Genomic DNA, 72,089 nt, shown 5'->3' with positions numbered 1-72,089 from the left:
GAAAACTGTGTATGTAAATTGAGCTTTCAATATAGGATGACAAGTTTTCAATAAATGAGCATATAGAACATGATTCTATATCTCTAACACATATCCAGTATTCTACATTTTCCCATATATTCCCAATATATTACCTCAGTTCCTCATCAATAGTCTTCTACTTTCATGATGTCAATTGCTACTAAAATAACAAGGTGGGTGTTTTCTTGGTTTCTAGATACAATAAATTTTAGTATTTTGGAATAGGAGGATATATTCATGGAGTTTACTTGAATGTCAAGTTTGAGGACACTATATTCATAGTTCTGTTAATTGGCAGCCAGGCACATATTATGAATACACAGAGTATACTAAGAATAAGAGACTTGAACTCAGGGAAAGATACAGGTCCAGGCAAGATCCTGAAGGAAAGAAAAACCAATGGAGCAAACAACAATCAACTATCGTTACAAAGGAATGGAACTGATTTCTGATGTGTCTGAGAGGCAGCTGTGTGTATGTGTGTGTGTGTGTGTGTGTGTGTGTGTGCATAGACAGAGACAGAGACAGAGACAGAGAATGAGAGAGAAAGAGAGAGAAAATTTTAGTGTGCCTTCTACATTTCAGTCCATAGAGCATTACTTTTTAGAGAAGGGGCTCATATCAGATCCCTGATACCAGTGTCATCACTTTTTACTGCAAAAAGCACTTTCTTAATCTCTAATTAGAAAGGGAAATGAACTAACATCTTACACGAATGGTTTGACAATTAATTGCTCTATTGAAGGCCAAAGGGAAAAATTGGAGATTAATATAATCTTTTTTCCACTTTTCTGATTATTACTCCGCAATAGCTGTGATTTTCAGGAGTCTCCTTCAATGTACTCATTGCTGAATTACTAATATGCTTAATAATATGTAACATATGATAGAGAAATAGATCAGCCAGCAAGCGCAAAGAACTAGTGATAAGATTGAGGAGCAGGGTTGCCACATCTTTTAGGAATGCAATTTCTTCATATGAACTTTGTGGCTTTCCCTGTGTGATTGTGTGGCTTTCCCTGTGTGATTAAATTGGTAAGAAAGTACTGTAGAAACAAGAATTCCTTTTCAACCAAGTAGAAAGTGCTCATGATCACACCCTCATGTTGCAAATTTCCATTTCATAAACTCTTTCATAGAGTGCTTTCATTTAATATACTTCAGCACCTCTTTCTTCCCTGGTTGAAGAAGAAAAAAGATAATTTTGTTTGAACATTATCTTACGTAGATTAGTGTATACAGGAATGATTTGTATAATTACAGAAGTTTGTAATAAATGTAAGTAGGGATCATGTCACAACAATAATATATAATAAATAGAATATAGAATATAAATAAATATTATATAATATGTAAATATATAACATATATCTATAATTAAAATCACACAAGACTAGAAGTCATAGAATTTTTACATGAATACATACATTAGATTAGTTGAAGAATTTCTATTTTGAGATAAACTTTATATTAAATTATAATGCACTTTGATAGGATTGCAACATTTTATTGAAAAATATATTTCTTAGAGATTTTTTTGCTTCATAATTTTAAGAAGACAAATGGTCCCAAATTAATTATATTTTCATTATTTTCCTGTTTCCATGTGATTAATCTCCAAATTAGAAATCCAGATATATAATTTAATTTAATTCAACCAAAAATACCATTCAGTATAAGGACCTTATACTCTACATTCTTCACACTAAGATCATCAAATATGATGAGTCTGAAATAGTCTCTTTGTGAACTATGTTAATATTATTTACAATGTGAATGAAATGTTTAGGAAGTAATATTTATTTTAGTTTAATTGCTCTGAAGAGATAATAAATGATATAATAAAAGGCTAAAAATGATTAGATTTAAAATTTAGAATTCAGGAAATGTTTTTGACCACACTTGTTACTGGAGCCTTCACAACAGCCTCATGAGATAATTTATATTGATGAAGGAAAAATTCCAGAGGTTAGACTTTTATGAATAGAAAAATCATGTCATTCTGAACATGTAGAGCTACATATCAATCATAGAAAATTTAACTTTTAAATACCTGGCTATAATCATATATTTAATTGCAGGGTAAGTACTTGTTCAAAGGAGATAAAATTGCATTTATTCTTAAAAGTAAATCTAACTAATCATTTGAATAAAAGACAATGTTGAAAATATCACTCATTCAAGAAACAAGATGTACATTTTCTTGTTTTTCATGACAATTATTTTCTCTAAACTTACTACAAATACTAGATTAGTAAACCTAAATCATTGTTTTGTAAGAAAATAGAAACTTAATTTCCTAAAAGTCATGACAATTACTTTTTCTCAAACAATTACTAAATAACTGTTTTATATTAGTTGTCATGGACTCTTAATTGATATATTTTTATTAATTTTAATAATTAAGTTAAGTATTAATTAAGTTAAATAAGGAAGTGTGACATTTATTTATTAATATTTAGTTATTTTGTTAATGATTCTTAATTGTCAGAAGTGGCAATTCCATCATATATTTAAAGCATTTGATTATATTCCCTCTATTTCCTTTCCATTACTCCTTCTTCCAAAGATCTGCTTTTCACATAAAATTACATCTTTATATATGTGCATATAATCTTATTTGAAAGATTTAAGTTAAACTGCAACTTAATTCATGATGTACAGTGGATCAACAGGATGAATAAAAACTTGAACATTTTTTGTTAAATTGTGGATTGAACTATCATTATTATTATTATTATAGTTAAGATCCCAGACAGAATTAGAATTAGGGCTAGAGAAATAGATAATTTAGATTCAACACAGGATGACTCATTGCAACAATGATACTCATAAGAACTATGTTGAAAACGAATTTTACACCATGTGGATGGCGGAGTAAGGGAGGTAGGGAAGGAAGGGATAGTGGGAGAGCAACAAAGGAGATAACAATGCTCAAAAAGAAATGTACACATTACCTTAGACATGTAACTAATTCCTCTGTAAAGCATCTTTACAATAAAATAAAATTTAAAAAGTAATAAAAAATAAAAACTGAAAAGAAATAGAAAAACACCTTAAAAATTTTAGGTTCAAAATGCAAGTAAAATTTAGACCTACACGCTGAGCAAGAGTTAGGATAAATGTGAAATAGAGGCTTGATATTAACATTATGATTCAGTTATATGTAGCCTTATGATTAAGAAATGCAATCCAGTTAGATCTGGGGCTAGGATGAGAAAAAGATGTAAGATATTCTGTAGCACTGCAACATATTTTAAGAAGATTGAATGGAATCAAAGTTAGAATAAATAATAACCAGTGTCTGTGCTACATTAAACATTCAGATATTATTTGACTTAGAGTGTGAGTTACTTTTTTGTTCTGATTAGGATTAGGAAAGGATAAGCTTTAAGATAAAATTTGGTTTTCCACTAAGAAGTGGAAGCAAAAGAAAAATGTGTGATTGAATAGAAACTAGACGATTTTCCTTACATTAACCATTTGGTGTTAACTCACATTGTGATTAGGTTTAGGTTTCTGGGTTAAAGAGGGTTGGGGATAGAGTAAAGAAATTGGCTAAACTGATGGTTCATGCCTATTATCCTGGCTACTCAGGAAGCTGATTTCTGATGATTGCAGTTGAAAGCCAGCCTGGGCAAGAAAGTGCGTGAGACTTTTATCTCCAATTAACCACCAGAAAACCGAAAGTGGTGCTGTGGCTCAAGTGGTAAAGTACTCAAGAGCTAAAGAACTTAAGGGTCGTGCCCATGCCTAGAGCTCAGGGATTGTGCTTAGGCCCAGAATTCAAAACCCACGACCGACAAAAAGAAAAAAAAAAAGAAATGGGTTAAATGTTAAATAAAGCTGAACTTATTTTAGGTTCTAGGAATTCAAGAAAAGCTGGGATATTGGAAATACAATGTATTTCATAATATCAGGATTTGAGAGCAATGGGTATAATTATTCCAGTTATGGAACAAGATAGATTCATAGTTAAGAGTGGGAAAATCTGTAAGGTTTAGGAAAACTTGCGATTTATTTCAAGAATTACAAGTGGAATTTCAGTTAGGATGACACAAAATGAGCATTTTTCCTAAATTTTAGAATTGGATATCGTTAGTGTCAAGGTTATGGTTAGGATTCCAGCCATGGATAGGGTTAGAGTGAAGGACAAAAAAATGAGGGTCAAATTGAAGGTAAATTTTAGAATAAGCCTGGTAAGAATTAGAATGAATGTGAACTAGAGTAGTGCTATTAATATTAGAATCTACTTACAATTAGCCTTATAGTTGTTCTCAATGTTCCAGTTAAGATTAAGATTAGAAAATGACTAAGATATTGGAAAAAATTGAAACCTATGTTTGGAATGCTTATTTGAATCAAGTTAGGATGAGTGAAAACTAGTGTACTTAAGTTAGTATTAGTATTGACATATAATTTGCATTAAGATTAGGATCAGTATTTTGTCCTGATTATGATTAGTGTTATGAATAAGAAAGTTTTTAGTATAAAATTGAGTTTTCACTAAAAAGTAGAAGCCAAATGTGAGATTGAATAGTAGCTAGAGTATTATCATTATATTTATTTCAGAGTGATCATTCTTATAAAGATTGAGAGTTTTCCAGACAGGTGTAAATTGAGTTAGTGTTAAGTAATGGACTAAGCATAAGTAAGTCTGAAACTCTTTTAGGGAACAGAGGTTCAGGAAAAGGTAGGATCAATGGAAACTACAATATTTTTCCTGTTAAGAGAATTTGACGACAACTAATGTTAGAGAACAAGATAACTTCAGAAGTAGAATCAGAAAATTTGTGGAAAATAGGGCAAACTGAAACTCATTTCCAGAGTGCAAAATGGAGTACTCATTGGAATGATTAAATTGAAATATTTTTCTTAAACATTAGAATTGGACTATCATTAGGGTGAAAGTTAGGTTTCAGTTCCAGCGGGGCTTAGTGTTAGCATTAGAGAAATGGAAAGTTTAGGGTCAAACTGAAGTAAATCTTCGAATAACAAGTCGAGTTAGTATTAGGATGAATGTGAAATAGAAAACTTCTAATAATATTAAGATTAGTATATGATTAGTGTGAGGGTTAGCCTGATTGTTCCAGTTAGGGTTCGGGTTAGAAAAATGGTAAAATGTTGAGTAAAACTACAAACTATTTTAAGAAAGATGAGTTGAATCAAAGGATGAATAAAAACTCATGTGTTTTTGTGGCTTTTAGAATCCAAAGGCAATTAATTAGTTCTAAGGTTAGGGTTACTTTTCTTGTTCAGATTAGACTTAGGGTTAGAGAAGGATAAGCTTTAAGGTAAAACTGAGTTTTCTGCTAACACTTTCAAGTAAAATATGTGTGAAATTTAACAAAACGTACAGAGATTTCCTGTTTCCTATTCAGGGTTCAATAGTGTTAAATTTAGAGTTAGGTTTCTAGTGAGGTTGAGATATATTGTTAGGGTTAGGAACTAGAGTCAATTTTAAGTAAACCTGCAGCTTCTTTTTGGAGATATGGGAGTTCAGTAAAAGTTAATATCAATGGAAACTACGGTATTGTTCATGATATGAGGATTTGAGGTTAATGATTTACAATAGGGAACAAGATATATTTCAGAGTCCAAGTAAGGATCTGTAGGATTTGGAGCAAACTGCAAATCATTTCAAAGACAATGAATATCTGTTAAGATGTATAAGAACTCGAGTATTGACCATTAATTTTAGCATTGGGTTACTATTATCACCAAGGTTACTCTTAGGGTTCTGAACAGGATTAGAGTTAGGATTAGGGAATGGAAGGTTTCGAACTTGAGTGACTTACTTTCTTTGTGTATGTATATGCACTATTCTAAGGCTTGAACTCAAAGCTTGGGTTCTGTCCCTGAGCTTTTTATTATTATTTTTAATTGTGAAAATACCATACAGAGAGCTTACAATTACATGAGCATGGTAATGAGTACATTTCTTATCTAGCATTGTTGCCTTTGACTTTGTTTCCCTTTTCCATCCCTTCCCAGCTCCCCCACACACACCCCACCCCCACCATGCCCTCCCCCTAACCCAGCCAATGTTATAAGGTTCGTTTTTCGACATAACGTCTTGCACATCTCATTGTTGCAATGGGTTTTGCTGTAAGCTAGAATTGTATCACTTGAGCCATGAGTCCACTTCCAGCTTTCTTTGGTAGTGAATTGGCATAATTCTCTTAAAAGTCTAAGTAAAAGCCCAACAAAATAATTCCAGTAATGTGTACTGCAAGAGAGGACAGTGAGGAGCAATGTGAGAAGGGTAGGAAATGGAAGGGGAAAAGGATAGGATATAGGCAAGAATCTATTGCATACTTCCCAAAATTGAAATATACAAAGGAGGGGGTAGGTTGAAATGGGAGTGAAGATGATGAAGTGGTAATACAATTCCAGATGCAATGTACACATAAACTGCTTTGTTAAATGTCAAGTAATTCCATAACATAATATTGAGACTCATAAGGATTGGGGTTGATTGGGAGGGGTGGATGAGAATGTTGAAAGGGGTGACATTGAGCAGTTACAGTGGATGGCAACTCCTTTGCACAACTACTAAAATATAATAAAAATATTCAAAAATTAATTATTTTTGAATAATTGAATAGAGAGTTGAACCTCAATTCAATAATATTTTTAACCAAGAGGTTTGGACAATAAAATTCAAATAATAAAATCTTCTGAATTTTTTATAAGAATTTGTGAAATTTAAATCAAAACTACTTTGCTTTTTGTCACCATTAGTAGGGTTGTTATAAGAAAATACTTCAAAGTAAATCCTTTCAAAACATCAGTATTATATTACCCATACTCTAGAAGCTTGAATATTGGTTATAAAAATGGTTATTCAAAGCAATTCCTTGTCTTATGGGGGCCCATTTTCTGGTTCATTGTAATCTATTTGCTGGACGTTCACATGGCAGAGTAGTTATATGGGGCTTCTTTTATCAGGATAATTATTTCAGTGTCATCTCTGAAAGGGTGATTCTAATGTCATCAGATTCTAATGTCATCAGACAGGGGAAAAGAATTTCAACATGGGTATCTGGAAGTAGTTACACCTCCCAATACACATTGCCACTTTTGCTTTAACTCAGTGTAGTGTATCATTTGGATATTATTTCATAGAAGATAATAACTGAAGGACAGGCTTATATCATGTGAATTATGTGAATGATTGTCATTGACTTTAAATAAAATCTACTGCGGTCACATGATTTTTCTTCTTTTAAACCTAAAATTTTTTTTGACATAAAAGTGTTGCTTTATACATTTTTTGAATATATAAACATATTATTTACTGGTAATGTATTTCTGAGGTTTGATTACCAAATAATTTCAGAGAAACACCGAATTTCATGTACTTTATATCAACAGTAATATTTTGAAATTGTATCAATATCAATATAACTAAAGCAAGACATTCCATCATTATCCAATTATTTCTCTAGACTTGAACATAACTTATTTTTTAATGGTAGGAAATTCATAATATACCTAATCTCTATAGAATAATTAAGAAATAAATGCTCGTGATAATATTTATTTTTCCTTCAACTAGAAAGAAAGAGCCTCACTAGAAATGACAAAATCTTGAATGGAAATGCCATAAAATTATGAAAAATTTAAGTCATTATGAGTTAGATGAAATAATCATTTTTGAAGGTCACAAAATGAAATCTCTTGAAGCTTCCTTATCTGTTAAATATTTGCTTTCAAAATATTTCATTAATTTCTCCAGCAATGGTATTACCAAACCACCTCCATGCCAAATAGCTCCTCTGATTAATTCAAGTAAATATGTAGGAACAGAAGTTATCCAATTGTACATAAATATCTACCCACCACTCTAGAAGTTAAATCTGAAATCATAAAGGATTGGGATTAATAATTAGCTTTCACGATGTTGCCATAAAGAGGTGGTGAACCTTTTTCAAGTGGGCAGAGTTGTAGAGATTTGGTCACTGAGAACTTGCAATCAAAGAGGATGTTAAGATCTAAGTCCTTTCCTTCTCTTCCTTCTTTTTCTTCTCTGTCTCCTTCTCCTTTTCCTTCTCCCAATCCCTCTCTTCCTCCTCCTCCTCTTCCTCCTTCTCCCTCTCCATTCCTCCTCTTACTTCCTGGCTTCCATGAATACACATACTCCATCACATGTTCCTGACATGGGGTACCGTGCCATCAACAACCCAAAACAATGAGGATAAGAAGCAAAATGAATGTATCAAATCAGAAGCCAAGATAAATCTTTCTTCCTTTTAGGTTCATTTTATAAAGTATTTTGTGATATTATTAGGAGACGGACACAGCATGCTGTCATTTATTATAAGGGATAGACTTTACTGGAAAAATTCTGACCAACATGGCCTAATGAAATGATTGATTAAATTAATATTATATTAGGACAAATCTACTTTAAAATATCAGATATACTTCAACAAGAGGCAAAAAAAAAAACAAAACACCTCTATGATTTCCTATGAAAATACAGCAGAATTAAATCTGTTCCTCCAGGAAATTGACCTAGAATTGGCAATAATGTAAATTTCATAAATGATTTAAAAGACTGAAGAACAAATTTCAACTCAAACAGCATGATATATAATTTACTTTGTCCCCTGTAAACAACCTTATAATTCTAGCTATGTCTTGTTCCCAAAATGACTTGTGTTTGATTCCAAACATATTTTTAATTAACTTTAAGTAGTTGTGTTGGAGTTGCTGTTTGACAGTTTGTGAATAGTTTTTTAATGATTTTTTTTTCTTTGATGTCTGGGTCTGGGCAATGTCCCTGAGCTCCTTTGGATGAACGCTAGAACTCTATCACTTGAGGCACAGCAACACTTTCAGTTTTTTTTCTGAAATTTAATTAGAGATAAGAATCTCACAGACTCCTGCCTGGGCTGGCTTCAAACCTCAATCCTCAGACTCCTGATTATCTAGGATTACAGGCGGGTGCCACGAGTGCCCAGCTTAAAACAATGCATCTTTTTTTTTCTTTTGGCTAGTTCTGGGGATTGAACTCAGGGTCTTGAGCTTCTTTTCCTCACGCTAGCACTCTACCAAGTGTGACATAAGGTCAATTCCAGCTTTGATGTAGTACTGAGGAATCAAACCCAGGACTTCACATATACAAGGCAAGCAGTTTACCACTAATCCTTATTCCACGGCCAAAACTATGCATCTTGATGATCATTAGCTCTCATCCCTCTCAATCCTATCTCATCCCTCTATATAATTTTGTAGAATACTCACTGACTCGCAATATCATGTACAGTCACTCCAATGATATATTACAGATCACATTTTATTGATAGTCTTATTCATCCACATACTAAAATTATGCATTACAGAATTCTGTTATTTTAAATTCTAAATTATCACTCAGATTCTCTCATACTATTCTAAAATTTTTTCTAAGTGTAATGCAAATGAAATCTGTAATTCTTCGATAAAGTACAATGACTCATAGAATGTTAAAGTGTTGGACTATGAACATCACCTTCAGTTCTAGGATATTTGATCATCACTACCCTCTCAAAATTCTCCAATATTTCTTGGTAGTCACTTCCTGTCATCATTTCAACTTACCCTCCCATTGAGCAACTATTATTTCATATTATATCCCTACAGACGTTCCAATTTTAAAAAGCTCATATAATTAGAAAATGTAGTCTTTTTATCCATTTCTCCCATCTACTATTACTGTTTCCAAAGGAAGTCCATGCAAATTTTTCTCATGGATAGAGCATATTGTTTTGTATGAATGTGTGTAATTGTATAATGTCCTCAATGGGCATTTCAATATTTTATTATATGTTATTGTAAAAGGTTTTTCTATGTATATTCTTGTACATGTGTCTCATTGGACATATGTTGAAATATATTTTTATATAAAATTATGATTCAAAATGCTGGATCATAGAGGCATCTATATGTGTACTATCTTAAAGATCCCCTCTGGAGATGAGGTCTCTCTTCTTATTTGGTGTTAGTATTTTCTCAACCTGGCGAGTCCAAAAAGCTTGATTGAAATGGGTGTATGTTGAACCAAAGTGCAGTTTCCAACCCAGTTGGCCTGTAAGGTCTTCAACACTCGTCCTCTGCAATAACAGGCATCTTTCTAGGACTTAAATAATAAAGTTGCTTTTGGATTCTAGTTTGTCCTTTGATGATCAAACCTTGCCCATAATAGTTAGTGGGTTTGAGCTAACTGATTAAGTAGTGGGCCTAGCTCACTTGAGGTCATGTGGTTCCCACCTTTTCAATTACCTGGAAGATCCAGGATATAAACAGAGTTTATCTTTATAAAAAGGAAGGTTTTCACATGTCCAGGCTCACCTTTTTCTGGCGTTCTAACTTCTGACAGTCATGCTTCATAAGCTCTGACAACAGCCCTCCCATTAAAAATTTTGTTGGTTTTTCACAATTGCTTAGATGTTAAGTCATGCTCCACCTGCACATTCCTCACCCAAGGCTGTTTGAAACATGTTTTTTTTTCAGTCATGGTGCCTGAATTCTGGGCCTGGGCACTGTCCCTCAGCCCTTTAGCTCAATATTAGCACTTTACCACTTGAGCCACAACACCATTTCTGGATTTTTCTGCATATGTGGTGTTGAGGAATCAAACCCAGAGCCTCATGCATGCAAAGTAAACAATTTACCATTGACCTACCTTCCCAGCCCTTGAAACAATCTTGACTGGTTTATTATATAACTATTTCAAAAACATGTACTCATCATTCTTATGTTTCCTCTATTTGTTGGTCTTTCCTCTTTTATAAAACCTTCAAACTTAAATAACAATCTTTTAAATAAAATATTCAGGAAAAATAATCCTATATGAAATTTTTATGCAATATCATAAAAAGAATATTGTAAATAACCGAATTTCAAGAGCCTTTTGTTATTAGCTCAGTTACTTACTGAATGCCTGTAACAGATCCGTCTGAAGATATTTACACATACACAGGTATATAGACGATTTAGTTTTTATCAAGTGCACATTAAAAATAGAGCTCAAAAATACAAATCAGCCTTAACACATATTTTTGTATCTTTCCTCACATTCTCCCTAAAAGATGACAATATTAAGAATGTCTGAGGGAGCCTTCTTAGTTCCCATTTTCTTGGGCTTCCTAGACATGCTGTAATGGGAATATGATATTTTGGTGGACTTGCCCTTCAGACTGTGTTTCTTGTTCACCCCTTTTCTCAACTCCATTACTAGAGATTTTTCTCAGAGATGACTCCATCATCAACTTTTCATTCTTCCAAGCTGGAAAAATGAAGTTGCAGATCAAGACGCTTAGACAAAAAAAAATGTAAGAGACTGAATCTAAGACACTTCTCTCATACACAGTCCCTGCAAACATACAAATCGCAAAACAGTACTTATAGTTTCATATTTTTCTAACATGGCCAATGCATGAGGTTGCTTGCTTCTATGGGTGGCTGTGTGGGCCTCTTCCTGATGATGCGGATTAAGTTTACATCTCAGATCCATTTTCAGCTAAAAAGGATGGCCGGTTTAGCCCATCCATGAGGTTGGCTGAACAGATGGCTGGATGTGTCTCCTCTTGAGGGGCTCCTAAGATCCCTCATGAATGGCATGCAAGATCTATGTTGCAAATACCAGGGGAAATTAAGGTATTCTACAAACACCAACTCAGCAAGGCAAAGTTTACTCCTGCAGAACGTATCCAGTCTGTCGCAAGGCCAAGTTGAATAACCACACTGCATAGTCAGCCCATCTCTGCCTATCACGAATTTGAATTTTGGGATCGTCTTTCATGATGGTTCAAATATCCCTTTCAAATTGTCAAAAGTTTTAATAATCAGTCAAATCCAAATCACCTGGCCATATTAAAAGAAAAACATCCACTTTTTACCCAGCTGTTGTTCTACCACTAGTGCCATGCCCCTATCCCCTAACACCTCCAATAACATTGGTAAGGTTGTGACTACCTTTACAAGGGCAGTGCTTATATCAGTCAAACACTTCATGATTTAACTTGGGAAATGTGATCACTATTTTCCTTAGCTTGGACTTCATTTAAATCGAAAAGTGTCTCTATTGATTCAGAAAGGTAGAGTGGATATTATGCATTTGTTTCTTTTTTTTTTGGGGGGGGGGGTCCGGTCGTGGGGCATGAACTCTGGGCATGGACACTGTCCCTCAGCTCTTCAGCTCAAGGCTAGTGCTCTACCACTTGAGCCACAGCGCCACTTCCGGCTTTTTTCTTTTTGCTTATGTGGTGCTGGGAATCGAACCCAGGGCCTCAGGCTTGCAAGGCAAGCGCTTTACCACTGAGCCACCTTCCCAGCCCCAGGAAGAGTGGATATTATGGTAGGCACCTGAGACGTTTTGCTATGTATATCAAGGGCTGTAGACCTCATGTGTAATATTTTACTAATTTTTATGGGGAATAGATGATGCATTTTATGTGCAACTAGAAACAACTTTTAAGCATAAGAAAAAGAGGAAACATATCTCATATGCTACATATGCTATTATATATTGAAAATGTGTATGAAAACATCCAAATTATGGCAAATTGACAATGCATTTTGTACAAAAGGGGTGATTTCCCTGAGCGTACTCTCATTAAATTAAAAAACAGTCTCACTGCACTGAAGGGATGGAAGCCAGGAGGAGGAACAGAATGAGTGTTAAATGGAACAGCATCCAACAAAGGGGCTTCTCAGCTGCATTGGTCATAGAAGGAAAAGAACGAAGCAACCCAAAGACAGTGATGGGAAGGGAGGAATAAGAGGGAAAGAGAGAATAACCTACACTAAGCAAAAGCAAGAAATGCAAACACCAACTCTGCAAGGCAAAGCTTTCTTCTGCAGAAGGCCTCCTGTCTGTTGAATAAGCACTCTACTTGAATAAGCCCACCACTGGCTCCCACAAATTTTAACTTTGGTATCATCTTTCATGATGGCTCAAAGTTTTTACCCCTTTCAAACTAGTCAAAAGCTTTAATAATCAACCACAAACACATCAGCTGGCCATATTAAACAAAAAATATCCACCTTTTTCCCAGCTGGTGTTCTACCACGAGTGCCATGCCTGTAGCTCCTAAGACTTCTGTAAAATAGCATTGGTAACGTTGTGACTACCTTTACAAGTGCAGTACTTATATTAGTCAAGCACTTCAAGATTTAACTTCTACAATTTTCTCATCTGATTTTACTTTCTTTTCTTCCAAGCTAGTAAGCACTAACTTTCCAATTCAGCAGTATCCAATAGGATATTTTGATTTAAAAAGGTGTTTGGTTAAGGCAGTTTTTCAGTCACTGAGCAAAACCTCTTATACAAGAGATAAAGCACCCATCTATACATCACTCTGCAAACAATTATTAAAGTGGTAAATATTGACACCATGATTCATTCTTAAAATGCTTGTTCCACCCTCAAACTAGTAAAGGGTCTGACACCAGACACGGACACACAAACGTTTTCTCTTTTTAATGTGACTGTGGGCTGGTCTTGGGTTTGATCTCATGCTCTGGGCATTGTCCCTGAGCATTTTTGCTCAAGGCTACCACTCTAGCCACAACTCCAGTAGTATCTTTTTGCAGGTTAGTTAGAAATAAAAGTCTCATCTGTCCTGCCTGGGTTGGCTTCAAACAGAGATCCTCAGTACTAAGACACCTGAGCATCTAGGATTACACTCAACATCATCTCAGTTTTTAGGTAATTTGTTTGCCATTATTTAACCTTTGTAAGTCTTTCTGCAGCATTGGCCTCCAACCACCACACAGATTCCCTTTCAAATATATTTATTGTTTTTTGAACAGGTTTATTGTGAAAATATTGTACAGAGGAATTATGTACATGAGCATGGTGAAGTGCACTTTTCCTATCAAGCATTGTTACCTCCTCCTTTGTTTTTCCATCTTTAACCTTCCAGCTCCACAACTACACTATATACTCCCCCCTCCCCCTAAATTGTAAAGTTTGTTTTTCAACAGTGTCTTGTGCATCTCATTGTTAGAATAGGTCAACCTCTATCCCTATTTAAGTGTTTTGTATTTTTCCCTTTCACTCCCCAAATTAGAGAAGTGCATATACAAGGTGCAGGTCACCAATATCAAACACAGTGGAAACAGGGGTTATACCGTAGAGGAGTGGGGAATACAATGAAACAAAAATCACATGGAACATTATAATATGTTAGAAACAAGAGCAAGAAAAAAATCACTCGTGTCCATATCTTGGGGTTCATTTCACGTATCTTCATCTTATATGGTCAAGTATCATATTTAGGCCAAATTTTTCGCATTCAATCCTACCAGTGGCTCCTACTTACTTTTCCTTGGTGGTATTTCCAATTAACAAACACTGCTGATAAATAAAAGTGCATATTGGAAGAATCCGATTAGGGACACCATAGATTGAGGAGATCAACAGAATAAAACTAATTTGAGCTGCCGTTTCTGGTTTCTAGCTTTAAGCTCTTTGGAAAAGATTCAGGGGCCCCTAAATAGCATAGTTGTAAATATGAAGTTTGAATGACCCCCTACCTATGAAGTCTCTCCTTACTTAATTGAAGGTTTTTGAGAATGGTCAGGTGTAGGTTGGCTAATTGAACCAAAGCACAGATTTCACTCCAGTTGGCTGGTAACATCTCCAATAGTGGTCTTCTGCAATACCACGAGACATTTCCCCTTGCTATGATTAGTATTTATTGCTCATCTCAAAGGGTTTGCCTTCAATACATCCATGTAATTTTTGCAGAAATGTCAAATTTTCCCCAGGTATAGTTGACTTGAAAGAATGGATTCGGTCAGTTTCAGTGGTTTTTGAAGTAAACTCTTGCTTCTGAGAAGAGCAACAGCATGTTCCATGTTGTCTCATATCACATTTGGCTGACCTATCATGAATTTCATGCCCATGGGGTCTGAGCTCCATGACAGCACAAAGAGGACCTCTTGTGTGGCCTTCCTGCCACACAGTTACAGCAGTATTTAGTATGTAGACAGAATCACGCACAGTACTTACCTAGCTTATACAGTCTCAATTTCAATCTGGGTAGACTCAAAATTGAAAGTCATACACAAAGTATCTGCTCCAAGGATGAAATTGCAATCATATCATAGGATTAACTAGAGGGTCTACTGTGGCCCTGGAACTAAGCATGGTCACTTTAAGGGCATCAAGACTTTTTGGAGTTCCCCAAGCAGGATGTTTTCACAAGTCAATAGCAGACAAATATTAGACACTTATCTGGGCATTATGAAACTGAATCATGTTTTGACCAATTTGATTATTAACTCCCTCCTTACTAGAAGGTAATGCCTTCCCCACTAGAAGGGAAATTTTCATTCCCTCCCATACTCCCCCCAAACTCCCTCCCTCTTGGTAGGAAACCCTCCCTCCCTCTTGGTAGGAAACCCTTTAGGTGTAGCTTGCCTTTGTGTTGCTGTTGTGGTTCGTTCTTGTTACTGAAATCTGGGCCTGGGTGATGTCCTTTAGCACTTCAGCTCAAGGCTAGTTCTCTACCACTTGAGCAACAACACCACTTCCCGTTTTCTGAGTGGTTTATTGGTGATAAGAGTCTCACAGAATTTACCTGCCTTGCCCAGCTGTGAACAGCTATACTCAGATCACAGCCTTCAGAGTAGCTAGAATTACAGACATGAGCCACACAAGCCCATTTTTTCTCTTTTCTCTTTTCTTTAATTTGTAAGTTGTGAGGCCTGAAATCTGGGCCTGGACACTGTTCCTCAGCTCTTCAGCTGAAGGTTAGCACTCTACCAGTTGAGCCACAGTGCCACATTTGGCATTTTCTGCTTATCTGGTGCTGTGGTATCAAACCTCAGGGCTCATGCATGCAAAGCGAGCACTCTACCACTGAGCCACCTTCTCAGACCTCATCTGAGTTTTTAATTAATTCACTTGCCAAAGTTCAATCCTTCTAAGATCTTTGTGCAGCTTTGGCCTCCAACCACCACACAAACTCTTCCGATTTCAGATAATTTTCTAGAACTAATTTTCCCATGACATCCTACTACAGCATTTAGTTTATGGGTTTAAAAAAATCTTTTAGTATATTTAATAAACCTCTGTTTATCTTATTCTACTCTACATTTTATTTTTGCCAGTCCTGGGACTCCCTTAACTTCTTTTGCTCAAGACTAGCGCTGTACCAGTTGAGCCACAGTGCCATTTCCAGCCTTTTCTGTTTATGTGGTACTGAGGAATAAAACCCAGGGCTTCATGCATGCTAGACAAACAATTTACCACAAAGCCATAATCCCAGCCCCTAAACGATATTTTATTTGTACTAATCATCAGAATAAAAATGATTCATAAGCTGCTATCTGGTTTCGGGCTTTGATCTTTTTGGGAACTCGGTGTGGGGTGGGGGGAGAAATCCTGAAAAGCACCTAAGTAAATAGGAAATATGAATGATCTGCTAGGGAAGGGGTCTCTCCTAACTAGTATAAAATGTTTGAGAGTGGACAGGTGGATGAAATTCTAGGGTGAAAGGAATGGCCAATTGAACCAAAGCACAGGTTCTACTCTATTTGTCCAGGAAGGTCTCAAACAGTGGTCCTCTACAATACAATTAGACATTTCCCCTGGCTATGTTTAGAGCTTACTGCTCATCTCTTCATAGGTTCAGCCTTCACTGCATCTTGATAAGTTTCCCAGAAATGCCTATTGTTCCCCCTACCTAGAGAGGCAAGTGGTATAGTTGGCCTTGGGAATATAGGGTTTTTGTCTTAGATCCTTACTCTTGCGAGCAGCAAGAGCAGGGTCTTACAAGTTTCCCCACGGATGTGGCTCCTACTGAGGCGCACCCCACATCCCACTTGTGAAACAAGGAACCTGGACAAGTCCCCAAATTGTTGGGACTACTCCTACAGGGTAACCCAATATCCCAAGAAAGACCACCAAGTTTAAAGGAACTTAACACAGCATTAGTTCTGTTAAAGGGCATGTTATTGACAGGAAGCCAATTAAGCAATCACCTTGAATAGGAAGTCTGTCCAGGTTTTACCCCTAATGAGTTACTACTTCTGGTATTAATAAGAAATTGAGTTCACAATTTTGCTCAATTGGCTCTTCTGAGACTCAGCTGGCTAGTTTGAAAGGGGTTATCAGTTTCAGAGCAATCCACTAAACCAGGACAACTTGGCCAGAAATGGTTAGAAAATTCTTACTCAGCTTGTTCTCTATGAATTAAATTATGCCTCAAGTCCATAGAACGATTTTAGTGACAAGATATGCTTTAGTTAAAAGAGCTTTTGTAAGATGATGGCTACACTTAGTCAGTCTTTTCCCTCAAGCCATCACTTTCAGAGAAAAACATTCTAACTTCTTCACAGTCCATTCTCAGACAGAATTTATTATCAGCAGCAGCCTCTTTGGAATGGAGGCTTATGAGCTTCCAGGTGAAAACACCTTATTCACATATAGCCTTGGTTCCCTTAGGCAAACTTGCTTCAGCAAGCGGTTATGAAACCAACAGCTGTGTGCGGCCGCAACATTATAGAGATCCTGTCTTGTACTTCTGCTCCTACTGCTAATAGAAAGAGGAATTCCTGCTCTATGGTGGCACATAGCACACATATTGAACCCTGAGCCCAGAGCACAAATTGGGCTGCAGCATTTTCAGAGCCATAGATGAATCAGGCAGATCGCAGCTGCTTGGCTGACCACAGGGCACACTTCTGATGCCACATTTCTGAGGCAAAGCAGTTCTAAGATGCCAAGACACTATGGTAGGGAGAGGCCTGAGGGAGAATTCTTGGTGGGAAGGAGAAGGTGAAAGTTTGGATTTATGTTTTAGAAAATGCAAGCCACATTCTGAATTGCTTGAGGCAGCGAGTAGATCAACATATTTTCTAGCCCTCTAGATGCAGCGTATAAGACCACTTCCCACATCTCACCCTCAATCCCTCCTGCCTGGCAGTCTTCAATTCGCTCTTACATGAGTTAAGCAGTTTTTAACACAGCAAAAGTCAGCAAACCTGATCTAGCTGGTGAAGAAAGCATATCCTCTGGCTTTAGAATAGATCAATTTCTATCTCAGAACAAGAGGAAGAAAAGAAACCACATTCTACAGAATTTAACACCTCAAAGATGCTAGTTTGCTGCCTTAACTTTTCAATTAGATTCATACAAGAAAAAAAGAAAACCTGAGAATTTCTGGAGCCTTTACTAGCCTAGTACTGTGCTCTTGTTGGAATTTTTTGTTTGTTTTGAATTTTTCGTAATACTTTAGAGATCCTAGTTAGAAGAACTGAGACAATGTAGACATTAGCCTGGTTCAGATTAATCTGAAACCACAGCACCTAAATGATCGAATTCTATATCGAGTCTGAAAGCTGAAGGCCAAGGCTTCCATCCCCCCCAACATCTTCAGAATAGTAGAATTGTCTAGGTCTCGGGTTTGTTTTATTTAAAGAATTAGAAAGCAAAAAAGTTTTTAAAGCAGTTTCTTCTTCAAAGCAAAAACAGAACAGTAAAACAGTCTCCTCCTTAAAGCAAAAACAGATCAGTGAAACACACTCCCCAGCGACAATAGGGACAAAGAGCTGGTTGGAAGGAGCCCAAATCCCTCAGGTAGATGTAGAACCCTTTGTCTCTGCCCATTAGGGCTTGTTCCTGGATTGATTGGTCAATGGGTGGGCTTGTGCTCCAGGCTGTCTCACAATTGGTTTCCCAGTCTCAGAGCATGTGTATGGAATTTTCCTTATTGGATGTCCCATCTCAGAGCACAAGCACAGAAAACACTTTTGATTGAATGGGAGTTAAAGGGACACTCAGAAAGTCAGAAAAAATGCATTTGTTAGCACCTAATCATTGATGGAAACAAGGTTGGTATTTTTTTTTGGTGCATCATTCATCCCCACCATGTTGGAGCCAGTTCCAACCATCACCTTTTATTCATAACTACCCATCTGAAGTGGTTCTACATCTCCTGAGTGGCATATCTCCACTTGTCACTCACAAGGCACTGTACATTGTGGTATCCCATGAAATACTATGTTGACAGAGAGATTGGATATCTAAATTGCTGTTTTGAAGCAGCAAAGCTCTTAAACTTGCACATTTACCTTGAATTCAATTTCATTTCTATTTATAGAAGGCAAATTTAGTTCTGGTTTGAGCCAACATGTTAAGATATCTTTAACAAATCTAGGGCAGAATAACTGGACTATATTTCTAAAGTCCAGTTGAGGTAGGCGCCACCATTCCCTGAGTTCTTGTATAATTTCTCCAGAAGGTACATTTTGAGCTGCATTCAGGCTGAAGATCGTCTTTGTGCATCTGAAAGCATATACCTAGGAATCTAAACTGCAGATGAAGCAAGTTCTTAGTAGCAGAACAGTATGCTCAATATATAACTGGTAATGACATTTTGATGAACAAATTAAAGAAAAATCATAAAAGGAGTGTTATCGATCAAGCTGCATTGTATTTATTAACTGACTTATGCAATGATGACCATTTTTCCAAGTACTTAAAGGAAAATAAAAAAGGAGAACACACCCAAATAAATAAACTCAGAGATGAGAATGGAAACATCACCACAGGAAAAAAACCAAGATTCAGAACATTATAAGGGAATACTTCTCAAAACTTTATGCTAATGAGTTTCGGAACTTGGCAGAAATGGACCTTTTCCTAGCAAATATTGACATGCCAAAACTAAACCAAGATGACTTAAACCAGCTTAACAAGCCTATATCGAGCATTGAAATAGAAACAGCAAGAAGAGGCCTCTCATCTAAGTAGAGTCCAGGACCAGATGGTTTTACAGCAGAATTCTGCAAATCCTTCAAAGCAGAGCTCACACCAATACTCCTCAACTCTTTAATGAAATTGAAAGAGAAAGTTCACTGCAGAACTGATTCTATGAAGCCATCATAACCCTCATCCCAAAACCAGGCAGGGACTCATCAAAGAAACAGAATTATAGACCCATTTCTTTGATGAACATTGATGCAAAACTTCTCAACAAAATTATGGCCAATCGACTTCAACAATTCATCCAAAAAAGCATACACCAAGATCAAACAGGATTCAGTTCAGTGATGCAAATCTGGTTCAATATATGCAAACCAACAAATATAATGCATCACATCAACAGGAGCAAGGATAAGAACAACATGGTTATCTCAATAGATGCAGAAAAAGCATTTGACAAGATTCAACACCCATTTATGATGAAGGTTCTGGAAAAATTAGGAATCCATGGAACATACCTCAATACAATAAAGGCTGTTAATGACAAACTTACAGCAAGCATTATACTTAATGGTGAAAAACTAAAACCATTTCATCTTAACTCTGGAACAAGACAAGGATGTCCACTCTCTCCACTTCTCTTCAATTAGTATTAGAATGCCTAGCTACAGCAATAAGACAAGATGCAAACATCAAGGACATCCAAATAGGGAAAGAAGAAATAAAACTCTCCCTCTTTGCAGATGACATGATCATCTATTTAAAGAGTCCCATAGACTCCACTCCCAAATTACTCAAGCTGTTTCAAAATTTGACAATGTAGCAGGGCATAAAATTTACCCCCCAAAATCAATGGCTTTTCTGTATGCCAACAATGAGAAAAGTGTGGAAGAAATTAGGAAAGCAACTACATTTGTAATAGCACCACAAAAAATAAAGTACCTAGGAATTAACTTAACCAAAGAAGTGAAGGACCTTTATGATGAAAACCTTAAAAACTTGAAAAAAGATATCAAAATAGAACTTAGAAAACGGCAAAAACTCCTATGCTCCTGGATTGGAAAGATCAACATCATGAAAATGGTAATACTTCCCAAGGCTATCTACAATTTCAATGCGATACCTATCAAAATTCCAACCACATTCTTCAAGGTAATAGAAGAGGAAATCCAAAAATTCATATAGAACAATAAAAGACCCTGAAAAGCAAAAACGTTCCTCAACAGAAAAACACTGCTGGAGGAATATCAATACCAAATTTCAAACGGTACTATAAAGCCATATTATTCAAAACAGCATGGTACTGACACAAAAACAGACCTCAGGAGCAATGGAATAGAATTGAAAACCCAGAAATGAACCTACAGACCTATAGCCATCTAAACTTCGATAAGGGAGCTAAAAAAATCAAATGGAAGACACACACCCTCTTCAGTAAATAGTGCTGGCAAAATTGGTTAACTAATTGTAGAAAACTAAACTTAGATCCTTATCTATCAACCTGCACCAGAATCAACTCCAAATGGATCAAAGAGTTCGGAGTCAAAGCAGACACTCTGAAAACATTACAGGATGGGATAGGAGAAACCCTAAGTCTTGTTGGCGCAGGCCGAAATTTTCTTAATACAGACCTGGAAACAAAGCAAATCAAAGAAAGGTTGGACAAATGGGATTGCATGAAGTTGCAGAGCTTCTGCATGGACATAGCTAGCAAGATCAATAGAAAGTCCACAGATTGTGAGAAGATCTTCACTAGGCATACAATGGACAAGAGTCTCATATATAAAATATAATTGGAACTCAAAAAATTAAATCCCCCAACAACAAATACTCAAAGAAACAACTGCCCAATAAATAAGTGGGCTAAATACTTAAAGAGAAACTTCTGTGAAGAAGAAAGAATGGCCAACAGACACATGAAGAAATGCTCAACCTCCTTAGCCATAAAAATAACGCAAATAAAAAAAACATTAAGATACTACCTCACCCCAGTTAGAATGGCAAAAATCAAGAACTCTAGTAACAACAGATGCTGGAGGGAATGTGGACAGAAGGGAACATTACTTCATTGTTTGTGGGAGTGTAAACTTGTTCAACCACTTTGGAAATTAGTATGGAGGTTTCTCAAAAAACTCTACATAGTGCTCCCCTATTACCCAGCAATCCCAGTTTTGGGCTTTTAACCAAATGTTTACAAACAAGACCACACTAAAGCTACCAGCACAACTATGTTTATTGCAGCATCATTTACTATAGATAAAATATGGAACCAACCCAGATGCCCCTCAGTAGATGAATGGATCAAGAATATGTGGTATATACACACAATGGAATTCTATGCCTCCATCAGAAAGAATGACATTGCCCCATTAGTTAAGAAATGGAAAGACTTAGAAAAAATTATATTAAGTGAAATAAGCCAAGCCCAAAGAAAAATAAGTCCCATGGTTTCCCTTATTTGCAATATCTAGTATATGTCTGAGTCAAGCAGAAATGGTCAGATAAGGTGATGTTAGATATGTATTCAAATGTTTTTTTGATATGTATTCAAGATATGTATTCAAATTTTTTTTCTTTCATGCGACTATTTCTAACGCATTTTCAAGATTATTTCTTTGTTGCTTTGTATGTCCCTCCCCCACAGTATGACCCCTGCTTTCACTGTATTTTATGTCGCTATAATTTGTTGAGGGGAAGGGGAAAAACAAGTCGTTTAAATAAGGATTCAGGTGAACCCATTACAACAATGAGAAGTACAAGTTGTTATGTCAAAAACGAACTTTACATATTTGGTGGGTGGGGGCAGGGAGGATTGTGGGGGGTGGGGTTGAGGGAGGATAGGAAGGGATGAGAAGGGGACACAAAGGAGGAGGCTACAATGCTTGATAAGATATGTACTCATTATCTTGCCCATGTAATTGTAACCTCTCTATACAGTATTTTCATAAGAAAAAATAAATAAAAATTTAAAAAAGCATTGTAGCCTCTTCCTTTCTTTCCCCTTCCATTCCCTTCCCATCCTCCCGCTGCACCTCACCCAATCCTCCATGCTACCCCCAACCCCGCACCAAAGTTGTAAAGTTCATTTTTCGACATAACGACTTGTACATCTCATTGTTCCAATGGGTCCACCTGTATCACTAGTTAAACGATTTGTTTTTCCCCTTCCCCTCCACAAATTATACTGACATCAATACAGTAAAAGCATGGGGTATACTGTGGGGGAGGGACAAACAAGGCAACAAAGAAATAATCTTATAAATGTGTCAGAAACAATCGCATGAAAGAAATAAAAGCATTTGAATACATATCTTAGGGTTCATTTCCCTAACATCACCTTATCTGACCTTTTCTGCTTGACTCAGACATATATTAAATATTGAAATAAGGGAAACCATGGGACCGATGCTTCTTTGGGCCTGGCTTACTTCACTTAATATAATTTTTTCCCAGCCTTTGCATTTCCTAACAAATGAGGCAATGTCATTTTTTCTGATGGAGGCATAGAATTCCATTGTGTATATATACCACATTTTCTTGATCCATTCATATACTGAGGGGCATGGAGGTTGGTTCCATATCTTAGCTATACTAAATAGTGCTGCAGTATACATAGTCGTCCTTGTAGCTTTAGTGTGGTCTTGTTTGTAAACATTTGGGTAAATGCCCAAAAGTCGGATTGCTGGGTCATAGGCGAGCCACTAATGCTTTCCATTTCAAATTTATAGAAATCTTTACTGATCCAATGTCATGAAATTTTACATAATATTTTATAGGTTTTTACGTCTCACATTAAGTTTGATAAACATTTTTTATTTTAAATTTTTGTACAAGGATTCAGTTAGTAGTCTAAGATCATTCCTTAAATCTAGAGAGGCAATAGTACCAGTACATCCATTTAAGATTCTATTTTTATTTCATGAAGTGTTGCCATCCTTTTCAATATCTATTGACTATAAAACTAGGAATTTATTTTTGACAAATCTGTTACATTCTTCTGTGTGTCTGTTCTTATAGTAGAGCTATGTTGTCTTTACTACTGAATATGGTAATAACATTCAAATATAATATGAGCGCTCAAGCTACACCATTTTACAAGATTGTTCTGACTGACCTGTATTTCTTGAATGTACATACCATTTTTTTGAGCAATTGGACCAATATTCTACAGAGATATCTGTGTGTTGGATAGTCACTCATATTTTGCACCTTGTAAAACATAAAACCGGAAATATTATATATAGAAAAATGTGTATAGAGAATGCTTGAAACAACTAAAGTTAATTTAGGAATAAGTTAAGATTTAGATAAGTCTATATCATAATATAACTGAATGATAACTAATTGAGCTGTACAACAGAGGACAGTGAGAGGGGATAGAATGATGGAACACATAGGAGTTTTATGTCATTAGTATTGTGTTTCAAAAAACAAAAAGACTTCAGAGAAGAGAACAAGGAAAATAATCAAAGCGTACTGAATCAAGTTTCTTTTTAATCCATCTAATAGTTTGGACTGAATGCCAGAGAACATGGAAAAAAATAAAATAGAAAATAAAGCATTGTATATACCTGTTACAATGTAAAGAAACTGTAATAAGAATATAATAATTAAATTCCAAAAAATAAGAGAAAGAATAGGTAAACGCTAAAGGGAAAAAGAATTAAGAGTGAAAAGAAGCAAAGTAAAACCTTTATCAATAACAAATACAAGAGTTTGGAAGTGGAAAGACAGTGGAAATATTCTAAATAAAAATAACATAACAATAAAAATTGCTAACATAGATGGAAGATGGATCACATTTTATCATATATAATTTTGAAAAAAACATACTAGGAATGAAAATTTAAAAGTCATAATTTAAAACACTACTTAGATTATAACTAGACAGTATAGCTAAGTGTCAAAATATTGGCCTAGCATACGTGAAGCAATCGTGTAATCTCCCATGCATTACAAAGTACACACAAAGCACACACACACACACACAAAAGCACATACACACACAACACATACACACATTTGGAATATTGATATTATCATATTATGCAGAGGAAATTATAACAAATATTAAAAGTATGTTAATACATGAAATCATAATATTTCTCTTACTATATAACAGTTTAGTAGAAATAATATAGTCACAATATACTTGGATTCTTATTGATTAAGTAAATTGAAAATTAAGACATAGAAGATATGAGAACCTCTGTAAACAAGTTTTAAATAATAAACATTTTGAAACATGCATCCTTTTATTTTGACAAAATATTGATGTTACTGGTGTTGTAACTCAAGATTTGAATATGATAACCAGGTGTCAATATCTTGCAAGCGATTTATATATTTCTAATCATTTCCCTCTGTATATTTTTAGAATAAGGTCTCATACTCTGGCTCTCCCGAATCACAAACCCAATTTGCACTTCCCACCATAGCTAGAAAATGGAAGCCACAAATCACCATGCCCAGCTCAAACTTTTATTTTTATTCAAGTACTAATATTTACAAAAAAGTGACTAGGTAATGAATACTTTCATAATAAAGTATAGGCTTCTTGAAATTACAGTATTTGTTACATGGACAAATATGTTTAGAACTATAAGAAAATAAATTTGTTTAAATTCACCAACCATATAATAATTAAGAAAATAATTTTAAATATTCATATGTTAAATATTTTATTTTTTTGGGGGGGAGGTCCAGTCGTGGGGCCTGAACTCCGGGCCTAGGCACTGTCCTTTAGCTCTTCAGTTCAAGGCTAGCGCTCTACAGCGCCACTTCCAGGATTTTTTTTTCTTTTTGCTTATGTGGTGCTGAGGAATCGAACCCAGGGCCTCAGGCATGCAAGGCTCTACCACTGAGCCAACTTCCCAGCCCTGTTAAATATTTTAAAAGAAAATATATTTGTCAGAATAATTTAAATGTATAAAAACATGTAAAATTAAATTAACTAATCCTACAAATCTGAAAAAAGAATTACTCTAAGCAAACAAATGAAAATAAGTAATTAATTCAAAATTGAAAATTTAGAAAATAAAATGAAGTGTGCTCTTGATTTGACTTAAGTCACTGTAAACCCTCTCTACATCAATTTCGTAATAAAATACGCGTGAACAAAGAAAGCAAAAGTACCCATTAATCAATAGCAACAGCAAAAACTTCAGTAGTTCTTTTTTTTTTTGAGTGTAAAAAAAATTGCTGAAGGATATAACAATGTTCCTTCCATACGAAAGGTACTCATTACCTTACTTAGGTAACTGTAACCCCTCTGTACATTACCTTTATGATAAAATTAAATTGAAATTAAAAATAAACCAAACAATATATCAATTAAGAAGTCTTAGAAGCCATTGGTTAAAAACTTTGTAAAACACTGCCTTAAGTACCCAAGGAATATACTGTGATGTTACTATTTAAATACTTAAATTTCACCAGCGAAGCAAAAAGTTTAAAAACTGTTACAAAGTAAAGTAATAAATCAGAATATATTACTAACAATACTAATCATAAAATGAATTTATAGTGGTAGTCAAAGATGTAAGAAATGAGGCAATTTGCTATTCATTTGTATTTAATAATTGAGAAAGAATTTTCTATGTCTTTTTAAATACATCTTAAGTTTAAGGAAGAAACTATTCTGTCACATTATATGATAATCAGATAAAGCTGATATTTTAGCAAAGAACAGATTGTATTAAGCTTTTGGATATTAATATATATACTTCTTTTAGTTGTCGGAAATTGTGGGGATTTCAACTTGGGGTATTGTTCTTGCTAGGCTGGTGTCATATCAGTGGTTAATTTAAGATAGGGGTTTCCTTTCCACAAGAACATGCACCTGATCTTCCTTTTACCCTTCCCATCATCAATGGCATCAGAATTGCACACCAATTACTCTAGAATCCTACCTTGGCTGGCCTGGATTCTTCAGTCCTTCCAATCTTAGCATCTAGATAATGCAGGATGATGGAAATGATCCAATGCACCCAGCTATAGATTGAGAAGGATGTCTACTAAACTTTTGGCCTGGGTTCTCTTTTCATGCCTCCTATGTAGTTAAGAGTACATATGGGCCCCCGTGGTGCCAAGGAGTAACAGTATTTTTAAAGCAATTAGACATATATATGACTTAGGTTTGGATTACCTCAGGAAAAGAATAAAAGAGCAGTGAAGCATAGAGGACAGGCAGAATTTTATCTAGTTACTCAGAGGCTGAATAAGATTAGCTAGCTAATCAGGAGGGTGAAATCTGAAGACCACTGTTCCAAGCCAGTCCAATCATGAAAATACATGTGATTATCTCCAAAAAACCCGAAGTGGAGCAGTGGTTCAACTGGTAGACCAATATCCTTAGGCACAGAAGATTAGGAATAGTGCCCAGGCACTATTAAGCTTCAACAATAATGAATGCACGCTTGAGCACATGCACAAGTGTGTGTGCACACTCGCACTAGCGTGCACAGACACACACACACATACACACACACACACACACAAATGAGTATTTCAATGTGAAGTTCTTTATTTTTTCCCTTGCTGTACTTTATTTCCCTGTATTAGTTCAAAAATTAACAAAATCAGGTAAGCATCTATTTACATACAACTTATGTTTCTCTAAAGTCTACTCTCTTTTTGGAAGCCTGCTTTTATTTGACCCAAAAGTAAATTATTCAGGAGGACAATTCATCTGTCTCAACTTTATAGTGTTAAATGTTTGTGTAGATTCCTCCTAGTAATATGATTTTATGAAATCCTGCATCAAGCAGCATATTTTTTTCACGAGAAAGGGGTTCTCTGTCAAACAATTAATAATAGATTTTTCTCCTCCTGGAAAGCATCCGTAGTATTATTATCTTCATATAATTCATGAACTGTCTGTGTATGCCAAAGACTGCTGTGAAAATAAAAAGACACTTCTCATTGCTTAGCATTCGTAAAGCATTCATAGATATGAAGGTGTTTAAATATTACTGAAATTGCTTTGGACTAAATAATGTTCACCTTGATTATCTTGAGAAAGAAGAATTGGTTTCTCAGCACAATAGGTAAGAACTTGAGTGAAAGAAACAAAAGTAAAAGTGAAGAACAACTCAACACATACATACAAATGAAACAAAACAAATGAAAAAAATTAATTCAGTACTCAAGAACCTGCAGGAAATGCAGAGATTAAAAAAAAAAACAGCTATGATAAGCTTATGAAAATCCTGACTATATGGGAGTCTACTGTTGTGAGGATAGTGGTTAAATCCCAGACTGGACAGAAAAATCTGTACACAATACCAGGCACCTGTTATTCTAAATTCTAGGAATAATAACATCAAGTGGACTGAATCCACCATCATTCACAAGTAGGAAGCTAGATTCTATCTGAAAATTAATCAGGATAACTTATGGCTGGGGGCATGTCACAGTGGTAAGAACACCCATTTAGGAGACACAAGACACTCAATTCAAACTCTATGGATATTAAATAATTGGAATAATTGTAACATTTGAGTATTTCAGTGGAGAAAAATCCATGAGATAGAGTAAACCCATGTTGCAATGCTTTCTACTTAAGTGATAATGTTATGTGGTACTCCAGACATAACAGAGTTACCTTGCAAATGAGCATGGATGTGCATTTGCGTGATAGAGATACTCTACTTACACAGGTGTAAATTAAATAGATATTTTTGGGTAGATTGTATTTCTTGAACTAAGAGGCTGGGTGATGTCCCTTAGCTTTTTCTCTCAAGGCTATCACTCTACTACTTTGAGCCACAGTTCCAATTCTGATTTTCTGTTGGTTGTTTGGAGATGAGAGGCTCATGGATTTTCCTGCCCAGGATGGCTTCAAACCATCATCGTCAGAGCTCAGCATCCTGAGTAAGCAGGATTCCATGCATGAGCCATCTGTATTTTTAATAATTTAGTAAATTGTACAGTTACAGAAGTTATAAATTTTCATTATAACCTGTATAATATATATGTGTGTATGTGTATATCAATGCATACGAATAGAATCATTTTAACATATTTTTTGTATCTATAGTAGATTTATGAAATCATTCATTGTTATGTAATTAAATGGAAACAAAAGTTATTGAGGAGCAAAACAAAGGGAATTATCACATGTTTCTTGTTGTTGAATGGAATATGAATTCCGAGAATCAGTTTGGGGAAACAATCTTTACTTTAACAAAATGGATAATGGCTATTAATTCCAATCGATTTATTTGCCCATATTGTGCATCCTCATACATGAATGTCAAAATCAAATCACACTTTTTTGCCTTGGTATTTAAATCACCAGTTATAATACAGGGCATAGATGAAGTAATCAAATAAAGTTTAAAATAATAATAAGTGATGCTATGAGTTAGAGCTGAAAATGATTTTAAATATGATAATAGCTAAATACATTGCATATTTCTTATTTTACTCTATTGTCATGTCCCTCATTCCCACATTAGGAAACTAGATAGAAGGTTCTATCTAAATTATTTGTACAATTATGAAAAATGTATTGAAAGAATATGGACACAGTGTGGTTTTAGTCTATTGAGACTTGTAGTAGGTAGTGTGTTTTTAAGGACTTGAAAAACGTTGTGATGGAGATAAAGGGAGAGATGTGCTTATTCAGGAAAATTGGCTGGAGCATTGCTCCCAGAAAGAGAGTGATGAGTTCTCCCAGAAGGATACAGTAAAATCACTTTCACAAACATGTTCACTGCTGCACTATTCACCGAACCAAGTTATGGAAAAATCCCAGATGCCCTTTGATGGAGGGATGGTTGGAGAAATTGTGCACATACACATAATTGTATTGCACCCATCCATTATGAAGATTGTTACATCATTTGCAAAGAAATGGATAGATCTAAAAATATGTTAAGTAAATAAAATCAGAACCAAACACACAAAGGACCCATGTTCTGTCGCGTATTTGGAAGATGGAACTTTATGCAAGTTTACACAACAGTATTAACAAAAGCATGCTATTTGCAGAAGAGTATTTAAACGATGAAATTTCTTATAAAATTGACCTTTTAATCCAACGAAATAAATATCAGGACACTGTCACTTGGAAGATGTGTGGGGAAGTCAAAGGGAAGGAATAAAGAGAGTTATGGAGGAAGAGTGTGAAAGCATAATATTCAATACAGATAGTTTGCAACTAGAAATAATAAATGTGGGGTCAGATTTGGAAGGGTATGTGAAAGTTATGAAAAATCCATTGTACTTATAAACTGATTTGTTGAATTGAAATTCCCTCATACAACTATTTAATATAAATATAATTAAATAAAATGGAGACATTTGATCTTAAGCTACGTTCTCTTACACCATGAGCCAATATAATGGTTTCCTCTTCAGAAATTTTCTTTGCAGGTATTTTCCTCGTAATGACAGAAAAGTGAACAACTCAATAAGTATCAATACATCACATTGCATATCCTAAGTAGACACAATATAAAAATCACAGTAAAAATGTTCGAATTCACCACATGATAAAATATCAGGTAGAAAGTATCAAATGCTGATTATTTTTCCAAGTACTATACTTGTGGTATCTAATTTTCTCCGCCCAATAATCCATAAACTGAAACTGCTTCTATTTTTATTTTTCAGACGATGATAATGAAGCCTTCAGAGTTAGAATTACTACTACAACATTGCACACATTGTAAGTGTTAGGCTGTGGCCCATTCCCACCATATCAAATAACCTCATTCTATTTTATGACTAAAATACCAGTACTTAGTCTACTAATTCTAGGAAAATTTCCCAAAATTATTGTGCACACTCTAATAATATTTCACTTTATCTTTGTTAGAAAGTAGGTAACTAAACTGGAGGCCGGTGGCTCCTGCCTGTAATCCTACCTACTCAGGAGGCTTAGGTCTGAAGATCCCAGTTCAAAGCCAGCTCAGGCAGTCAAGTTTGTGAGACTCTTATCTCTGATAAACCTCTAGTAAATCGGAAGTGGCACTGTGGCTCAAGCAGTAGAGTGCTTGCCTTGAGTGGAAGAGTGCAGGGACAGCGCCCAAGCCCAGAGTTCAAGCGCCATGACAGACCAAAAAAAAAAGAAAAAAGAAAAATAGATTAAAAAAGAAAATAGGTAACTGTAATATGAAACTCCAAGTCCGTAATAAATTTATACCTCCCTGGTGAAAGGAACTGTTAAATGATAACATTCTTGAATTCTAGCTCAAAATAGTAGAAATCATATTCTATCCCATGACTCAACACTGCACTGCCTCGGGACCCCATCTCTGTTTAACACAGTCATACGGAAAGAATGACCTGCCCAATTACTGATGGAAACAGACTGCAGGCCTTATGGACCAATAATTTCCACATTTTGGCTCAACAAAGTTGTTTACCATTGGAAGTATTCTGATTGCATTTTATACCCAACATTTTGAGAGAAATGTACTACTTTAAAATGTTTAAAGGAAAGACTGATATAAAAATCACATTTGACACCAGATAAATATTTTACTGTTCATATACCCAAAAATGCAGTCTGACCTGTGATTAATGTAAGGAAAGAGAGGTTAAAAATCATAGGGAAGGGGTGACACTCTCCAAAAAGATATGTACTTAATACGTGATTTAACTGAAACCCCTCTGTACAATAAAACTCCTCTTTACAATAAAAATTATTTTTTTAAAAATTAAAAATTCATAGATACCAAGACCTAAGCATGAATTAAAGACCCTCCAACTTGTAAACACAATTGTTTTAAAAAGACGTCAACACTACTGCATTTTTAATTCCTTATAATAATGATCATGATGATGAAAAACTATTAACACTTGAAAATAACTTATTTTCATTTTTTAGCTTTTTTTGTTTAATTTTTTTTATTAATACTGTACAGAGGGGTTACAATTACATGGGCAAGATAATGAGCACATTTCTTATCAAGCATTGTAGCCTCCTCCTTTGTTTCCCCTACCCATCCCTTCCCATCCTCCCCCTGCACCCCTCACCAAACCCTTCCCGTCCCTCCCAAAGTTGTAAAGTTCATTTTCTACATAACGACTTGTACTTCTCATTGCTGCAAGGGTCCACCTGTATCCCTATTTTTGAACGAATTGTTTTTCCCCTTCCCCTCCAAAAATTTTACCAACATCTAATACAGTGAAAGAACAGGTTTTACTGTGGGGGAGGGACGTACAAAGCAACAAAGAAATAATTGTATAAATGTGTTAGAATCAATCGCATGAATGAAAAAAAAACATTTGAATACATATTTTAAGGTTAATTTCCCTAATATCACATTATCTGACCTTTTCTGCTTGACTCAGACATCTGCTAGATATTGCAAATAAGGGAAACCATGGGACCTATGTTTCTTTGGGCTTGGCTAACTTCACTTAATATAATTTTTTCCAAGTCTTTCCATTTCAATATAATAATGGCTGTACATGACAAACGTACAGCCAGCATTATACTTAATGATGAAAAAATAAAGCCATTTCCTCTTCACTCAGGAACAAGACAAGGATGTCCATTCTCTCCACTTCTCTTCAATCTAGTGTTAGAATGCCTAGCTACAGCAATAAGACAAGATGCAAACATCAAGGGGATCCAAATAGGGAAAGAAGAAGTAAAACTCTCCCTTTTTGGAGATGACATGATCTTGTATTTAAAGAAACCTATAGACTCCACTCCCAAATTACTCAAGCTGATTCAAAACTTTGGCAAAGTAGTAGGGTATAAAATTATCCCCCCAAATCAATAGCTTTTCTGTATGCCAACAATGAGAAAAGTGTGTCTGAAATGAAGAAAGCAACTCCATTTGTAACAGCTCCACAAAAAATAAAATACCTAGGACTTAACTTAACCAAAGAAGTGAAGGACCTCTATGATGAAACCTTTAAAAACTTGAAAAAGGATATCAAAACAGAACTTAGGAAATGGCAAAAACTCCCATGCTCCTGGATTGGAAAGATCATCATCATGAAAATGGCAATTCTTCCCAAGGCTATCTACAATTTCAATAAGATACCTATCAAAATTCCAACCACATTCTTCAAGGTAATAGAAGAGGCAATCCAAAAATTCATATGGAACAATGAAAGACCCCGAATAGCAAAAACGTTCCTCAACAGAAAGAACACTGCTGGAGGAATATCAATACCAAATTTCAAACTCTACTATAAAGCCATAGTAATCAAAACATCATGCTACTGGCACAAGAACAGACCTCATGAGCAATGGAATAGAATTGAAAACCCAGAAATGAACCTACAGACCTATAGCCATGTAATCTTGAATAAGGGAGCTAAAAACAAATAGAATAGAAGAAAGACAGCCTCTTCAGTAAATGGTGCTGGCAAAATTGGTTAACTATTTGTAGAAAACTAAAGCTAGTTCCTTATATATCACCCTGCACCAGAATCAACTCCAAATGGATCAAAGACCTTGGGGTCAAAACAGACACTCTGAAAACATTAAAAGATGGAATAGGAGAAACCCTAGGACTCCTTGGCACAGGCCGAAATTTTCTTAATACAGACCCAGGAACACAACAAATCAAAGAAAGGTTGAACAAATAGGATTGCATGAAGTTGCAGAGCTTCTGCACGGCAAAGGACATAGTTAGCACGATCAATAGAAAACCCACAGATTGGGAGAAGATCTTCACTAGCCATACACCGGACCAGGGTCTCATAACTTAAGTATACTTGGAATTCAAAAAATTAAATCCCCCAACAACAAATCCTCAAAGAAACGACTGCCCAATAAGTAAGTGGGCTAAAGATTTAAAGAGAAACTTCTCTGAAGAGGAAAGAAGAATGGCCAATTGACACATGAAGAACTGCTCAACCTCCCTAGCCATAAAAGAAATGCAAATCAAAATAACATTTAGATACCACTTCACCCCAGTTGGAATGGCAAAAATCAACAACTCTAATAACTTATTTTGTTGAGAGTAGGACACAAAACACAAGATTAATCTTAATCATTTTAAAAGACCTTTATTTATACTACAAATTCACTCTTATAACTATAAAGATTCTAAAACTAACTGAAGTGCATAGACACAACGGAAATAATTTAACTTTATCATCTACATTCAAAGGACTCTGTTAATAGAAAAGAGTTATACTAATAATTAGCTTACCAAATTCACTTACATTCTTTTATTCTATTTCATTTAGTTTCATAAAAACTGGCTTTTCATAAAATGATGCATAAAAAGCCTATATACCCACTTACATTTTCATATCTTAATATTTATTTCAGAAATGTCTTTAGCTGCATAGTCAATGAACTGAAATAATACTTAAATATTCCAAGGCTTTTCAGAAATTGCAAGACTCTCTCTGGGATGTTATTTTTATTGGAAAAGATATTCAAAAAGATCTATTTGTTAAAGTTGTGATACTTACTCCCACAAAACAGTCATTAGTGAAGTTCCCTTTGCATGTACAAAACAACTTCACATATATTCACAATCTGGAGATGACACATGATTTTTGTTTGTTTATGAAAGGAATATCTAACAAGCATAACTACAATACTTATTTTCAGTCAATAAGATGGGGTATTCAAAAGTAATATGGGGTTGATTATCTCTTAGTGAGAAGAGATATGATCTTACAAAGAAAGTTATTTTCAATAGAAATCTGGAAAGAGTTTATTCACCTTGGATTTCACAGGAATAACCAGAAAGTAATACTTGTTTGGTCAAGTCAGTCAAACTTACTTCATGAGTGTAACTTAAATTTATAACCCATATAAGATCCCAGATACATATTTTGTACTGTCATATTATAGTAGTAACTTACTACTTAATTATTTCTGTATCTTCTAACCTAACATATAATAAGAGCTGAAAGTAGTCTCTTTTATATAACTTAATGTTGTAAATGCTTTGGTTATGATGATGTTATTATTTGACAAATAAAATGTACAGAAGGGTGGTTCCAATGAAATGACATGACAGAACACTGATAAATAAAAACATTACAACATTTAACTCTTTTCAGCCTCACCCTGTCGACATTGGCAAGCAACATTGCAACAGCACATGCACACATATACACAACACACATGTGCACACATGTACACACACATATACATGCATGAAAAATTCAGGGTTTATTGTACAAAAAAGTTCAAATAAAATATTAGTGATTAGGAGAAATGATAATTTGCCTTATTACAAAATAATACATAATCTAGTCACCACAGGTTTTACATTTTACCTACCTCTCCACATGTGACCACTTAATTTATTTCTAATTAATTAATTACCTAAATAATTAATTCATTTCTTTGGTGCTAACACTATGGCTTGAACTCAGGGTCTGGCCCTGAGCCAGAATTTGTTATTTTGTTTTGTTTTAGTTTTCTTCAAGGCAAGCATTTTTCTGCTTGTACCACAGCTCCATTTCTAGCTTTTGCTGGTTACTTTCAAATCAGAGTCTAATGGATTTTTTTTCTTAGTCTGGTTTCAAATCACAATCCTCAGATTTCATCTTTCATCTTAGCTAGGATTAGAGACATGAGTCATCAGTGTGGCTTCTACTTTTTTCTCTATACTTATGTAATGCACATATTTAGATAGTAATTTGAAACTGAAAGTATAAAAGCAAGATGTACAGTGATGATATTGTCCTGTCAGAAATTCAAGTTAGTAATGTAAAGTTCTTCTTAATACCATACACAAAAAATACCATGATATAATGTAAGAGAACTCATTATTGAATATATGAGCTTAGGAGCTTTCTAATAGATCCATTATTTATTGTTACCCAACATTAGAAAAAAAATGTATAATGTAGTAGTAAAATAGAAGTCCTTTGCATGACTACTTAAATTCCTTGTTTTTTTAATGACACTTGATTTCATCTAAATAAGTAGGCCTGTCTATTGTCTTCATGTGATTTTGATGATTGAAAGTGCTTAATGAGAAGTTAAAATGTATTAGTAGTCCTTTGCTATCAATTCTCACTTTTTCTTCTTGGAGAATATAATGTTCAAAGCAATAGTTCAGAATCAGCAAAAAAAAAAAAAAGTTCAGAATCATGCTTCCACTTACACTGGAAGCATGATTGGCCTGACTTCTCTAGCTGCTTTCCTAGCCTGGACCTATTCCTTCACTGTACAGGAAAAGTGGGATTCAATTGATTTCAGTCACATCTGTTACTAGAATTATCAAGGATTTAGATTCTTATCTGTAATTTGGTCAAAGATGTTTCTCTCTATGTAGGCTACTAAAAATGTATGTACTAATTTCAAGTAAATACATACATTCTATTCCCATCATTTTTAAAAAATAAAATTTTGCTTGCTCAATAAATTGATCAGAGGCATGGATTTTGTTGCTAACTAGGTCATTGCACATCTCTCTTCCTCTCTCCTTCATGGTTCTCATAGATAATATGATTGCTCCATAATTATCCTAATTTATTTTGCTTTTATATTTTTGGTTGCATCATTTCATTTTCGGCTCTGCCATTCCCCAAATCATTTATACAGAAGGCATTATTTCATACTTTCTCATTCCTAGAAGGAGCTGCACATGAAAACACCACTGGTCCTCATTTTCAGTCTTTACCTTTGAATACGGTGTAACATCTTTCCTCTGCTCTCCATCAATTCCCTACACTCTAGTTAGAATAATTTTGAATAGTAAAAATGGAAAAAGAGAAAATAAATCATGGTTAAAAACATAAGCAAGAATTCACCAGATATTTCTGACCAGTTCTACCAATGTGAATTATTAGGGAAATACATGGACACCTCATTCCCACTGGGAAATACATGGACACCTCATTCCCACTGGTATCAAAGTCTCTGGTTAGGCAATTCTGATGAAGATGAGGAAAAGGATGAAAAAGTAAGGAATGGTATCAATTACAAGAAAAAAATGGAGAAGGACCCAAACAAATTTCTTTGGGCTGCTGAAAATGATCGGCTTACTACAGTGCGGAGACTACTTCAAAATGGCCACTCATGTGAATACTAGGGATGACAATGTGTATACCCCTCTTCATCGGGAAACCTGCAGTGGACACTTAGACATTATCCGTGAGTTGGTGGCTCAAGAGGAACATACAATAACTGTAGATGCCTGGACACCCCTGCACAGTGCATATATGTGGAATAATACCAGAGTGGCTTCTTTTTTACTTCATCATGATGCAGATACCAATGACAAAACTAAAGGCCTCTTGTCCCCCTTGCACCTTGCTGCTGAGAATTGAGATAGCAAAGATATTCTGGATCTCCTCCTGTTGAACCATTATGTCAATCCAGGCCTGAAGAACAACTTGGAAGAAACTGCATTTGATATTGCCAAAAGGATAAATATGTATCACTACCGCTTGGAAGTTGTGGAAGGCTTTACGAATTGTTTTTCTAAGTTCTAATAGTTCAGTTAAGTTTCTTAAATTTCAAAAATGCCAATCCATCCTTTGTGTCCATACAAAATATTTTCACAATACAAATAACAGCAATCAATATCTTGTTTTGTGGGGTTTTTTTTGGTCAGTCGTGGGGCTTGAACTCTGGGCTTGAGCTCTATCCCTGCACTCTTGAGCCACAGCTCCACATCTGGTTTTCTAGTGGTTTATTTGAGAAAAGAGTCTTATGGACTCTCCTGCCCGTGCTTTTAACTGTGATGCTCAGATTTCAGTCTCCTGAGTAGCTAGGATTATAGGCGTGAGCCTCCAGCACCCAGCAACAGCGATATCTTACTGTAAAAATTCATGGATTCCGTGGAATTCTTCCAAGTGAATTGCCTGCCTTTGATGTCAAAATGTATTCAAGAGTTTTTGTATATATCTATAATGAGTTCTGCAGAGTGTGTGATTTCTTAATCAGAAAGAATTTTCTTACCTGTTGAAATCAGTAGTACAGAAACTAAAGTATTTCTGATGCTTGGCTGGAAAAGTATATTTTAAAATATTCTACATTCTATGTTTGTATAATGCCTATAATCTATTTTATTCTCTCCTAGGTATACTCTGAATTCTACATTGTTTTATAATATATAGGTTCATTATTGTGTCCTTTCAGATTGCATTCCATATAGAAACAGTTTAAGATTCATTTTTTTCCTAGGTCCTTATAGTATTATATTTCTTTGGGATAAAATGTCAAAGTTGTATAATTTCAAAAGTTTTGTAAAGTTTATGCTACATAAAGGCTTTTCTAATGTGAAGATTTAATACACTGATGTCAAACTAACTTTTAATTATATGAATTATATGTATTGATACACTTGTAATTTTGTAATCAACTTTTTAATAACTTTTTTCATTTCTTGTATCTGTAGAATGAAAAATATGGAATACTTCACAAATTTTCATCTCATCCTTGTGCAAGTGCCATGTTAATCTCTGTATTTTAATTTGGGTATATGTGCTACAGAAGCATGTAGTATCCTCTAAATTTAAGTAGTTAATGATTCAAACTTTATACAGGCGTATATCCTTGGTTGCCTAACAATGCTATTGATCTTATTTCCCTAAAATTCTGTGAATATTGGAAAAAAATTATATTGTTCAGTCGATTGCTCACATATGCAATTTTTTTTATCCATGACAATTTTAAGTCTTTTTAATGTGGGATTTAATCGTACTTTCAAGTATTTATATATAGGTCCAAAGTTGATGGCTTTTTCACGTACTTATTTATCCAACTGAGCATTGTGGAGCTAATGGATTCAAAGTAAGCCTTGCTTAAGAGCTACTTCTAAACTTCTACAACTGAAATTTTCCAAATGTGGTCTTACTGACACAAATGTTTACCTGGTCCTTTACTCTTTTTCCCTGTAGGAACAGACCAACCAGAATATCTTACCCTGACAGTATAGATTATATTACTTGAACAAAATTAATCTTAGTTACAAGGTATCATAGAGAGAGGAACAGTTCAGACAGAACTTTTCATACTAAAATATAATTAATCAAAATATAATTGTTTATTATACCTACCATTTCAAAAGTAGCTAAAGCCAAGAAGGTGAAAAAATTGTTCATATGCATGATGACCTAATGTCCTGGCCTGTCTATCATCCAACCAGGCAGGAACTTACACTGCTGCCTTTCTATAACCAAATATTTTCATAGTTGCAGGAGGAGTCCATATGTTTCTCCTCAATATTAGGCTTTAAATTGATAATGTATTAATCATAATATTTCCTCTTACCTCCAGGCTGTAAATCTACAAGTGGTAAAGCTTTAGGTCTAACTCTATCAAACACTGAGGTAGAGATAATGCAATAATACTTTAAAACAGAGTTGCCTTTGATACACTAACTACAACAGAACAATGTAAAACACGTGCCTTTTCATTATGTTATATATTATTATATATTTTATATTTATATGTGCTGATTTTTTATTTCACACAGTGAAACTTACTAGAATTAGTTGATAATTTGACAAACATATTGATATTTATTTATTCCAATAAAGAGAATTGGAATGTAAATAATTAGGTTTAGAATATATATTAGAATATAAAAAAATAGTGCAATGTCTTCGGCATAAACTTGTGATACCTTCTAAGTTTTCTTGGTCTTCTGAATTCACAGGGTAAAAAAACAATGTTGTTTTCCTCTAATCTATAAGGGATTTTACTCTGCTGCTCTAGTTATTGCTTTAACTCGTTATTCCCAAACTGTTTTTCTCCATATTTCTGAAGCATTCCTACTGATTATGGCCAAATTTTGCTGACATGATGTCTAAAAAAATATTATTATTCTGCAGAACCCGTGGGTCCTAGGATCCCAGGTTCCAGTTACCTGCATCATCAGATAATAGTCGCAAAACTTCTCACCTAGGCCTATGCAACATGCCAACAGAAAGTAATTGAAGACTCATCTCAATTTCTCATTTCCTATATTTCAGGACCCCAATTCCTCAAGATGAAGAAATTAGCAGTAAGCAATTTTATAATGCAAAGCAACTTAAAATAGAGGCTGAGATCACAAACTCTGAGAGAAAGTACTGTAATTCAAACTTTCAATTTACAGATGACAAGCCCATATGAGTGAACAAGATCACGAAGTGTCATAAGATTATTTTTAATATCCCTCCCCTATGATTAATGAAATATTTCAATCCAGCATAAGTGGGCAAAAAAAATAGTTCCTGGAAGGCTAGATCCTTAATTGGTTTAACAAGTCCCTGAAAACTTAACTTAGAGGTCAAATTTAATTCAGAAAAACATTAATTGAGAAAATCCTTAGTGATTCAAAATATTGGTACTTCAGTAAAACTTGGTTCTCTGGTATAAAAATGTTGTCATTCTCAAACCAATGATAACCTACATTTAATCTCCTGAAAATATATTCCTTTTCAAATAAGCTTTTTAATATCACATTTGCCAAAATAACATTTGACAAGTAGATGATAACTAGGGACATTACAAGTGTTTCAAGTGTATGGAGAAAGTTACAATAGAGTTGATTTATTTAACCACCACTAATTCCAAATAGGTTCAACCATTCATTAAAGTGGAGAAAGAGTACCACCCACCATTGTGTTGTTCAGTAGGTGCCTTCCAGAAATATGTTAAGTAGATCAGCATCCCATATTTCAAACCCAAACATTAGCACATAAAGGAAATTTCATTACTTAATAAGGTACATTTAATTAATTTATTTATTTTATTTATTTTTTTATTTTGAAAATACTGTACAGAAGGGTTACAATTACATGGGCAAGATAATGAATGCATTTCTTTTTTTTTTTTTTTTGGTCCAGTCGTGGGGCTTGAACTCTGGGCCTGAGCGCTCTCCCTCAGCTCTTCAGCTCAAGGCTAGCGCTCTACCACTTGAGCCACAGCGCCACTTCCGGCTTTTTTCTTTTTGCTTATGTGGTGCTGAGGAATCGAACCCAGGGCCTCGAGCATGCAAGGCAAGCGCTCTACCACTGAGCCACCTTCCCAGCCCATGAGTGCATTTCTTATCAAGCATTGTAGCCTCCTCCTTTGTTTCCCCATCCCATCCTTTTCCATCCTTCCCCTGCCACGCCCCAGACCTCCCCGCCACCCTCCCCACCCAACTAAAGTTGTAAAGTTCGTTTTCTACATAATGATTTGTACTTCTCATTGTTGCTACGGGTCCAACTGTATCCTTTTTTAAACGACTTGTTTTCCCCCCTCTACAAATTATACCGACATCAAATACAGTGAAAGCGGGGGGTTACTCTGTGGGGGGAGGGATATACAAAGCAACAAAGAAATAAACTTATAAATGCATTAGAAACAATCACATAAAAATAAACATTTGAATACATATCTTAGGGTTCTTTTCCCTAACATCACCAATAAGGTACATTTTAAAAAGTCACAAATATTTGCCTCATCATATGTTCTTTTATGTTTTCCTTATCTGTCCAATGTAGTAAGAAATATGACTTTAATTCTTTAATATGGTACTCATCATAGATATGACAAACATAAAATCTATCTTGTATTTCTATCATATTTATCTATAGTAGTAAATTTTAGTTTTCTTCTTTTTCCAAAACTTATAGGTAGTAGAAAATATTTTCCCATGTAAAATAAATTAATCACACCATTGTACAAGGGCATTTATAAAAATTGGTAGTTAGGAATATATTCTAAGCCATTTTTAAACTTTCTTGTTGACTAAAATTAATCATACAAATGGATGAGAATTAAATTATGTTTAGGTGCTTTACGTCTCCAGCCTTTAAATTGTTATTGCAGATGAATAAGTTATTTAAATATAAGCTGACACCAGTTCAAGTATATGCAGGATTGAAACTCCATGGAATGTATATTAACCTTTAAAAGTATTAACAGACAGTTTAACAGAATGACTAACAGGAAGTTGAAACCAGAGAGTACGCAATGTACACATGTGATGAAGGAAGTGCAAAATCGGAAATAAATCTTGGAATAGGCGTTAGTTGAGAATCATAAGAGTGACTCTGACCTAGGAGCATTGGACAATTAGATGGATATATTTAATTGTAACACACTTGCACAATCTTTTGTAATTCAGTTAAAAACCACAACCAAAACAAAAACACACAAAAATCACAACCAAACAGAAATCTCTAGAGAGTATGAAATATGACCTCTCAAAATTTTAAGCAGTTTATGAAGAGCAGTCTAAAGAGGGCAGTTTGGGGTAGGGGAGAATTTTGAACAAATTTAAATAGTTTGTTTAAGGTTATAAATCACATACATCTACTGCAAATGTTATCTTTCTTCTGTGAGTTCTCTTTGTCTAACTGGATACTCTAGTCCTGAGACACACTTGATAGCTTGTGAAGGTAGAATGGAAGAAATAAGATCAAGAACCCATTACTCCAAATGTTTTGGCCTCCCTCCACTGCAGAAGCCAATACGCTTAAATAGTGCTTCTAAGAACGTGTTTTCTTACCTTTTCCATTTTCTAAATTCTTTGCCAAACCCAAAATTTTTTAGCTTATGTAATAAGAGATTTGTTCACTATCTCATGTTAATAAGGATTTTATTTTTTGTGAGCCACTTAGAACTGTGAAATCATTTGTTTGAAGTATCCAATCAGTTATTTTTTCTGTGTTTCACTGCTTCACATGCAAAGATATTGTGGAACATGTTACAAACAGAGAAGTGTAAACCCAATACCTTCTTTCATTGTGGAGGGAACTTTCTCCCTAAATATTTTGATCCAACTTATCTTTTTCAGAGAATTACTGTTTGGTAATTAAAGGTTAATTCACAAAATTTGATGCCTTTTTTTTTTAAGAACTTTGAATTTAAATTCCACTACAACATTGTTTCACAGAGTGAGAGTACATTTCCTGCATAAGGACAATTCTCAAGGAAACCTACAGGATTTACAGCAAGTTTTCTGAGGTTTGTTTGTTTAGTGTGAAAAAGAGCCATCTTCACCCACATTGCTCCCTCTCTACCAAGTCTCCATCGATTTCTTTCAATGAAAGCCTATTCTCCAGGCAATTTTAACTTTTATTAATAGGCTAAGTTGTTAAAAAGTTTTAACAATTAAAATTTAACTGTCATAACTTTAATACTCTTTTGAAATTTTTTATCAGAACCGTGAATTCAACATTCAGGTAACTCTTTTGCACCATGGGTGAATGCAAAGTTCACTCTCCTTGTGGAAAAGAAATTCAGTCTAGAGTTCACAGAGTCTGAATGAAGGCCATGCAAAGGAAAAATATTTCTACATATGTGTAATATATGTTTACTTGTGTATGTTTATTACATATTATGATTTTTATTAATTATTTTGTATTTATTTTATTTTTACTTGATTTATTTATTTATTGTTTGTTGTATTTAGTGTTATTACACACATAATATTTAGTACATTTTGTATATCTATATCAAATTATACACAATAATTTAGGACATTGACTAATTTTTCATTAATACATTTTTAAGTGTTGAAACATGATATATAATTTAATGGAAGCATTTGTCACAGTCTTCACATGCTTAAAGTCTCTCCAAATATGAGCTTTGTCTTATTTGTCTTTGGACACTTCCTATAGGCATTTTTTAGATGATTTATACTCACAAGCCTTTTCTTGAGGATAGGCAATTTGAGGGATAAAATTGCAAGGCTGGGGCTAGAAATGTGGCATATTGGTAGAGCTTGCTCAGCATGCGTGAATGCCAGGGTTTGAATCCTCAGTGCCACATACTCAGAAAAAGCCAGAAACTGTGGAGTGGCTCACGTGGTAGAGTGCTAGCCTTGAGAAAAGAAGCTCAGAGACAGAACCCAGCCCCTAAGATTAAGCCCCAGGATTGTCAAAACAATAGGCCAGATGCCTGTGGCTCACAACTGGAACCCTGGCTTTTCGGGAAGCTAAGATTTGAAGACCACAGTTCAAAAACAGCCTAGGCAAGGAAAGCCTGTTAGACTCGTATCTCCAATGAACAAGAAAAAGACCCCACCTGACGATGTGGGTCAAGTGGTCGAATGTTCACCTTGAGCTGAAGGGCTCAGGGACCGATGGCCAGGCTTGAGCTGGAGGCACACAAATGGAAAAAAAAAGTGAGGGTTAATCAAATTACTTTCCTTATTTGCTAATTAGGAGAACATTGTATGTAAAATGAATGCTGGTGTACACCAGAATTGGAGTCAGAGCTCAAGGTTCAATTGTAGCACATCCATATGCCCAGCCTCTCAGATTCTAGCATTATAAACATGTCCTACAGGGTTCTGAAGGGTCCATTGTTGAAAGGCTCTCCAAGCCCCTTGTGATATTGTCTTGTGACTTGTATTGTCAATGTCATTACAGTTCTGAACCTAGCAGAGCACCCGTAGCTCATGCCTGTTACCCAAGCTCAGAAGGCTGAGGTCTGAGGATCACAGGGTAAAGCCAGCCAGGACCGGAAAATGTATGACACTTTAACTTCCACTTCTGAAAGGTCACATGTTCAAGAGCTTCTTGTGTTTCCTTTGGTGATGGGAAGTTACTTGCACTCTAAATGTTTTTAGAGTTCTCGAGCTATAGAAGCAGGAAAAAACATTATTGACCCATCATGTGTTCAAATGAAGTTCTCAGGATCCAAACCCTAGCCCTGTTAGCATGATGAACTCCAGTGTAACACTGTATTTGAAGGACAGAAAACAGTTGCAAAAGCCAGGCTAGTTGAAGAGATCTATGCCTGCAGGATTAGGCGACAGAATGTACACACTCAACAGGGATGTGAGTTGGAAAACCACTTCATTCATTCCAGGCACAGACAGCATTGTGGGGAAACCTGAAATATTTATTAGAGTTACAACATGGTCAGGCTTTTCTCTGCCTCTTCAAACAATGACTAATTAACCTTCCTCCCTCAGGTGAAGGGAGCCTCAGCCTATCTTTAGGTTAACAATAGAGCACCAATTTAGTGGGGAAGAAGGGAGGAACAGAGCAGAAAAACCTTGCCATCTGGTCTTAAGGAGTGGGTTTTTGACCCTCCCATCTGTCAGATTTGAAGACCCTTCTTCTACCTCTGCCAGTCTTTTCTCCTTCCTTCATTCTCCACATCATTAATGCAAGTCCCCAGTCCAAGGAGAGGCAGGGCCCTTTCTCTTCTGTCGCCAAGCACCTGAGTTAGAACCTGGCTCTGCCCACTTGACTCTGGGGCCCTCAGTTGCCTGAGAAGTGGGAAAGAGACAGTCTTCCTGCTCTGTGGTTTTGTGAAGGCGATGCTGGTGGCCTGGCACACTGCAGAAGGCCTCATGACTGGGACTGATTCCCTTCTTTCCTCCTGACATCCAAGACCATATTCATCTCTTATCTTTCTATGTATCTAGTATCTATCTATGTATCTATCTATGTGTCTATCTATGTATCTATCTATGTGTCTATGTATTTATGTATCTATGTATCTATGTATGTATGTATCTATCTATCTATCTATCTATCTATCTATCTATATTTATCTGCCTGCCTGCCTACCTACCTACTTACCTATCTTTTTGCCTGCACTTGGGTTGAACTCATGGCCTGGGCACTGTATGCTGCACTCTACAACTTGAGCCAAAGCATCAATTCTGGCTATTTCTGTGAATGTCTATTGAGGAATTGAACCCAGGGCTTCTTGCATGCTAGGCAAGCACTCTCTCACTACTCCACATTCCCAACCTCCTCTTCTTTTTTTCTTTTTTGAATTGTTTTTGGGTCTGGTCATAGGGCCTAAACTCTGGGCCTGGGCACTGTCCCTCAGCTCTTTAGCTCAAGGCTAGCACTCTATCACTTGAGCCACAGCACCACTTCCTGCTTTTTTTTTCTTTTTGCTTATTTGGTGCTGAGCAATCAATCCCAGGGCCTGGTGCATGCAAGGCAAATACTCCCCCACTGAGCTACCTTCCCAGCCCCACCCCTTATCTTTTTCTTCGTGGTAGTTTTTACATAAGTATGCTACCATTTTACTTCCCCATGTTTAATTTTCTGAATACTGGTTACTTCTGAGAAACCTGAATTTTTTTCTTCCCCTGCCTGGTTTGTGACTGTTCCTGCATTGGCCTCATAATAAAATGTAAATAAAGGCTGCTGTGTGTGACTTGCTTTATCCAGATGTCTGCACAGATTTCTGTGTATGTCTTTTTGTTGCCAGTCCCTGACCGCTGACTCAGGATCTGGGCACAGCCCATGAGCTGCTTTTGCTTAAGGCTAGCCCTCTACCACTGGAGCCATATGGCTCTACTTCTGGCTTTGTTAACACAGAAGTTGGACAGGTGTCTCAAGGACTTTCCTGCCTAGGGTAACTTTGACAATGATCTTCCTATCACAGCCTTGTAAGTATCAAGGAGGACTGCTGAGAGCCAATGGTGCCTGCTTAATCACTGGTCTTGCTGATGTTCTTAGATAGACCAGTGAGTTCCCTATGCTGAGGTTAATGTGGTGGGAGCTGGATCCCACAGTTGGAATCATGGTCCTGCCACCTCCAAATGGCAGGAGATCCTAAGAAATACATTCCTGTCTAAATGAATACCAATGGAATGTCATGTATGTTATGATTTAATGGGCACTTCTTGAATGATTCTAGGATAAAATTATACATACACACACTGAACTCTGAGGGACTGAACTCTGGGCCTGGGCTCTGTCTCTTAGTTCTTCAGCTCAGGGCTAGCACTCTACCACTTGAGCCACAGCACCATTTCTGGGTTTTTTCTTTTTGCTTATGTGGTGCTGAGGAATCGAACTCAGGGCCTCATGCATGCAAGGCTAGCGCTCTAACACTGAGCCACCTTCCCAGCCCAAAATTATACACAATTATATTATGGTACTCTGATCCGTTTTAATTAATAAGTTATGAAGCATTTAAACAATCACATTCATTAAATGGAGGCATAATGAAATACCTAAGAATTGGGCGTCACATAGTGTAGAGATACCATATTTTTCTGCCAGGACTTTCTTTCGTTAATTGGAATATACCATTTTCTGAATGTAGTTTGATATATGAAACTAGGATATATTATACCTGACCAGAAAATCAATTATTCATACATTTTTATCACAAATGCTTATAGCAAAATGTAGAGTAAATCCAAATTGTGTATATTTGAAGGCAATGCTTGGTTAGTCCTCTTCTCACATTCCCCATTCCCTTGATGAGAGTAATACATATTGTAAGGAAATGCTTAGAATGTTTTGGAGAAATAGGTTGACTTTAAACCAGTGAGTTACTATATGTTGTATGTTGTTTACTTATATCCTGAAAAGGTAAGTTCTTACTTCATCATTTTCCTTAGGCTTTATACTCAGATTTAATCTCTGATGGGTGACAAATAAAAATATAAACATTTTTTAACAGTGGCTAAATTTAGGATGAGGAATCTAGGTACAATGGTACTCATGCAGATACTTCTCATAAGTCATGGGACCATGATATCAAAATGTTAACCAATGCTAACTTGTGTCATGCTTATGAAATTTTGTGTATTATAAACAGTGGTTATTACAATTTTTGTAATTAACATCATTTTATTGGTTAGGAACTGAAGTGAGTCATTATAATCAGAACAAAATTTAAGGAGGCATCCTAAATTAGTTACCAAGATATACATCATGTAACACAATGCTTTAAAAATGCAAGCTAATTGAAATAATTTATGAAAAAAATCAACATTTGCAATAAATATAGAATCATTGTGGCTGATTTTTCTTTTACTCCAGTTGCAATACAGCTTACATGATGACTTTTCGGGTTATATGTTTAGTTAGGTTTTGATATTTAGTTGGAGAAGTTCTGTTCTTTTATATATTCATTTGTCAGATCAAAGAGGAAATGAATTGCATGCCAAAGTCAACATCCATAATAATGTTACAGATGTATCCTGCTACTTTGCCAAAGTTTCAAATCAACTCGAGGAACTTGGGTCTTTTTATTTGGATCTATCTAAATAGGTATTCAATTTTGTCAGTACTAGACAGATTATTTTCCAGAAACTACTTCTCTCTTTTCATAGATTTTTAATTTAATTTATATCATGTGTTGATGTTTTCCTTTAGATAAGCCACATTCAGTCTTCTACAAAGTATAATTTGGAGTAGTTTCAAATTATATACACTCATGTACACTGCTCAGATTCTGTTATTTACATATTTTTTCTTGTTAAATAAGTAGGAATTAGTTCTCAATATGGATACTATTAGACTTATTCGTTGCATTTCTGAATTTTTTAAGTATGTCATGACTTTGTTATTTTATTCTTTTAGATATGTGCAGGTCTCACTCCACATACAGTCACATTTGTTTTAAACAATTTGATCCCTTCAATGGATTTGCTATGTTAGGTTCATTTTGATGAATTTAATTACAAATTAACACAACCGTTTTTCTTAGACACAGTTATCTTTATAGCTGTACTCCAATTTAACATGTAATTGAGGGTTTAGTGCTTAAAAAAACTGGGCACAAGCTGTTTTTGTTCCTGGGGGAGTTCTACTTTGTTGGTTGTTTTTCCAGTTGGGGCGACTTCAACATATGTTTGCATTTTATTTCAATTGTTTTGTGTCTATATTTTGTTTCATATAAGGGAAAGTATAAAAAAAAAGAATCAGTGATTTAGAACTTTTCCAAAAAGAGTTATTAGAGAGACACTTGAAATTTTGTGACAACTGGGAATGGACAGGTCTTCATAGTGGACGGGGTAGCAGAATAAAAGACATTGTGTGACATGATTTGAATTCTTCGTCCTCTTGCCTCACTATTTCCAATAGTATTACTTCAAGGAATTTTGTGGAAAGAAAATAATTTTGTGTGTATGAACTCTGAATTTTTGGTTCAACTGGGACACACTACACATTCATATTTGATTTTAAATCTAAAATCTTTCTTTCGTTTAAAAATCACAGATGTGAATTTATAATGCTAAAATAACATCTACTAATTTATCTCAAATGGTCCAAACTATTTTCGCTTCAAACTATATGTAATATAAAGTGTAATAATAATTGTGAGTAATAGAGTATATAATAATTGACTTTGGGGAAAGTCAATTACAGTGGATTTTTGTGAGATACTGAGTAATAGTAAAACATATTTGATACTATTAAAAATTCACAGTTACATCTAAAAATAATTCATAGTTATAAACTAATGCTGAAAAAGTAAGATAATTTATTGGAAAAAGGCAGAAGTTTTAATAAATTTGCTTTTTTTTTAATTGTCTTGAATCTGCGCTTTAGTGGCTCATCCTAGCTACCTAAAAGTCTGAGATCTGAGGATAGTGGTTCAAAGCCAGCCTGGGCATAAAAAGTCTGTGAGACTCTTATCTCCAATATATCTCTTGAAAACTAAAAACAGCACTGTAACTCAAGTGGTACAGTGGTAACCTTGAACTGAAGAGCTAATGGACAGTGCCAGGCCCAGAGTTCAAGCCCCAAGGCCGACAAAAAAACTTGACATGATTTTTACTTTATTATTTCATGATTTTTTTATTGTGAAAATACATACAGAAGGTTTATAAGTACTTGAACAAGGTAATGAGTAAATTTCTTATAAATCATTGTTGTCTTCTCCTTTGTTTCCCCTTCCCATCTCCCCTTCTTCCCGCCAAAAGCCCCACCAAAGTTGGAAAGTTCGTTTTTGGACATAATGTCTTCTACATGTCATTGTTGCAATGGGTCCACCTGTATCCCAATTTGTTTTTACCTTGCCCTCCTCAAATTATACCCACATCAAACACAGTGAAAACAAGGGTTATCGTGGGGGAGAAGCATGGAAAGCAACAAAGAAATAATCTTATAATCATGCTAGAAACAATAGCAAGAAAAAAAAAAACCATTTGAGTCTTTATCTTGGTGTTTATTTCACCGAACATCAACCTGTCTGACAGTTTCTCTTTGTCTTAGACATATACTAGTTTTTGCAATTAAGGGAAACCATAGGACCTACGTTTCTCTGGGCCTGGCTTACTTCACTTAATATAATTTTTTCCAAGTCTTTCAGTTTCCTAACAAATGTGGCAATGTCATTCTTTCTGATGGAGACATAGAATTTCATTGTGTATATATACCACATTTTCTTGATCCATTCGTCTACTGATGGGCATCTGGTTTGGTTCTGTACCTTAGCTATGGTAAATAATGCTGCAGTAAACATAGTTGTGCTGGTAGCTTTCATATGGTCTCGTGTGTGAACATCTGGGTAAATGCCCAAAAGTGGGATTGCTGGGTCTTCGGGGAGCTCTATGTAGAGTCTTTTGAGGAACCTCCATACTACTTTCCAAAGTTGTTGAACAAGTTTACAGTCGCACCAACATCTCCTGCAGCTTCTCTTGTTATTAGTTTTATTATAGCCATCCTAAGTGGGATGAGGTGGTATGTCAGTTTTTAGATTTGCATTTCTTTTATGGCTAGGGAGCTTGAGCATTTCTTCATGTGCCTATTGGCTATCCTTCCTTCCTCTTCAGAGAAGTTTCCCTGTAAGCCTGTAGCCCACTTATTTATTGGGCAGTTGTTTCTTTGAGGATTTTTTGTTGGGGGATTCAATGTTTTGAGTTCGAGGTATATTTTAGATATGAGACCCTGTCTGTTGTATTTCCAGTGAAGATCTTCACCCAATCCGTGAGCTTTCCTTTGAACTTGCTAGCTTTGCCCTTTGTCATGTTGTGTTTCTGGGTCGCTATTAAAATTTCAGCCTGTGCCTAGGAGACCTAGGATATCTCCTATTTTTCCCGTAATGTTTAGTTTTCTACAAATGATTAACCAATTATGCCAGCACCATTTACTGAAGAGGCTGTCTGTCTTACATTCTATTTTTTTAGCTACCTTCTCAAAGATTAGGTGGCTATAGATCTGTGGGTTCATTTCTGGGATTTCAATTATATGCCCTTGGTCCTGGGGTCTCTTCTTGTGCCACTACCAAGCTACTTTGATTACTATCGCTTTGTAGCAGAGTTTAAAATTTGGTATTGATATTCCTCCAGCACTCTTCCGTTAAGGATCATTTTTACTATAGGGCATCTTTTATTGTTTTATATAAATTTTTAGATTGCCTCTTCTATTTTCTTGACGAATGAGTTTGGAATATTGATAGGTATCACATTGAATTTGTAAATAACCTTGGGAAATCTTGCCATTTTCACGATGTTGATCCTTCCAATCCAGGAGCATGGGAGGCTTTTCCACTTTCTAAATTCTGATTTGGTTTCCTTTTTCAGTTTTTTTATAGTTTTAATCATAAAGATTCTTCACTTCTTTGATTAAGTTAATTCCTAGGTATTTTATTTTTTGTGGGGCTATTTCGAATGGAGTTGCTTTCCTGATTTCAGCCATGCTTTTCTAATTGTTGGCATACAGAAAAGTCATTGTTTTTTTGAGAGTTAATTTTCTACCCTGCTACTTTGCCAAAGTTTTGAACCAGCATGAGTAATTTGGGAGTGGAGTCTGTGGGATTCTTTACATACATGATCATGTCATCTGCAAAGAGGGAGAGTTTTACATCATCTTTCCCTATTTGGATGCCTTTTATGTTTCCCTCTTGTCTATTGCTCTAGCTAGGTATTCTAATACTAAATTGAGAACTGCAGAGAGTGGACATCCTTGTCTCTTTCCTGAGTTAAGAGGAAATGGCTTTAGTTTTTCATCATTAATGTAATGCTGGCTGGAGGTTTGCCATATACAGCCTTTATTATATTGAGGAATTTTCCCTGGATTCATAGTTTTTCCAGAGTCTTCATCATAAAGGGGTGTTGGATCTTGTCAAAGCTTTTTCTGCATCTATTGAGATAGCCATTTGGTTGTTCCAAACCGCTTGTATTTTTTCCTTGTACTAAGAATACTGACTCATGCCCGGTGTCAGTGGCTCACATCTATTTTACTAGCTACTCAGGAGGCTGAGATCTGAGGATCACAGTTCAAAGCCAACCTGGGCAGGAAGAGTCCATGAGACTCTTATCATCAATAAACCAACAGAAACCTGGAAGTGGCATATGACTAGCCTCGAGCTGAAGAGCTGCCCAAGCCCAGAGTTCAAGGCTCAGGACCACCACCCACAACACCAACACCTCCACCACCAACAAGAAAAAGAATACTGACTCCAAAACAATAGTATTAAGCAGTCTGAAAGATAGGCTAAAATCTAACTTTTTATTGTTATCTTAGATACCAACAGCTTTCTAGTCCAATGAGCCATGAGCCCTCAGAATGTTGACCAAATTTCTTAGTTTATTTACACAATTATAATAAGTAGGTATTTGTATTTTCTCATCTATCTTTCTTTCATTTCACCACACAATCTGTATATATCCTTTATGTTATACTTGAAAACCAATGCATTTGGAAGATATTTCTTAATTGGTGTATATTAATTGTATGAAGAAATCTTGCTGAAATACTTTACATACTCCCATATTGATCAAGGGCCTGATTAACCCATTTCTGTCTTGCTCCATTTCCATTGCCCTTTATTTTTCAACTGTTTTCTGTGAATATTTTGTGCTATCTTCAAACAGAGTCAAAATGTATTAAAGTGCTGTTCACCCACTGTCATTGAAGATTATACAATGTTGAATATAAAAGCAAAAATATAAATACATGGAGACATACATTTTTTGATTGGAGGATACAATTGAGCAAAGATATAAATTGTCTCCTCCCCTTTTTTTGGTCATTCATGGGGCTTGAAATCTGGGCCTGGGCACTGTCCCAATGTTCTTCAGCTCAAAGTGAGTTCTCTACATATTGAGCAACTGTGTCACTTCTCTTCTGGTTTTCTGGTGGTTAGTTGGACATAAGAGTCTTACAGACATTCCTGTTCCAGCTGGGTTTGAACCGCAATCTTCAGATCTCAGCCTCCTATGAAGGTAGGATTACAAGCATGAGCCAGCATCGCCCAGCTTCACAGTTTTATTTATGTGTATAACAATTTCTAAAAACACCTGAACAGCACTCTTTGACTCATTGACAAACAAAAATAAACTGGAATGTAATTCTCAGTCCAATATTAAACTGTAAATGTAAAATTGTTATATTTGTAGAGGAAAGATTATACATCTCAATGGGTCTGTGGGCACGATTAGCTCCACATAAATATTATCAAGGAATATTTAATAAGGGGTAAAACCAAACATTTGTGGAATGACATTCTCTTTAATAAGTGGTGATAGGTTAGACAGTATTGGGGAGAATTAAAAAGTAAACATTGACTTAAACTTACCAGTTTACTCAAATATTAAATTCAAGCAGGATTATAACGTGGCATATAAAACAAAAAGAGTGATGTAAATGTAAAGCAAAGGAAGATGTCTTGACAATTTTGGAGATGAAGCATTCTGAAATTTGGCATTAAAATCATAGGCAAGGAAAACGATATAGTAGAATTCAATGAAAGTGTAAAAAAAATTGGTCTGTGAAAGATCATATACAAATAGTGAATAGAATTTGGGAGCAGTAGCTCATTTATCTCATCCTAGCTACTTGGGAGGCTGTGATTTGAGTATTGCTGTTTGAAGCCAGCTCCCACAAAATAAAGTCTCTGAGAATCTTATCGCTGATTAATCAGCAAAAAAGCCAGAAGTGTGACATGACTGAAATGGTAAATTGTTAACAAATTGCAACAAATCTCAGGGACCCTGAGTTCAAGCCCCAAGACCATACATGCATGTTAAAAAGTAATAGTAGTAATTCTAATAGTGATGATGATGATGATGATGATGATAATGATGATGAAGTGTACCCATAGTCAAGGATATAATATTTGCAAATCCTATACCTGAAGAATGCTTCAAATCTATATTTTACATAAAATTCTCAAAACCAATGTTTAGGAGAACATCAGTTAGATACCAGCAAAATATATCTTGTGAAAAATAAGCACAAGAAATCATCAGTCATCAAATAAATGCACATTAAAACTAAAATGACAACATAAAACATGCATGAGAATTACTTCCCATAATACAATAATGACCATATTTAATGCTATCAGTAAACAGAGAAAATGGATGCTGGCAGAAATGTCAAGTGGGAAAGCCACTTCTGAAAACATTTTTACAGGTTCTTAGAATATGAAATAAGCAAATACCCACTGCATAGCACAGTAATTGAGCTCTCCAGGCTTTGTCTTATAGAAAAAAAATGTAACATTCACCCAAAGGCCAAAACACAGAGGATTATAGCAGCATTATTTTCTCTAGTCAAAGAAATGGACATCAATTCAGGCTTTCTTCAGGTGAATGGTAAAGGAATTGTGCTACATTCTCTAATAACAGGACCAAAAGGCAACTCAAGGGAATACAATACAATATTAAGGCATACAATAACTGGGAATAATCTATCATGTATTTGAAGGCAATCTTAAAAGTTTATTTATTGCATGTTCTAGAAGTCAGAGAAAAAAATATATTGGTTGCCAGGATGAAACACGTTTGGGATGGGAGAAAGAGAAGTAGTGGTTTTAATTATTAAAGGGAAATATGAGTCAGACTTATTTTTGGTAAATAAACATATCTCTAAATATTGTATATTCATATAGATTTGATAAAATTATATTGGACTTAATATGTGCACAATATAATTAAAATAACTGGTCTGCATAAGGTGCTTGTGACATATTAATGTCCTATTTGTGATGTCATACTAGAAATATTGAAATAAATTGGAAAAAGTATTCAAGGGATTTATCTGTGTTCTTATAACATCATAAAAATCCATATTAACTTCATATCAAGAAAACAGAAGTCAATACTGAATGTTTACATTGACAAATAGTGTGGGTCCAAGGTTGAAATTAAATATACCTTGTTAATTAGAAAGCAGAGATTTAGAAGACTGATATCAAGGCCAGTTCTGAAAAACAAAAATTCATGAGAAACTACAAAAGCAAAGAAAGGTAGATATAGTGTAATTTCTCTGTTTTCTCACGTTTATGGAAGACATAAGTAAGCGATCATTGCTCAAGGGTGGCTTGGCCTGAAAAATAATCTAAAGTGGTTAGAGCCTTAGCAACAAAAATATCTGTCTCATGCTTCCCTTTTATAATTAAACCACTACTTCTCTTTGTCCCAACCTGTTAAAACAGGAGTGTATATAAACAAAAGCACTGGTCTGAAGCCTCAAAACAAGGACCCAGTCTGTGTGGACCAAACAGTCTCTAACATGAGGTTTTATTTAAATTAACAAGCATGATTTTAGATTTTGCAGAGTGGGATGATGCATAATCACAGGTAATGTCTGCTATGTCAGGTAATCCAATCTACTCTTTCACTGTTACTCAATAGCCAGGTTTCAACACAAATGACTACAATGAGATTGTACAAATAAGACTACGACTTTTCCCTCTTATGAAACAAAATTCTGTCAAATGATTTCTGTCTTCCAGCTGTTCACATATTTCTCACGATCTTTTCTACTACGTTGTCTTCATTATTTATGTTCATATTACCTTTTGTTGCTGTCTTGTGTGTATATGCCATTTTTAGGGATGGAACTCAATGTTTAATGGTCTTTCTTGAAGTTTTTGCTCACGGCTGATGACATTCTTTTCATGAGCAACATTCTCATCTGCTGCTTCTGGCTGGATAATTGGAGACAATTTTTCACATTTTTGTCTGTTTGGGCTGACATTGAACTAAAGTATTCAGTTCTTAGCCTCCTGAGTTTCTAGGATTCAACACATGAGTGGCTAACACCAATCTTTGCTTTAATGTTATTTTAATTATGTGGTATCGGAAAGTGGAAGTATATTTGTGTTAAGTGTGCAATTTTCAAATGCAACTTTGAATCAACTTGATATAATGTAATTGTTAATCAAATTTAACAGTTAAATCAATAACTATTACACATTCCCACAGAAATATAATTGAAAATAAACGGCATGATTGTTTTCTTTTTTCTTTCTTTTTTTTTTTAGGTCCAGTCGTGGGGCCTGAACTCTGGGCCTGGGCACTGTCCCTCAGCTCTTCAACTCAAGGCTAACACTCTACCACTTGAGCTACAGTGCAACTTCCGGCTTTTTTCTTTTTGCTTATGTGGTGCTGAGGAATCAAACCCAGGGCCTTAGACATGCAAGGCAAGCACTCTACCACTGAGCCAACTTCCCAGCCCGCATAATTGTTTTCTTAAAACAAGTAATAGAACCATGAATTTCTCTCACTTTACAAATCAAGTTTTATAAAACTTTAATTAGCAGACTTCTATGACTAAAAGTAAATCTAATAATTGTGTACAACAAGAAGCAAGGCAATTATAGCTAAGAATAAATATTTCATCACAGCCAGAAGGTAAGTTTTAGAGCATTCTCACTAAAAAGAAATGTTACATGCAGAAATTAATAGATATGATGTAGATTGATCATTACACAACGTATAAGTTAATGGGATTACCACTTAATACTTAACGAATATGTAAAAATAATAGGAAGGCGCCAGAGGCTCATGCTTTTAACCCTAGCTACTATGGAGTCTGAGAGCTGAGAATCATGGTTCAAAGTCAGCCTACGCAGGAAAGTCCCTGACAATCTTATCTCCAATGAGCCAAAAGAAAACTGGCAGTGGCTCAAGTGGTAGAACACTAATCTTGAGCTGAAGAGCTGAGGGACAGTGTCCAGGTCCAGATTTCAAGCCCCACAACTGAAAATAATTAAAAATAAACAGTTACAAATAAACAATATTTTGACATAAATGTTAAAATATATATTCTAAAAATTTTCAAATCCTCACTAGATATAATAGTTTATATAAATATATGGAAGTGTTTTCTGGTTTTAGTTATTGAATCAATTGTGTAAATCACACATTTCTCATTCAATTCTTATTTATAGGTTTATATACTTATATGACATAAGTGTAATGTGATACGTGATAGGCAATGCTGTTTTAGGAATCCCCCTTGGCATTCTAACATTAACACTTATCCCCTAAAATCGATATGCCCTCCAACCTTGTAAGAGGTTTCATCTCATTGGAGCAGAAAAGTATAAGCCATAATCATTGTTTGGAACAACTGTAACATTTTACATGTATTACACTTAGTTGAAGACCCAAAACATTCAAGTCATTTTAACCATGTCAGTAATAGCAAAATATCTTCTGAGCTTTTCAGTTTCTTAAAAGATGAAAATCTTTAATTATACATCTATTTATTTCTGCCTAAGATCCTATATCTTAGGAAGATTTTTTTTGTGTAACCATGTGTTCCTGATTAGAAGACCGGAACAAAGGAAATAATGAAAATAGTGAAGGAAAATACTTGAAAACAATTAAAAAAGCAATCACAGACACTCTTGTTTTCACCAGTTTCAATGAAAATATACGTTAAAGTATGACGTTTTTGTTATCATTTAAAGGACAATAATTAAAATTTAATTAGCAGTGAAGAAGGGAACAGAAAATTATGCTTGAAGACAGCTTGACTTTGAAAAATTCAAAATAAGCATAATGGTTTTATCTTGTTTTTCGATGTAATTGCCATAAAAATAGAGAGCAGTACCCAAAGGCAAGAAAACACCTAAGCCAAAGCAGTAAATTTTGTCTATAAAATAATAGTGAGGGTCTGACAATTTCAAAGTCAGGCTTGCAAAGAGGAAAAGTGTATTTGCTTTAGAGTGAACAATAAAAATATAAAAATCCTTTATTAATGTTTTACATATCTTGACTAAGACTTCTCATGTTGGAGAAGAGGAAAGGCATGAAAATGTTCAAGACTGTTTGACTATTGCCCAAGGTCATTCTTAATTATCAGCTACAGCTGATAACCAAGTAGCCTTGGTTACTTTATTATCATGCTTGTTTATATTTAGAAGCATTATTTGTTGCTGGGTTATAAGCTGCAAAACCTTGAGTATTAATAAAGAGTCATTTCCAAATAGAGGAAAGTTGCTGCGTAAGCACACCTAAAATATCACAGACTTAGCATAATGGAAACTATTTTCTAGCTATATCACAATATATAAGTGTAGATTTTTTGTTTCCCGTTGTTCCAGGGGACCCATTTTTGTTGTCTTCTTTCTCACAATCTCGTGATCCAATAACATCCTATTCCATCCTGGGATTGATTTATCTTACTGGAATCTCTAATTTCTGTTGGAAACTTAGGAAGGATAGAAAATTGAGTTTCTGTTTCTGTTTTACCTTATTTTTTTTTTACTTTAGAAATTGTGACTCAAAATGACAGATATTATATTTATAATATTAGGAGACAGATTTCATTTCCATATTTTTACCCTATCCTTCTACGTAACTTTGGTACTTTGAACCTCAAATGTGAAAATAAAGATAGAGAGCTTGTTATTTAAATATTATTTAGAATTTGAAGACTTCATTAATGCAAGGCCCTCAGTAGGATGTCCATCATACATGTGTACAAAGCCAGGGGCAACGTTTTCTTATTCTCAGAAAGTAGGATATGTGGTGTCTCAGTAGTTGCATCAGGAATAGGCTGCAGCTGAGTGACTTTACTAAATCAAATCTGCTTTAACAAATTTCTACAAGTTAATTGACTTGAATAATCCGTATTTATCATTTTACAGTTCTAAAGGACAGAAATCTAAAAGAAGTCTCACTAGATTAAAATCAAGGCACCAACAGAACTAAAAGACTTTTTAGATGATTGTAGTGGAAAAGGCATTTACTTCCTGTTCCATTTTCCAGAAATTCAGAATCTGGGTTGTTGTCGTTTCCTTTATCTTCTAATGTGGCATCTTTACATCTTTCTGATGGTTCTTAGGTAATCATGTCCCCTTTGAACTACAGCTGGGATTTTAAGTACCCATTTGAGTTACACTTCCCACATCTGATAATTATTCAGATTTGTGTTCCTTGGGTAATGAAAGGTGATTATTTTACAAATATATATATATATATATATATATATATACATATACATATATATATATGTATATGTATATATATATATATGTATATGTATATATATACATATACATATATATATATGTATATGTATATATATATATACATATACATATATATATATGTATATATATATGTATATGTGTATATATATATATATATATATATATATATATATAATGCAAATCTACATTTGAGGGATTCGACATTTGGGGACAACAGATATTTTTATAAGGTATTTTACTGACTACCACAATGACTGTGTAGCATTCTTTCTACTGTAACCTGTTACCCGTTCATTTATTTTGAACACATCTTTCTTCAATGAAATATAACTACAAAAAATTAGTCCCTGAAAGCAATTAATCCTGATTAAAACATTGTCATATACTAGAAATCCTAAATGCCAGAGAGCAGCTCCTGAAGCAGTTCTGGCACTATAACTTTTTATACATTCTGCTTACAATCTTCTCTTTTCAAGAGCAGTTGATTGTTATTATTTTGGTATTATGGTTAATATGTATTTGACTGCTATTTTTAAAGAATGCACCAACCAATACTGATTCTTTTTTCATAACTTTTTGTGTCTAATCTATTTCTGAAACACAGCTATTTGAATTATATGAACTGCTTATTGAATTTGAATCAGTGTGGAGAGGAAAAGAAAAAAAGATGTCTCTGTGGGTATGTCACATTAAAAATGTATATACAAGCTATTTATCTTAAAATTAGTCATTTTGCATTATGTTTAGATTCTGATAAAATTTAGACTCTCAACTCAAACAGTGTTAATGCAGTTTTATTTCATGTCTCCCAAAAGCAAACAACAAATTACTATTTATTTAAAATTTATTTCTTTTAAATTTCAAAATTATTATTCATTTAACTAACTCTTTTTTTAAAAAGTTGGCCAAGGGAAATGGTTTATTAGATATTTAGAGTCATGTTCAGACTCTATAGTAGAAGCCAGAAAGAGAAAAAACATCATGATTTTATTCTTCTTTGAGCCACACTGTTTTATTCACCTATATCTGAAAGAATGAAATTCTTTATTTGAAGCATTTTACTTGATATCCCCAATGTATCATTCTTCCTTTATGAATAGGAGAATTTGGACAAAGGATGAGAATTCATACTAGAAAAAGGAGAAGAGGAAAAGAGAAGGAGAAATCTAGATATTTTGTTCTTCCTCATCTGATTAACTAGGTCTGGAGTGATTAAACCCATCTAGATAAAAAGATAACCTCAAAAGTGATCACATAGAATACTTATTTATAAAATAATTGTAATAATTTCCAACAGGAAATGTTATCTATTGGTGTAGTTCTTGTTTCATATTTATTAAATTCTGGTGGGCTATAGTCAACTATCATAAAGATATACAAGAATGGTAAGAAATTAACATCTTAAGAAATTAACATCTTAATATCATATTCTAATATTAGCTTAATTCTTCTTCTTGTTATATGTATGAACTTGCATGTGAGTTTTGTCTCAATTTCACATACTATATTCTTATAGTATATAAGTTGAAAGAAGACTCCTTCTGGAAATATGATATTTTGATAACTAAGGGAAACAAGTCAGCTGTTAGACACAGACAGTTATACAGAAATCTTCCCCCAGAAATAGACTTTGACCACTTCTGGTTCATTTTTGTAAGATGAGGTAAGTCACATGACCCATCTTTACATTGCAGAGTAGAGGTAAATCTCACCTACAGGAAGCTGATGCAGGACATAAAGTAATATGCCCATTTATGCAACACTTGAGATAAAGAGGGAAAGAAGAGAACTATAGTACAATCAATCATACTTGCTATCACAAGGCTCTGTAGGAAGGAAGCTATTATGTACTTTTGTTTCTAAAAGTACTGAGATCTTCAAATCATGTATTTTATGCTTGGATGTTACAAGAATTAGAGAACATTTTGAAACTGAGACAACATAAAATCTAAAAGAAAGCTGGAGTAAGCATTTCAGTACTAACTTTTGTTCTTAAGGAAAAGAAACCATTTTATGTCAATACTTTATACTTTCTTACCTAGTATTTTTTCCCAGAAATGGATTTTGATAATATATGTGACTATCCACCAGAATAAATTTCTTTATTTACATGCATCTTGTGCAGACAGTATAATCAATTATATGTAACTGCGAGTTTCATCAGTAGCAGTTTTTAAAAATGCAAAAAATGTGGACAGGTGGCCAATATACATATTTTCCACAATCACTTTCTACATCCTCCTTCTTCCTTCCTAGGAATAACTCCCTATCAATAAAAAGGTTTAGATTTGGCTCTTGACCTTGAAAATGGAAGCTGAATGCTATGGATGTCAGAGATGATGGTTAATAGTGTTTTACATAATAATGTCACGTGCAACAGCTGTACGAATCTTGCGGGTCTTAGCACTACTTCCTTAGAGATGTGATAGGAATGTCAACCTTACTTGACTTAGTATTGTTTTCCAATTCCTTTTCTACCACCTGGCCTAAATTATAATACATAGTAATGGAAGGAAAAAGTAATGCTGTCTTAATCAAGTCCCATTGCTACAATGAGATTTACAAGACGTTATGTTGAAAAACGAAGTTTACAACTTTGGCAGGTGTGGAGGGAATCAGTGGGCAAGGATGGTAAGGGGAAGGAAGAGGCCACAATGCTTGCTAAGGAATGTACTAATTGCCTTGCTCATGTAATTGTAACCCCTCTGTACGATATTTTCACAATAAAAAACTTAATATAAAAAAGAAAGAAAGTCATTTAGCGTTCCGGGAACGTGGCTTAAAGGAACAGTTATTGCTTAGCATGCATGGAACCCTAGGTTCAATTCTTCAGTACCACATAAATAAATAAAGAGACACTGGAAGTAGAGCTGTGCCTCAAGTGGTAGAGTGCTAGCCTTGAACAAAAATAAAAGAGCTCAGGAACAGTTCCCTGGCCTTGAGTTCAAGCCCCAAGACTGGCAAAAAAGTCATTTAGCTAGTAAATGCAAAATAAAGAACCCATACTTGGAATATATTATTGCTCATTCTAACTGATATCTAACAATAGTCCTTAATTCATTTATTATACCTATATTTGAATACTGTTTAAAAAAACATCGTTGTATTAATAGGTTACCACAATTAATGCCAAGAATGTGCTTAGATATCAGGTTAAGATTAAAGCAGGCTTTTGAGTGGTCACTGCTAATCACAATGAGAAGGGTAGTCTAAGTGAGATTTGGAAATCTTTTTGGTAAGTCATGGCATCAAAAAGGCAGAGACTAATTAATAGTTTTGACAGAAGAGAAGGAATAACTGCAGATGGAAGGAATAAATGATAGTAATAACTATGTTATACCACAAACCGTTCTCGGAAACCATTTTTGGTTATTAAAGAGCTAGTTATCAACTAGGCTTATTCCACATTGCCTTTAGCATTTCAGCCACTTAGGCTAATTCCTAATCTCTGTGTGATAAATTGTATATCCTTCTATGCTGTTGTTTCATACCTGATCTCCATTTCTTTCTAAAAATCTCAGTCTTTTATATTTCTCTATGAACAATTTCTGATATTAAGTCGACAAACACAGACAGCAGAGGATGCTAATGTAAAAGTCCCATAAGACATGCATCATTAATACAACAACATGGAAAAGGAGGATATATTTATTGCTACCTCAATTTTTCTGAAAAGCTGCAATGTCATAATTTGATTCAAATTTCCATTCTTTGTCTACATAGTGTCATTAATTGCACATAAATGCAAGTATAAGACAGATGCTGGGGGCTCATGCCTGTAATCCTTGCTACTCAGAAAGTTGAGACCAGAAGATTGTGATTCAAAGCCAGCCTGGTCAGGAAAGTCCAAGAGACTCTTATCTTTAATTAGCCACCAAAAACCCTGAAGTGGTGCTCTACCAAAAGTGGCAGACTGCTCAACTTGATTTGAAAAGCTGAGGGACAGCGCCCAGGATCAGAGTTCAAGCCCCACGACCAAAATAAAGTGCAAATATGACTTTAAGTTTCCCGAAAAGGAACGATGAAGTCAAAAGTAATCTTCCCAAGCAGAAAAAAATAATTCCAAAATGTTTCAGTGCACCTACTTTTGCTGAGTTATTTAAGTTATGGCTTCTTTGCTGGACATATTCTCTTCTTTTAAAAATTGTCAAATATTAGCTTTATAATAAACTTCATCTAATATTTCTTGGTTCAAAAGAGAAGTCCATACTGTTGATGTCACTTAGATTTATAACTCTCAGTTCAAAGCCAACCCAGGCAGGAGAGTCTGTCAAACTCTTATCTGTAATTAAAAACTAAAAATCCAGAAGTGCAGTTTTGGTTCAAGCAGTAGAGTACTAGCTTATTGGGCATGTGGGGAGGAAAGATGACTCTACAGGGACAGGGTCCACCCTCTGGGTTTAAGCACCAGAACCAGCACAAACTAAACAAACAAACAAGCAAATGCAAAAACCCACATGTTTCTTTGGGACCGTCTTTAAAGCACTGGTTTGAGAAGAGTCTCCTTTTCCTGATCATACTCACTGGATACTGCTTTTTTGGAATCCTTCGATACTCCTCTTGCAGGCATATTGGGACAAGTTATTCCTCAGGTATTTAACGTGAGGGACTAACTTACGGTGGAAAAAAAAACAGCTTAGTCAAAGTTGACTAAAATCCAAGAATATGACTTATAACTTATTGCTAGGGAAAAAAGGCCCTGCAGTGAAAGTTAATGAGAAAGAAAATTTTACAAATAGTATTGGGAACTATGCAAAAGGTTGAGGTTAGTCTCTTCTACAAGTGGTCTGAATTATTTTATGACATATGATATGTAACTACATTGCATTTTAAAAATTATATGAAGATGCACATCTATGTGGTATTTATATTAATTGATGGAATAGTTACATAGGATCACGTTAATGATATTCAATAGTTTATGCTCTATGATATGCCCATGGGTCTGCCTTTGGAAATATGTATTGAGCTCTTTAACAACAAATGGTATTTCATTGTCAAATACTACAAGGAGATAATTCGTGCTAGTATTAAAATGAAAGCGGGAACAAGAAAACTGAATAAAGCTAAAAGTTTGAAGTGAGGGGGTCAGTGGTAAGGGCTATGATAAAAGAGAAATTCTTCACCATGGAATCATGGAAGAATACAATGTGTTTTATTGAATTACTAACTTTTATAACATTGTTAGAAAGCAAAACATTGTTTTTTATTCTTGCTATTTGGAACCTCTTTAATGAATAGTTTAAAAAATTATCAATACGACTTTGAAAATTCAATGATGTGAATTATCAGATTAACATTATACTCAAAATTGCCTTGAGATGCAGGCAGGCTGCATTCCTTTTCTATTAAATTAATGGAATGAGTTTCCTTTTGAATGGTTGGACAGTCCATGACACTTGTTCCAAAACAAGAAAATATACTGGAGAGAAAAAAAAGAAGAGTAGCTCCAGGAAGATGGCAGAGGAGAACCTGGAGGCTAAACAAGCTATCACCTAGAAAGCAGTTTTAGTGTTCCAGTGTACAGTCCTAGGCGGGAGAATTACACCAAGTGTGCCTTCTGAGTACAGAGAGTTTTGCCAGAAAGGGAAAATCCTGGCAAGGAAACAGATCTGAGCACTTGCCTGTAGCTGTGGCTGTGGTGGCAGTGGCAGTAGCAGTGGCCATTGCTGCCATACCTACTAAACAGAGAGTCCTGGACAAATGTGCCAGACACAGCGAATGATCAGATTCTACCCAACACCAGCAAGAGCTGACAAGGAGCAGGTATCTTCATCCAGCAGATCACAGACCAGAGACGACCCAGGAACAAAGACACTGGCATGAGTAGAATCCTTACATAATAACACCTTCTCAGGGAGCAGAGGAGGCAAGGTCACCCTTCCCCCTCTCCCTCCCCACTGTGCCACTCCCTGAGATCTCCATCTTTCATACTGGCAAAGGTATGGTTGAGAATATAGCTCCAACCCAGGACTTGGAGGAAAAAAAAGAGTCATTTAGCAGGTCACAGGAACCTGACCTGACCTGACATGCTCAGCTCCACCCAGGAGAAAGTCACCCAATCCAGGCAGTGAAAACTCAGTCCACAGAGGAATGTCTTTCTTCACTGGGGAAACAGAGCCAGAGGCTTCCCCTCCCTATAGCAGCCTAGACAATCAATTGAAATTCAATTAACTTTATAAACCCTGAGAATGGCTCCATGCTGGGCTCTGTGAGTGTCTCACTAGGTAGCCCCTCAGGGAAAAGCTACTGTTTGCTGAAAGGCCTCAACTCCACCCAGAACCTAGCCTTATCACAGCATCTACAAACAAGAGGAAACAGCCAACTCCCTCTTTTGTGAGAAACAAAGCAGAATTACCTCCCACTGAACTAGCCTGGAAGGAGGATCACAAAATTCTGGGTAAAGCAGAGCATTTTTCTGCCTGCCAAACAAACTAACTTAAGAAACCAATGAAGCAACAGGAAAACCAAACACCAAAAGCATACCAGAGACTCCATCAAGAGACTAGTTATGGACACAAGGGAGATACAGGATCTTCCCATAGAACACCCCCCCCCCCAAAGAACACTTTCTTTGTACCTTTTTATTAACTTGTAATTTTTTTTTAAATTGTTTTCTATTAATCTTGTTTTTCCTCTTATTATTTTTATTTTAGGTGTATATGTGTGGGCACTTTTGTATTTTTATTTTATCTCTACTGAAATTTTAATCCTTTTTCTTTCTTCCTTTCTCATTCTTTTCATTTTTTCTTCTCTTGATTCTTTTTTGGGTGACTTAATTGCTGTTCTGCTCATCCTCAGATATACCCTTCATTGATTATTAGACCTTATTCCACATTGTTTACACACTTAATCCAGAAATTTATTACTTATTTCAAAAACTCTCAGGCTTAAATTCCTTAATAATAGTATTATCCTTAATAATGGTATTATCTCATAATACCTATATAATATTATAACAATTTTTATTTTTTATTGTAAGTATTTTTAGTTCTTCATATCTCCTTTCTACTCCTCCCCTCCTCTCATCCTATTCCCATTCTTCTCTCAATATTTCTTTTTTAAACTTGCATCATTTTTGTGTTTCAATTTTTAAATTAAAAATTTTGTTTTTCCATTTTTTCTTGCCTCTTTTATTTTCTCTTCTCTTTCTCCTATTATTTTGTCCAATCCATTTTCCTCTTTGAGATTAGAACTTGGTTAATTTCACTCTCCTTTTACCTTTCCACAGTGCTCTAATCCTATTTTTTCCCACTTTTCTCCCTAAAAATAATAATTTCTGGTTTGCTAAATTCTACTTTGCTGTTCTTAGCCCGTTATTACATTGTTGTTTTACATTGAATAGATTGCATCTGTTGAAATAGACTGTATCTGTCGACTTTTGATTTGCAGCTACAGGACTTTGGTGGATGCTTGCCTTAAAATAGTGTTCTAGCACAAAACTGGTGTTACTTTCATACCAAATAGAGGCATTCGTGGAATCCTTTAAAAGACAGCTGAAAAAATCAGGGAGACGAAAGGGAATGTTGAATGGAGCCCAACAGAAGGAATGGGAGTCCAAGGAAACCATAACCAATCAACTAAATGATTTGAGAATAAGCCCTGAACATGAAATGAAGGAAGTAAGCAAGTTCAAACAAGATCTAAAACAAAGCTCCAACAAAGAATTTGAAGCCATCAAAGCCGACTAATTAGAAGGAAAAGAAATAAATAAAACAAAGTAGAAATTCTTGACAGTAGGTTAGACCATGCAGAAGACTGAAACTCGGGGATTGAAGACAGCCTATATATTATAGAGGAAGAACATACAACTATCTATGAAAAAATCCAAGAAATATGATAGATCTATTCAACATTTGGAAGACACCATCAGAAAGCCTAATCTGAGGATAATAGGTGCAGAGGAGCACCTAGAAACAGAAGGTCTAGGAAATTTGTTTCACAGGATCCTAGCAGAAAACTTCCCAAACATGCAAAAAGATAGGCCTATTCAGATACAAGAAGCTTTTAGAACCCCAAATAGACCAGACCAGAACAAGACAACACAACTCTGCATTATAATATCCACAGGATTAAGTCAGAACAAGGAAAAGATCCTTAAAGTTGTCAAGGAGAAAAGATCAATCACCTATAAGTGAGACCAATTAGAATCACCTCAGATTTCTCAGCAGAGACAATTAAAGCAAGAAGAGCCTGGAATGATGTAGGCCATGCCCTAAAGACAAAGAACTATCAATCAAGAATACTGTACCCAGCTATAATCTCCTTCATGCCTGAAGGACAAATAAAAATTTTCCATACCAAAGAAAAAGTGAAACAATATATCTCTACCAATCCAGCCCTACAAAAGTTACTTAAAGATGTCCTACACAGAGAAAACCAACAAGACCACAATAAAGGCTAAGAAACTGCACCCAAATTGAGAATCCAAGAACCATAGGAAGAACCCAGTGGGCGCAGCCCCCAAGAAGGTGCATAAAATGGCAAGAACTACCAAATATTTCTCAGTACTATCTCCCAACATTAACAAACTTAACAATACAATTAAGCAACATAGACTGTTTAGTTGGATTAAAAAAAATCCTTCTGTCTGCTGCATTCAGGAGTCACAACTTGCTCATAAAAACAAACACATGTTTAAAGTGAAAGGCTGGAACAAAATCTAACAAGCAAACGGCCTCATAAACAGGAAGGAGTTGGAATCCTAATATCAGATAAAATAGATTTCAAATTAAAATTCGTGAGAAGAGATAAAGAAAGTTACTATATACCTATTAAGGAATCTCTCCTTCAGGAGGATATTACAATTCTAAATATCTATTCCCCACAAGAGCACCCAAATTTATCCAAGAAACTGTACTTTTTCTCATATCTCCCATAGATCCAAAGACATTAATTGTTGGGGAATTTAACACCCACTCTCCCCACTAGATATATCAACTTGGCAAAAAATCAACAGAGAAACCATGGATATAAAAATAACTGCATAGATCACCTAGATTTAACAGACATCTACCGAATATTTCACCCAGCAGCATCAGAATACACGTTTTTCTCAGCAGCACAGGGAACTTTTTTCCAAAATAGACCACATTTAGGTCACAAAGCAAACTTGTCCAAATACAAAAACATTGAAGTTATACCTTGCATTCTCTCAGACCACAAGGGAATAAAATTAGAACTCAACATCAAAAGCCACCAATGAAAGTCCTGTAACACATAGAGGCTGAACAACACACTGTTGAATAACCAGTGGGTCATGGAAGAGATCAGAAACGAACTTCAAATGTTTATAATATTCGACAAAAATGAACACTCACAATACCAGCTCCTCTGGGACATAGCAAATGCAGTACTCAGAGGCATAAACAAATTGGAGTGATCTGAAACCAACAATTTACTGAGACATCAGAGCCTCCTTGAAAAAGAGCAGCAAGATAAACCCCAATCCAGTACATGGAAAGAAATAACTAAAATTAAATCAAAGTTAAATGAATTAGAATTTTAAAAGCATAGAAAGAATCAACAAAACAGAGTTGGTTCTTTGAAAAATTAACAAATTGACAGACCCTTAACAAATCTTATAAGAAGAACAAGAGAACACACTCAAATAAATAAACTCAGAGATGAGAATGGAAACTTCACCACAGAAACAACCAAGATTCAGTATATTATAAGGAATACTTCTCAAACATTTAGGCTAATAAGTTTGAGAACTTGTTAGAAATGTACTGTTTCCTAGTAAATATAGACACGCCGAAACTAAACCAAGATGAGTTAAACCATCTTAACTGGCCCATATTAAACAATGAAATAGAAATAGCAATAAGAGACCACCCATCTAAGAAAAGCCTGGGACCAGATAGTTTTACAGCGGAAATCTACAAGGCCTTTACAGCAGAGCTCACATCTATACTCCTTCAAGTCTTCAATGAAATTGAAAGAGAAAGTTCACTACCGAACTCATTCTATGAAACCATCAAAACCTCATCCACAAACTATGCAGGGACTCATCAAAGAAAGAGAACTATAGATCCATTTCTTTGATGAAGATTGATGCAAAACTTCTCAACAAAATTTTGGTGAATCGACTTTCACAATTCATCCAAAAAATCATACATCATGATCAAACAGGATTAATTTCAGGGATGTAAAGCTGCTTCAATATACGCAAACCAATTAATACAATAAATCACATCAACAAGAGCAAGGATAAGAACCACATGGTTACCTCAATAGATGCAGAAAAAGGATTTGACAAGATCGAACACCCCTTTATGATGAAGGTTCTGGAAAAATTAGGAATTCAGGGAACATTCCTCAATACAATAAAGGATGCATATGACAAACCTACTTCCAGCATTTTACTTAATGGTGAAAAAATAAAGGTATTTCCTCTTAACTAAGGAATGAGATAAAGATGTCCACTCACTCCACTTCCCTTTAAACTAGTATTAGAATGCCTAGCTACAGCAATAAGAGAAGATTCAAATATAAAAGGGAATCCAAATAGGGAAAGAAGAAGCTCTACCTCTTTGCAGATGACATGAACTTGGATTTAAAGAATCCCACGGACTCCACTCCCAAATTATTCAAGCTGATTCAAAACTTTGACAAAATAACAGGGTATAAAATTAACCCTCAAAAAACAATGGCTTTTCTGTATGCCAACAATGAGAAAAGTATGACTGAAATCAGGAAAGCAACTCCATTTGTAATAGCCCCACAAAAAATAAAATACCTAGGACTTAACAAAGAAAAAAAGACCTCAATGATGAAAACTTTAAAAACCTGAAAAAGGAAATCAAAACCAAACTTAGAAAGTGGCAAAAACTCCCATGCTCCTGGATTGGAAAGATCAACATCGTGAAAATTGCAATACTTCCCAAGGCTATCTACAAATTCAATATGATACCTATCAATATTCCAGCCTCATTCTTTTAGTAAAAAGAAGAGGTAATCCAAAAATTCATATGGAAAAATAAAATACCCCGAATAGCAAAAACGCTACTTAACGGAGACAACATTGCTGGAGGAATATCAATACCAAATTTCAAACTCTTCTACAAAGCCATAGTAATTAAAACAGCTTGATACTGTCTCAAGAACAGCCCATAGGACCAATGGACTAGACAAGGAAACCCAGAAATGAAACTATAGACCTATAGACATCTAATGTTCGATAAGAGAGCTAAAAAATTAGAATGGAAGAGACAATCTCTTCAGTAAATGGTGTTGGCAAAATTGGTTAACTACTTGTAGAAAACTAAAGTTAGAACTTTATATATCATCCTGCACCAGAATGAACTCCAAATGGGTCAAAGACCTCGGAGTCAAACAGACAATCTGAAAACATTAAAGAATGGAATAGGAGAAACAGTAGGTCTCCTTTTCACAGGCTGACATTTTCTTACTAGAGACCCAGAATTACAACAAATCAAAGAAATGTTGGACAAATGGGATTGCATGAAATTGCAGAGCTTCTGCATGGCAAAGGACATAGCTAGCAAAATCAATTGAAAGCCCATTGATTGGGAGAAGCTCTTCACTACCGTACAACAGACAAGGGTCTCATATCTAAAATATACCTGGAACTCAAAAAAATTAAGTTCCTCAACAACAAATCCTCAAAGAAACAACTGCTAAATAAATAAGTGGGATAAAGACTTAAATAGAAACTCCTCTGAAGATGAAAGAAGGATGGCCAATATACACATGAAGAAATGCTCAACCTCTCTAGCCATAACAGAAATGCAAATCAAAACAACATTGAGATAGCACATCACCCCAGTTAGAATGGGTATAATGAAGAACTCTAATAACAACAGATGCTAGAGGGGATGTGCCCATAGGGAAATTTATTGCATTGTTTGTGGGCATGTAAACTTGTTCAACCACTTTGGAAAGTAGTATGGAGGTTCCTCAAAAGATTATATATAGAGCTCCCCTATGACCCAGCAATCCGACTTTTGGGCATTTACCCAAATGGTCACAAACAAGACCGTATTAAAGCTACCAGCACAATTATGTTTATTGAACCATTATTTACCATAGCTAACATATGGAACCAACCCAGATGTCCCTCAGTAGATGCATGGATCAATAAAATGTGGTATATATATGTACACAATGGAATTCTATCCCTCTATCTGAAAGAATGACATTTCCCGATTTGTTAGGAAATGGAAAGACTTGTAAAAATTTATATTAAGAGAATAAACCAGTCCCAATGAAACATAAGTCCCATGGTTTCCTTTATTTGCAATAACCAGTATATTTCTGAGATAAGCAGAAAACATCAGACAAGTTGATGTTGAGTGAAATGAACCACAAGATAAGGATTCAATTTTTTTTCTTGCAATTGTTTCTAACATATTTATAAGATGATTTCTATATTGCTTTGTATGTCCCTCCCCCACAGTAAAGCCCCTGCTTTCACGGTATTTGATGTTGGTATAATTTGTGGAGGGGAAGGGAAAAAACTGATCTTTTAACTCGGGATACAGGTAGACCCATTGCAACAATGAGATATACAAGTCCTTAGGTCGAAAAACGAACTTTACAGCTTTGATGGGGGGTGGAGGGAGGATCGGATGGGGAGAGGGGGGTAGTATGGAAAGGGATGGGAAGGGGAAACACAGAGGAGGCAACAATGCTTGATAAGAAATGTACTCGTTATCTTGCCCATGTAATTGTAACTCATCTGTTGGTATTCTCACTATAAAAAATAAACAAATAAAAAATAAAAGAAAAACGAACTTTACAACTTGGCCGGCGAGGGTGGGGGACGGGCAAAGGGGTGTCTGGAGAGCAATGAGGGGGGGCAGATGAGAACAGATGGGAAGGGGAAACAAATGAGGAGGCAACAATGCTTGATGAGTAATGTACTCATTATCTTGCCCATGTAATTGTTACCCATCTGCACGGTATTTTCACAAATAAATAGATAAATAAATAAATAAATAAATACGAAGGAGACTCAAGGCTGCTGAAATGAGCATATTTCCCATTTGGACTTTAATGGGATTTTTCTACAAACAACAAGATTTTCATCTTAACATAATAATTTCAAAATGTATTGCTACAGAATAGATTGTAAATGTAATATTTAATACTATTGGAATACTTGAAGATAGAAAACTGCAATATTCCAATAAATACATAGAAGAAATATAATTTAAAAATTCACTGATCAAAGCAAACCCTGGTGGGAATATCTGAAAGACGCTTATCTGAAAACAGAAATTGGCACTGTGGCTCAAGTGGTAGAGGGCTCCACTTGAGCTGAAGAACTCAGGAATATGTTAACAACCTGAGATTAAACCACAGGACTGACAAAAATACAATTTAAAGAATTGAAGCATTAAGGCTGGGAAGGAGACTCAGTGGTAGAGTGCTTGTCCTGAATGCATGAGGTTCTGGGTTCAATTCCTCAGCACCACATAAGCAGAAAAATGTGGAAATGGCTCTGTGGCTCAAGTGGTAGAACACTAGCCTTGAGCTGAAAAGCTCATCAGGTACAGCAAACAGACCCAGAGTTGAGGCCCTCCTACCACCACCACCACCACCAACAAATTAAAGCATCAA

The 72,089-nt window shown here is 35.2% G+C and overlaps 1 pseudogene; it reads right to left on the bottom strand.

The window, feature by feature from the left end:
- Nucleotides 1–38,026: 38,026 nt before the first annotated feature.
- On the bottom strand, nucleotides 38,027–38,123 carry LOC122124508 (annotated as a pseudogene).
- Nucleotides 38,124–72,089: the final 33,966 nt, after the last annotated feature.

Source organism: Dipodomys spectabilis, unplaced genomic scaffold, assembly GCF_019054845.1.
Source record: "Dipodomys spectabilis isolate Male_0828 unplaced genomic scaffold, ASM1905484v1 ptg000238l, whole genome shotgun sequence".
Lineage (NCBI taxonomy): Eukaryota > Metazoa > Chordata > Mammalia > Rodentia > Heteromyidae > Dipodomys > Dipodomys spectabilis.
This window is presented reverse-complemented; position numbering and strand designations above follow the sequence as displayed.